The 66,533-nt window shown below is 41.7% G+C and overlaps 1 protein-coding gene and 1 long non-coding RNA gene across 4 annotated transcripts; one reads left to right on the top strand and one right to left on the bottom strand.

The window, feature by feature from the left end:
- Nucleotides 1-8,583: 8,583 nt before the first annotated feature.
- LOC120514711 (nectin-2-like) lies at nucleotides 8,584-43,968 on the bottom strand. Of its 2 annotated transcripts, none has more exons than XM_039735223.1 (6): nucleotides 43,796-43,968; nucleotides 26,668-27,009; nucleotides 17,383-17,679; nucleotides 17,005-17,274; nucleotides 11,177-11,272; nucleotides 8,584-9,418 (listed from the first exon to the last, which is right to left on the bottom strand). In XM_039735223.1, exons 2-6 carry the CDS (start codon nucleotides 26,957-26,959, stop codon nucleotides 9,228-9,230), a joined length of 1,146 nt encoding a protein of 381 aa, XP_039591157.1. In that variant the 5' UTR covers nucleotides 26,960-27,009; nucleotides 43,796-43,968; the 3' UTR covers nucleotides 8,584-9,227. The 2 variants fall into 2 exon arrangements, with proteins under 2 accessions (XP_039591157.1, XP_039591156.1); XM_039735222.1 differs by lacking the exon at nucleotides 43,796-43,968 and adding an exon at nucleotides 35,268-35,336.
- Nucleotides 35,545-38,708, top strand: LOC120514712. 2 transcript variants are annotated; one of them, XR_005630505.1, is made up of 4 exons: nucleotides 35,545-37,927; nucleotides 38,341-38,392; nucleotides 38,485-38,538; nucleotides 38,683-38,708. It is a non-coding gene; the product is annotated as an uncharacterized LOC120514712 (long non-coding RNA). The 2 variants fall into 2 exon arrangements; XR_005630506.1 differs by having other exon boundaries at nucleotides 38,485-38,568.
- Nucleotides 43,969-66,533: the final 22,565 nt, after the last annotated feature.

Raw genomic sequence — 66,533 nt, 5'->3', positions numbered from 1 at the left:
CAGCCAAAGGACGCTGCCTTCCGGGAACCTTGTGCCCTTATAGTTGGCGACCCGGAAGGGGTCGGGCTAGGCGCCCTCACTACCCGTTAGTGATAGCACCCCCTCTTGTCTTGATGGGTTGTTATATACCTCAACGGAGTCCTGGAGAAGGTCCTTGGACACACATGTGTGACAATGGGCTCCTGTGAGCCACTGAGATAGAAAACATATCTGGTGTTTTAACTGCAAGTTCCTGACAGCTTTGAGGCTATCGAAGTGCATGAACATTTGAGGCCAGAGGAAGGTCAAGTGATAATGCCACAGAGCTTCAATTTATCTTCAGGAACCACAGAAGCAATTACTGTGGTATATCTGCCAGAAGCCTTACCACATGCACTTCATAAGAGATTGCATCATCCATGTATTTGCTACACATTGGTGGTGGTTGAAGTGGCACCCGACTCACTATGAAAACCACTTTGAGTAGTGAGAAAAAGGAGTTATATAAATCTTCTTCTTCTTTTGGCTGCTCCCGTTAGGGGTCAAAACAGCGGATCATCTTGTTCCATATCTTTCTGTCCTCTGTATCTTGTTCTGTGACACCCATCACCTGCATGTCCTCTCTCACCACATCCATAAACCTTCTCTTAGGCCTTCCTCTTTTCCTCTTCCCTGGCAGCTCTATCCTTAGCATCCTTCTCCCAATATACCCAGCATTTCTCCTCTGCACATGTCCAAACCAACGCAATCTCACCTCTCTTTGTCTCCAAACCGTCCAACTTGAGCTGATCCTCTAATGTCCTCATTTCTAATCCTGTCCATCCTCATCACACCCAATGCAAATCTTAGCATCTTTAACTCTGCCACCTCCAGCTGTGTCTCCTGTGCCACCGTCTCCAGCCCATATAACATAGCTGGTCTCACTACCGTCCTGTAGACCTTCCCTTTCACTCTTCCTGATACCCTTCTGTCTCAAATCACTCCTGACACTCTTCTCCACTCATTCCACCCTGCCTGCTCTCTCTTCTTCACTTTTCTTCCACAATCCCCATTACTCTGTACTGTTGATCCCAAGTATTTAACCTCCTCCACCTTCACCAACTCTACTCCCCTCATCCTTACCATTCCACTGACCTCCCTCTTATTCACACACATGTATTCTGTCTGTTCCTACTGATCTTCATTCCTCTCCTCTCATATCTCCCTACTATCACTGCAGATCACAATGTCATCAGCAAACATCACAGTCAACGGGGACTCCTGTCTAATCATGTCTGTCAACTGGTCCATCACCATTGCAAATAAGAAAGGGCTCAGAGCCAATCCCTGAAGTAAGCCCACCTCCGTCACTCCTACCGCAAACTTCACCACGGTCACACTTCATTCTTACATATCCTGTACAACTCTTAAGTACTTCTCTGCCACTCCCGACTTCCTCATACATTACCACAACTGTATAAATAATATATAAATTTATAATATATAAATAATAATATATAAATGTGAAGAATTATTATTATCAGTATTATCTGGAAGTAGTTACTGACCAGTGTTTGAAAGTTCTGGATTCTGGAGATGTAACATTGGTAGGAGAAGAGAAGAGAGTTGGTGAGATTAAGTTAACTAGGACTGTCCTTAATGTGGATTAGCCATACCAGTTGGTAGTTGGGAACAGCCATGATTGTAGGCAGGCCGGGTGGAATGTCAAACCTATGTACTCTATGTGATATTACTGTTGTTTTTTTGCAACAAATCTCTTATTCTTCTTCATTAGAAATGTTATCTCCTTACTTATATTTGGCCTCACACCACCCTGAAATGGATTGAAAGGATTTGAAAATATTATGTGCACATCTTGTCATGCATGGGTGTCGGAGGAATCCTCTAAAGGCCGGGGAGAGGTATACAATAACCCGCCGAGTCTTTCTACCGCTGACTTTGTCCTGTTGTTCTTCTTCCCTTACAGCTCTGAGAAGCCGCCTGCTAAGGGCACTTAACCCTGACCCTTCTGGAAGTTAGGCTATAAATGAAGCGCCGACTAAGAAAAAGGCATCTTTTGCTTGAAGACCAGAACGAGAGCACGTGATTCTTGAAAGTCCCATAGAAGGAGGAAATCCCTGATCAGGAATAGCGCATTGATGCTGTTTTTCATTATTTCTTTATTTTTGTTTGTTTTATCTCGTAACGATTAAAAGTGACAGCCCGTTTGGCATCCCAACATTTCGACTGTTTCCAGTCTGCAGTTCCACTGTCCGACCACAATCCTTAGATGTGTCTTTGGAAAGAATTGGACAGCTCTTAATTAATTTTATGGGGCATGGTATTTGGCAATCCGATCAGTTTTGATGCTGAAGAAAAAAGAACCGGACATCAGGGCAGAAAAAGCCTGTAAAATAAATCCAAATATACTTCTTGAGATTTTAAAGACTGACGAACATCATTTGAGACTTAAAGTACAGAATCTAATGGAGGGAAAGGAACCGTAAAGTAGCCAACTGCCTAAAGCTGTAAGAAAATAATGCTAGTCAGTTAAATATGACAATTCACCAAAGGAAGAGATGCCCAAAAGGAAACCCACCGATAGGCATACAATTGACAGGTGACTCACCTAACTTTTTCCTCTTGTTCAAAGACCATTGGTATAGGACCTGCGTTTCATTTCTAAAATCCCCATTTTTGTTGGATTTGGTTGGATTCTATTTATTTTCAGATCAAATCAAATCAAATTTCATTTTCCAACCCGCTGAATCCGAACACAGGGTCATGAGGGTCTGCTGGAGCCAATCCCAGTCAACACAGGGCACAAGGCAGGAAACAATCCTGGGCAGGGTGCCAACCCACCACAGACATAGTAAAATATGTGATGAAATGTTTTGATATTTACAACTAGTATTTACCATGTGCTATGCGTGGAATTTTTTTTTTTTTGTATTTTAACTTTCATAAACATGTTCTCAAACTAAGTACCAATCCTCTTATTAGGTTATAAATAGGAGGCAAGGAGATCACTTATTAGAAAATAATGCAATTAATCATATATTTCTTTAGATTGAATTTCAAAAGTTACAAAACTTTAGGATAATCAACATTCTGAGCTCTTGGATATGAGTTTTCCTTGAATCGCAGTTTTCTTAATTTGAACTTAGACATTTTCACGTGAAGCTGGTCTTGAAAAAGCAACACAGAGTTGCCCAGGTGAGAAGACAGGATAAGGTAAGTAAATTCCAATCCTTTTGAAGTGTTTGTCCTTGTGACCTGTTAATTATCTTAACAAATGCTACTCTTGTACCAAATTGTCATCATTTTAAGTTGAAAAGAAATATCTGGACTGTATCCAGCAGGGGGTGCTCTTTCTCCCCTAGGATGTGTTTCTTGATGCAGAACAGACTAGAGCCAATGCCATCTGTTTTGTGCCCATGGCAGAAAATAATTACAAGAGAGAAATATGATACAAAAAGAGATATATGTATTTAAATTGCTTTAAAGGACAACATTCATTCCCATTAATATACCTGCCTTCCAGCAGTCATTTGTCCATCTCTCTGGCAGTCTCTCTCTCTCAGCTGTACTGCATAGCTTTAAATTAAATTTCACAGATTATATTATTGTAGTCCTGCGGTGGGTTGGCACCCTGCCCAGGATTGGTTCCTGCCTTGTGCCCTGTGTTGGCTGGGATTGGCTCCAGCAGGCCCCCGTGACCCTGTATTCGGATTCAGCGGGTTAGAAAGTGGATGGATGGATATTATTGTATGTATATACATATGTCTTGGACACTCGGGTGAAGAGAGGGGCGGAGCTGTCAACTGATCACCACCTGGTGGTGAGTTGGCTTTGATGGTGGGGAAGATGCCGGTCAGACCTGGTAGGCCCAAACGTGTTGTGAGGCTCTGCTGGGAATGGCTGGCAGAGTCCCCTTTCAGAAGTAGCTTCAACTCCCACCTCCGGCAGAACTTCAACCACGTCCCGAGGGAGGTGGGGACATTGAGTCGAATGGGCCATGTTCCGTGCCTCTATTGTTGAGGGGCTGACGGAGCTGTGGCCGCAAGGTGGTGGTGCCTGTCGTGGCGGCAATCCCGAACCCGTTGGTGGACACGGCGGTGAGGGATGCCGTCAAGCTGAAGAAGGAGTCCTATAGGACTTTTTTGTCTTGTGGGTCTCTGAAGGCAGCTGATAGGTACCGGCAGGCCAAGCGAAGCGGCCGGTTGTTGCTGAGGCAAAACTCGGGCATGGGAGGAGTTTGGAGAGGCCATGGAGAACGACTTTCGGAGCTTCGAGGAGATTCTGATCCACCGTCTGGCGTCTCAGGAGGGGGAAGCAGTGCAGTGTCAACACCGTATATGGTGGGGATGGTGCGCTGCTGACCTCGACTTCGGACGTTGTGGGTCGGTGGGAGGAGTTGAAGACCTCCTCAATCCCACTAACATGCCTTCCAATGAGGAAGCAGAGCCTGGGGACTCTGAGGTGGGCTCTCCCATCTCTGGGACTGAAGTCACCGAGGTGGTCAAAAAACTCCTTGGTGGCAGGGCCCCGGGGGTGGATGAGATATGCCCGGAGTTCCTTAAGGCTCTGGATGTTGTAGGACTGTCTTGGTTGACACGTCTCTGCAACATCGCATGGACATCGGGACAGTGCCTCTGGATTGGCAGACCGGGGTGGTGGTCCCCCTCTTTAAAAGGGGACGGAGGGTGTGTTCCAACTATAGAGGGATCACACTCCTCAGCCTCCCTGGAAAAGTCTATTGGGGTTCTGGAGAGGAGGGTCCGTCGGATAGTCGAACCTGGATTCAGGAGGAACAGTGTGGTTTTAGTCCTGGTCGCGGAACAGTGGACCAGCTCTTCACCCTTAGCAGGTCCTGGAGGGTGCATGGGAGTTTGCCCAACCAGTCTACATGTGTTTTGTGGACTTGGAAAGGCATTGACCGTGTCCCTCGGGAATCCTGTGGGGGTGCTCGGGAGTATGGGGTACGGACCCCTGATAAGAGCTGTTGGTCTCTGTACAACCGGTGTCAGAGCTTGGTCCGCATTGCGGCAGTAAGTCGAGCCCGTTTCCAGTGAGAGTTGGACTCCGCCAGGGCTGCCCTTTGTCACCGATTCTGTTCATAACTTTTATGGACAGAATTTCTAGGGCAGCCAGGGTGTTGAAGGGGTCGGTTTGGTGGACTCAGGATTGGGTCACTGCTTTTGCAGATGATGTTGTCCTGTTTGCTTCATCAGGCCGTGATCTTCAGCTCTCTCTGGATCGGTTCGCAGCTGAGTGTGAAGCGGCTGGGATGAGAATCAGCACCTCCAAATCCGAGCATGGTCCTCAGCCGGAAAAGGGTGGAGTGCCCTCTCAGGGTTGGGGAGAGATCCTGCCCCAAGTGGAGGAGTTCAAGTATCTGGGGTCTTGTTCACGAGTGAGGGAAGAATGGAGCGTGAGATCGACAGGCGGATCGGTGCGGCATCCGCAGTGATGCGGGCTCTGCATCGGTCTGTCGTGGTGAAAAGGAGCTGAGCCGTAAGGCAAAGCTCTCAATTTACCAGTCGATCTACGTTCCTACCCTCACCTATGGTCATGAGCTATGGGTAGTGACGAAAGAACGAGATCGCGAATACAAGCGGCTGAAATGAGTTTCCTCCGCAGGGTGTCTGGGCTTTCCCTTAAAGATAGGGTGAGAAGCTCAGTCATCCGGGAGGGGCTCAGAGTAGAGCCGCTGCTCCTCCGCATCGAGAGGAGTCAGATGAGGTGGCTCGGGCATCTGATCAGGATGCCTCCTGGGCGCCTCCCTGGTGAGGTGTTCGGGCACGTCCAACGGGAGGAGGCCCGGGGAAGACCCAGGACACGCTGGAGGGACTATGTCTCCCGGCTGGCCTGGGAGCATGGGATTCTCCGGAAGAGCTGGAAGAAGTGGCGGGAGAGGGAAGTCTGGGCCTCTCTGCTTAAGCTGCTGCCCCCGCGACCCAACCTCGGATAAGCGGAAGAGGATGGATGGATGGATGGAGATTATTATTATTATTATTATTATTATTATTATTATTATTATTATTATTATACAAAATAACCTTCTTGCTACATGGACTTTGACCACTCAGGAAAATCCAAGGTATAAAAATTTTTTGTCCTTTAGCAGGTCCATTAAGAACTTCTCCGAATATGACATTAGGCTTTAATTGTGGAAAAATAAGTCTTGTTCCATTAGATAATCCTTTTTCTGATATTAATGTTCCACCAATAGAATAATAATGGCTTCTATTTAATTTATGTTGATTTATGGGCATTCCAGTTGGAGTGAGAGAATTGAGAAATTTGGTGAGAATTTCATTTGATCCTGCTCAGTTTCGTCTTTTATTGAGTTGATTGACAAATACTTTACATATTGTCCTATTTGATTGTGACTAAACTATTACCTTTATTTACCTTAAAATTGCCACGTTTTATACATTTATCAGTTTTTTGAAAGAATTTAAATAATTTAGTGTTTATTAGATTTATATACACTCAACACCAAAAAAATTGGAACACTTCAACTTTTCTCATTTATGAGGTAACTGACAAATTAAAGTTTTACTTTCTGTACAAATGCATTACTATAGGCACTCAGCATCCATACCATTAAGTTTTTCTTTTGACAGTTTGATAAGCTGCAACCCGATCTTTTAGCACTGAGTGTATTTTTAAAAGATTGTTATGTTTTCATTGGTCTGAGGAGAAAAAATTCCTATATTTTTTATTTTTGTATATATTCATATAACAACTCATAAAATAACAGCTGCCCAATCTTTGCATGTACAGAAGTTATGCACAGAAATAGGACAAAAAATGTGTTTTTTCCAAATGGCCGCCATTTTGAAAGTTTGGGGATCAGACCCCTTTATAGTCCATCCATTATCCAACCCGCTATATCCTAACACAGGGTCGCGGGGGTCTGCTGGAGCCAATCCCAGTCAGCACAGGGTGCAAGGCAGGGCACCAGCCCACCACAGGGTATACACGCGCGCACACACACACACACACCAAGCACACACTAGGGACTGTGGGAGGAAACCCACGCAGACACGGGGAAAACATGCAAACTCCTCGCAGGGAGGACCCTGGAAGCAAATCCAGGTCTCCTTACTGCGAGTCAGCAGTGCTAACTCTGCGCCACCATGCTGTCCCCCTTTATAGTTCTGATTGAAAATATTTAAAAAATTTATTTCAAAATTCTGTGCTCACAACTCCAAAATTGAAAGCACCAATTCCGGACAATGAGCCTTCTCCTGCCTTTTAGATAGCAGCATAGTATTAATATTATAAGAATCTCCTCTCAGGACCTCCCAAAAAAGACATAAATCGATTACAACGAGTGCAGAATGCAGCTACTAGAATCCTAACTAGGAAAAGAAAATCCGAGCACATCACACCAGTTTTGATGTCACTACACTAGTTACCTGTGTCATTTAGAATTGACTTTAAAATACTGCTTATGGTTTACATAGCCTTAAATAATCTGCTCCATCTTATATCTCAGAATGTCTGACATCTTACACTCCAAATCATAACCTTAGATCTTCAAATGAGGGTCTACTTAGAATTCCAAGAGCTAAACTTAAAAGAAGTGGTGAGGCGGGCAGGCGGCCTTCTGCTGTTATGCACCTCAAATCTGAAATTGCCTGCCAATAGGAATTCACCAGGCTGATACGGTGGAGCTCTTTAAAAACCTGCTGAAAACACATTACTGTAACATGGCTTTCTCATAGCTTCATCTTAGTTTAATCCTGATGCTCTGTATATTCAACTAATTATCACTATTATTCATGGTATTCATATTCAAAATCCTTACTAATTCCTACTTTCTCTTCTGTTCTTCTTCTGGTTTTCTGGGGCGGTGACCTGCGCCCCCATCACTTGATCAAAGCACCGTGATGTCCCTCCATTGATGGATTAAAGGCCAGAAGTCCACATGACTGTCATCATCAAGTTCTTCCATGAGGACTGATTGAGGTCATTTATGTTAGGCAGAATGCCTAGAGGGTGTCTGGCTGGGTGGTCTTGTGGCCTTGGACCCCCTGCAGATTTTATTTTTTTTCTCCAGCCGTCTGGAGTTTTTTTTTTTCTGCCCTCCCTGGCCATACTTTTACTCAATGTTAATTAGTGTTCATTATTTTCTTATTTATTTTGTCTTTTTTCTTTTTTCATCATGTAAAGCACTTTGAGGTCCATCATTTGTATGAAAATGTGCTCTAGAAATAAATGTTGTTGTTGTTGTTATATATAAACATCTACCCGTGGAAGTGTGTGTGTGTCTGTCCAGTCCGGAAGTGAAAGGTAGAGTCGGGGTAAGGGCTTCACCTCCGAGGAAACAGAAAACTAAACGTCTAAGGGTGGAAGTGTGTGTGTCTGTCTGTCCGACCGGAAGTGTGAGGCTACTACAGCATGAAACTCAGAGAGCCGCCAAGATAACGAGTCGGAAGAAGAAAGCGACCCTGTTGCCAAAGTAAAACTGCCGAGAAAAGAGAGAAACTCTTACGCAAGCGAGACGAGCACATCGGCAAAATGACATCCCTTTAACTTTTCCTCCCGCCACTAATACTCAAGTGATGCGAACACGTCAGTACAAAGAAACCTAGGAGAGAGACGCCCAGAGTAGTTCCTTTTTATTACCTGACATCTCTACATTTCAATTTCTTTTCTGACAATTTCAATAGTTTCTAAGACCCCAGGTTTTTTACATCATAGGATATATTATTATATCTCCTTTGTGATGTAAAGCAATAACTTAATACAGGAGAATTAACAGTAGGGCACCATTTAGCTGAAGGCACTGCCCTCATTCAGGATGCAGATGGTCCATCACCAGAAGCTCCTCCTCAGTCTCTCTGAGCTGGTCTTCAGGCAGTGGTAGTGTTTATCCGACCATAGCCCAGAGAAGAGGCCATTGTTGAGATGGTGGGAATCTTTAATAATTTACTTTGCTCTGGTCGGACACTGCTTGGTGTTAGGACAGTTAGTGCACAGCCAACGACAGCACCACTCTCTGTAGAGCCTTGCAGTCCTGCTGTGTGCGGTTTCTGAACCAGGCGTTATTAACACCTCCTGTCAGGACACTTTTGATGATCGAAGTGTGGAAGTTCTTTAGTAACTGAGACAGCAGCCTAAAATCCCTGAGATAGTAAAGACATTGTCACGTCTTTTTCACCAAGGTGACAGTGTGCTTGGAGCAGGTCAAGTCCTCAGTGATGTGGACATCAAAGAATCTGTAACTGTCCACCTTCTCCACCTGAGCTCTGTTAACGCAGAGGGGGTGGTAGTGTCAGTAATTGTGTGCGCTCCTCTTGACCATTGTCATGAATTGGTCTTGTTGGTTTCTTTGGCTGGTCATGTAGCTCAATATTCTCGCCATTGCAGCCTTTATCAACGGACACATCCTCAAGCCTGGTACCGTTTGTACAGTCACACGAGCTGAAGACGTTCTTAAGACCTGTGTGGGCAAAGGAAAAAGACACCTAAATGTGAGTTGCTGTTGTCTGCTTTATATTTCAATGTAGATGTCAGGTACAACAAAGATCCACAAATATGTCCACATATAAATAATTAGATGGATAGACAGGACTTTATGTATCCAGGTAAGTTTAGTATGCATCCTGTGTTTTCATAAGTGGATAGTTGGAAAAAAAATAATATGAAGAATGTGTAAGGAGTAAGGAGAAAATAGATGTTGCTGTCCAAGCGTGATTCTAATACTAACACTGGACTCGCAAGTTTTGACGTTTCACTTTTTATTTCAGCGTGTTCATGTGAGATTCTGGTTGGACTATTCAGATAAATGGCAGGCCACTGTTATTTTGTTATTTGTTCCTAAAAAAAAAACCAAAACTAAATATATTATATATAATATTAGATGTTAGTCATAATTCAAAACAAAAATTTTGGTCGTAAACCAAGTTGTGCGCATGTCAGGCCGGTTGTGTATCAAGGGTCGACTGTATATATATATAATTTTTTGTGAAAATAAAGAGCAAACTAAATGTTTTCTCGCACATGGGGACAGCTGAAGGGCTTGAATAACTGTGATTACCTGCCAAACCAGGAGATGGAGCCATCCTGTAATTCTTTCCCTCTCTCTCCCTCTATAAATCAGCTGACTGACCATTCCACCACTGACATCACTTCCCGTTGTCAGTTCTCTGGACCCGCCCCTTCCTGTCAACTGGCCATATAAATCCACTGTTTTGTCACCATCTTCAGTTCTGTTATAAGCTCCATTTGTAAAGACTGATTATTTTTTACGTGCTAACGTGCTTTATTCACAGCATATTGAAATGTGTAATATTTCTCTTCAAATGCCATTCAACAACAAAAATGGTATTTCTGGCTAACCAGGTTGCATTTTTTTGTTTTCTAAATTTCACTGAGGTGAAAGGTCAGCTTTACGTCAAAACCTGGGAGAGTTTGGTGTAGTTCTGTTTTCTTGGAATTTTCTTGGACTCGTAGCTCCGAGTGTGTAGACCATTCACTTAGAATTTCCAACTTGTAAACTTACATAGATTTTTGCACTATATAATAGATAGATAGATAGATAGATAGATAGATAGATATGAAAGGCACTATATAACAGACATTAGATAGATAGATAGATAGATAGATAGATAGATAGATAGATAGATAGATAGATAGATGAAAGGACAGATATATAGATAGATATAGATAGATAGATAGATAGATAGATAGATAGATAGATAGATAGATAGATAGATAGATAGATAGATACTTTATTAATCCCAAGGGGAAATTCACATAATCCAGTATGTGATTCTTGTCAGGAACACACTATTTATTTATTTATAGAATTTCTTTATTTTCATGCTTTATGATTTCTAATTTTTTACTATCATTAATGTGGTGACATCATCATATCGCTATTTTGTGTAATTATAATTCACGGGTGTTACAGTTCTACAGTCATGGCCAAAAGTCTGGAGAATGACCCAAGTGTTGGATTTTACAAAGTTGGCTGCCTCAGTGTTTTTAGATCTTTTTGTCAGATGTTTCTCGGGTATTCTGAAGCATTTCATAAGTTGCAAAGGCTTTTATTGACAATGATATGAAGTTTAAGCAAAGAGTCCATATTTGCAGTGTTGGCCCCTCTCAAGCTCACATTAAAAGGAAAAGCTCCTAGGATGTCTAAAATAGAAGTGCTGGAAACATTAAAAAAGAATTATGGCGAAACAGTTCTTACATTCTTTGTAGCGATACAGAGTGATGAGTGCCAGTAGCAGTACAAGTATGGAGCCAATAGCTATTCCGTCAATTACTCCAAAAGACATCATGGCACCTGCAAAAAACAGATCACACTTTCAATCAAACTCACAGTCAATGCAGATCTGGGAATGAGCTTGGAGTGTAAGCAGCATTTCACCAAAATTCAGAACAGAATAAGCAATTGGAGTGAAATTTCCTCTATTCCTCCCTCCAGAGACTCATGTTTCACATAATAGAAATAAGCAGAATAAAAATTAGCTTTTGGTGACATTATCAGACTCCTGTGACCCTGAAGTTAGGATGTAGCAGGTTGGATAATGGATGGATGGCATTATTTATTTATTTGATTTGATTTAACATTTGTTAATTTGACTTTGTTAATCCTGATAGGAAATTGTCTTTTCATGTGACCTTTGGCGGTTAGAGCTCAGGGTCAGCCATTGTACAGAACCCCTGGAGCAATTTTCAGGTTAAGGGTCTTGCTTAAGGGCCCAATGGAGTAGGATCTCTTCTGTCAGGAACAAGATTTGAACTGGCAACATTCTAGATACCAGTGCAGATCCTTAGCCACAGAGCCACCAATACGTAAACTGACATTTCTTCCTGTACTCTTATTAACCGAGATTTGGCATCACCTTAATTTTCCATCAAGTGTTCACAATTCTCGTCTACCAGGTGCTGCAAAACATGGGGTATTTTGTTTCCATTTCAGGCATTTGCAAATGGGGGCGTAGAGTGTACAAATTTACTTTAGTGGGCTACCTAACAAAAATGAAGAACTGCTTCACCTGTACATTAAAATGTGATTAGTTTTGAGTATTGTACCCTTGTGATAGATGTGCCCCCCTGCGTCCAAACTGTTAAAAGATTTTAAAAATAGGACCCACTCCAGTTTTAATGCAAATGTAACTTAACGCACAATTATCCAGCAATATAATCGTAACTGCACGTTTTCCTGTATTCAAAGACACCAGTAAGCGAGGAGCAGAGAGCAGTTTCTGTTGGAGCTCTTAAAGGCACATTATATTCCATAGTGTTTTGCAAAAGTATTCAACTTGGCGTTTGTGCTGTTTTGTCGCATTACCACCTGGAATTCAATTGGATTTTGGGATGACGAGGATTAACACCCTTTCAATTATACAATTACACAACATGCATACTACTTTGGAGGTGCAATTATTTTTGATTGTGGCACAAAGAATAATTAAAACAAAGAAAGGAAAAAAAAACAGAAATCCTAAGTGTGTGTACGTTACCCCCCACCCCAAAGTCAACGCATTGTAGAGCCCCCTCTTGCTGCAATTTCAGCTGCAGGTCTACTGGTGAATATCTCTGTTAGTTCAGCTCATCTCCTCACTGGGATTTTCAGCCATTCCTCAAGGCACAACTGCACCAACTCCTTAAGGTTGGACGGGTTGCGTTGGTGTCCAGCCATCAGGTCTTGTTCAGAAAGCGGACGCCACTTGAGACGGCCTTCTCCTCGCCCAAACACTAACCTTAAGGTCAATAAAATAGGTCCCTGATGTTAAGTCACTATTTTAGGGCTAAAATGATAAGAGAAATGTTAAACCTACTTATATACCTAATCTAAATTATTGTGAAACAACCAAGTGGCATCCGCTTTCTGAACAAGAGCCCAGCCATCTTCAAGTCGTGCCACAGATTCTCCATTGGATTGAGGTCTGGGCTTTGACTCGGCCATTCCAAGACATTCCAGTCTTTCCCTTTAAATCAGGGAGGTCAAACTCCTGTCCTGGAGGACCACAATGGCTGCAGGTTTTCATTCTAACCATCTTCTTCATTAGTGACCAGTTTTTGCTGCTAATTAAATTCTTTTGCCTTAGTTTCAATTAACTTGACTCCAAAGTCGTCTCTTTAATTAGCAGCCAAATAATATGGAGATACAAAACAAGCCACCACGTGACCAGCTCACCTGTGCCCGTCACACAATATCTGAAAATAAAGAAAGGTGAACATCTATAACATATTGATGATGTTCTTAGAAAAAACAGAAAAATCAACAGTTTTAGAAATGTCTGCTTTGTCAGAATGAGAGCAGCAACCGGCCACAGATTTAAATAACGGGTTTAGTTAACAGCAAGAATTGGCTTCTCATTAAGAAGCTGGTTGGAGTGAAGTTGATTGGAGATTGAAGCCCCAGTTTAGCTGGTTATCTCTCGGCTCGTTTCACATCTTATTTCTGTTTGGCTGCCATTTAAGGAAGAAAAGAATCAATTCAAAAAGGACTGAATCCTTAAAACAGGGCTATTAAAATGAAGGGAAAAGAAATTAATTAGCAGTGAAAACTGGCCACTGATTAGGAAAAGGGTTAGAATGAAAACCTGCAGCCACTGCGGCCCACCAGCCGTACTCCTGCTTTAAACCACTCCAGTGTCGCTTTAGCAGTCTGTTTAAGGTCACTCATTGTCCTGCTGGAAGGTGACACCTCATCCCAGGCTCAAATCTCTAGCAGGTTTTCTTCACAAACTGCTCTGCTTTTAGTGCCATCCATGTTTCCTTCACTCCTGACCAGTTTTCCTGTCCCCAGAGCCTGATGCTGCCACCATCATGCTTCACTGTGGGAATGTTGGGTTTGCGCCACACATGGGGTTTGCCACAACAGCCAAAAACTTCAGTTTGAGTCTCATCTGACCAGAAAACCTTCTTCCATGTGTTTGGGGAGCCCGCCACATGCTATTGGGCAAAATGCAAAGGCATCTTTTTATTGTTTATTTTTTAAACAATAGCTTTTTTTCTGGTCACACTTCCATAAAGCCCCTGATCTGTGTAGTGTACGGCATACGGTAAAGTGGTCCTGTGGACCGGTACTCTCATTTCCGCTCTGGATCTTTGCAGCTCCATCAGTATTCTCCTTAGTGTTGTTGTTGTTGCATTTCTTATGAAAGCCCTCCTTGCCAGGTCTGTGAGTTTTGGTGGGTGGCCTTCTCTTCTCAGGTTTGTAGTTTTGCCATATTCTTTCCATTTTGTAATCATGGATGTTACGGTGCTCTGTAGGATATTCAAAGTTGTGGATATATATTTTTTTATAACCCAATAATCTTCTGTCCTTCTCTGCAACTTTCACTCTAACCATTTTGGAGTGCACATTGATTTTCATGTCGCTTGCTTAGTGGTGTTACCGAATCAGGAGGCTTTCACAACAGACATCACATGACAGATCATTTGACACTTTGCTTGCACACAGGTTAACCAAAAATTATTTAGGGGTTTCATAGGAAAGGGACTGATTGGGGCTCTTGAGAAACTGAGCGAGGAGTCTGAGTGTCTGGGCTTGCAAGTGTTGTGTATAAACACCAAGATCTGGGCATTTAATGACCTCTTGGACACGGCCATCAGCAGTGTGTCTGTCTGCGGAGAGAGTGTCGACCTCATCGAGAGGCTTTCTTACCTCGGAAGTGACATTCAGGTCTCTGGTGACTCTTCCTATGAAGTCAGTAGACGGATTGGAAGGGGTCATGAGGTCACTGGAAGGGGTGTGTGGCGCTCCTGATATCTCTGCAAAAGGACGAAGGTCCAGGTCTTTAGACTTCCTGACTGGCTATATGGTGGCAAGCTATCCAGTGATCTGAGATGAAGACTGGCCTCCTTCATGAGTGTCTTTTCAGAGAATCCTTGGGTACAGCTGGTTTGACTTTATGTCGAATGAGTGGTTGCTCATGGAGTCTCGAATGAGGCACATTGCTAGCATTGTCAGGGAGTGTCGTTTATGTGGTGCGATTCTCGAGGATGATCTGGCTCGCAGGATCCTCATTGTTGGGAGCTTGAGTGGCTGGACCTGGCCAAGGGGACACCCATGTAACACCTGGCTGCGGCAGGTAGGTGGTCATTTCTGGAGGGTGGGACTCAACCGGGTGTCTGCATGGAGGGGTTGCCAACCAGGATCCTGGGCTGTTTTGTTGTGTGGTGAGTGCGGCAACGTGCTGTACCAGTGCATGCTCCCCAACCTGACCTGACCTGACCTGATAGCAAAGGGGATGCAAACATACGCACTCCCAACTTTTCAGTTTTGACTCATTTATTTTTTATATGTACAGTGGAACCTCGGTTTGCAAGCATAATTCGTTCTGGAAATGTGCTCACAGTCCAAAGCACTCGTATATCAAAGTGAATTTCCCCATAAGAAATAATGGAAACTCAGATGATTCGTTCCACAACCCAAAATCTATTCATATAAAAATGATTAATACAAAATATAAAGTAAAAATATATAAAACAAATTAACCTGCACTTTACCTTTGAAAAGAATCATGGCTGGTGTGAGTGAGTTTCTAAACTCTTGTGGGATTCCACCCAATGGGATGACACGCGGAGGAGCGTCCCAAAGCAATCGCAGTCTCCCAGAGCTGTAGCAGTTCGCCGCATAAGTGTATCCAAAAAGATCGCGGACATGCTATAAGCGCCTGCCGTCGATGGGTGATACAAGGAACATTATAAATGTGCAGGACACAATACTGCTTGGCAACGACCCTGCCTGACTGCTGTGTCTGTGTATAGGAGAATGGCAGATCCCGCTACAATCAATAACCGCGCTGTTGCTGTTTCAAGCTGAATAAAGCTGGTGTCGTTAAAGTACTGAGACTCAGCTTCGTGTTTTGGGGTGCAAGACGGGGACTCGCACGTCACAACACACATGCGCGCGCGCGCACACACACACACACACAGTCACAATGCTGTATTAAACAGTATATGCTTGTACGGATGTTGACTATATGAGTGAGGCACGCAGACTCAGACGGAGAATAGGAGACGAATGCCCACGAGAGAGAGAGAGAGAGAGAAAGAGACAGAGAGAGACATACACGCACACACAGTCATAACTGTAGTAAACACGCTTGTACAGATTTTGACAGAGAGACTCAGAGAGAGAGACATACACGCACACACACACAGTCATAATGCTGTAGTAAACAGTATACGCTTGTACAGATTTTGACTATATGAGTGAGGCACGCAGACTCAGACGGAGAATAGGAGACGATTACCCACGAGAGAGAGGGAGAGAGAGACGCACGCACACGCATGCGCGCGAGAGAGAGAAGAACCATCAGCTCAGTTGTGATCACATGACACTCAGCAGACAAAGCGTATCCATACTGCTTGTATTGCAAGACATCGCTCATTTATCAAGTCAAGATTTATTAAAATTTTGTCTCGTCTTGCAAAACACTCGTAAACCAAGTTACTAGCAAACTGAGGTTCCACTGTATACATAAGGTATTTTAATTTTCATTCCACTTCAACAATTTGGCTTATATTGTTAAGTCCACTATATAAAATCCAAACGGAAAAGCTATTTTAATTCCAGATAGTAAAGCGACAAAACAGGACAAACACTGTGGGGGATGAATATTTTCACATGGCACTGTATATCTAATGCCCATTATATGACACAAACCATTACACAATGATCTTAACCTCTGCTCATGAGACAATACTGACTTATGGGACTTTTACATTTTTTATGTTATGATCTCCAGATGTGCAGTGCTCTGTATGTGTGCCTTGCATGTGTTTGATTGAGGCAACCGCTCCACAATGCCAATCTGTGCCATTAAATTGTGCTGAAGTTTCAGTTTACTCTCGTCTGTGTTGGCTGTGTACTCGCTGGTATATTTGCTGTAAAATTCTGTGGGCTTTATTTGTATTGTACTCACACAGTGCCCAATTTCCCCAACACACAAAAATCCAATGCCCCCCTGCTAAATATGTTCTGCAGCTCCTGAGACAGCTGTGGTAACCACTGCCCCATATGCCCAACACCATTTATACCCAGTGTCATTTTACCTTGATCTGTAAGTGTAATATTTTTAGTAAACGGCATATCAATCCCTTCAAACTCCATCTCGCAGATGAGCTCCTCTTCCTCTTCACTGGTGTTCTTTCCGATGACCGTTTCAGTTACACATACTGCTACGTCATGGCATTCTGATCCATTTAATGTTGTATTTTTTTTCTTCAGCCGGACGGTGACACCGCTGAAGATGCAGCCATTGACTTCACAGATCACCTGCCATTTTGTGCCATTGATATAGGTTTTGGTTGTCAAATTTGGTTCTGGAAGAAGAGAACAGAAAAGGGAGGTACATGAGGCCTAACAGTGCACATGATGTCATATGCCAGCTCCTGATTATCACCTGAACTGAATTTTTGCCTGCTACTTACTGCATATTTGAAGTGGAATTTCCTTTAGTCCTCCCTCCAGAGACTCGTGTTTCACCAGGCAGGATACGTTAACAGGCAGGTCATTGGTTGGGGGTGAGTATTGGTAGGAGCTTACAGTGCTAAAGGTTTGATCTTCATCTTCTTCCAGCTTTAGAGGTTCTTGATAAGAAGATGGCTGTGAGTCGATCACCCACTCGATGGTGAAGTTCCTGGGGTAGATGCCTTTCACGTGACACTCCACAGTGCCTGGCTGATCCATTATAATCATACTGGGCTTCAGAAACATCTTAGGCTGAGCTGGAAAGGGAAATGTTAGTTAGACCACATGATAACGCTTACCCATAAGCTAAACTTGCAATTTTCAATGTTCCCCAAACAAAGATTTTAGGTTTTGCTCCCCGTTATGAGGTCATCTTTATACCCAATTGTCTTTATTTATTTGCATTATTCATATAAAAGCATGTATGGAAAATAAAGTGTCATTTTATTCTTGTATATCATAAATCTTATAAGCATTAAACTTAGTGTAAGTGTTAACACAAATCAGGTATACCAAGCAAACAGTTAAATAAAGGCACATGCCATATTTCTTTTTAATTAAAGCTTAGCGTGAAACCACCACTATCTTATCAACCTGAAGGACGGAGAAGGGAGAGAATAATAAATAGAGACAGCCTGAGATCGAAGAGGGGGGAACACCTGCAAGTTGAAGGCCGGCTAGAAAATAAGGGGAGCAAAAGGTGAAGATGAATAGCAAAACACGAGAAATATTAGTGGTTTCCATAAGAGCTCGAAAGGGGCCAACTGGAAAAAGGAGTCAAAATAAGCGGCAAATGAGCTGTGCTGAGCGAGGTCAGGATGATAAGAAATGATGGCTTGTTCGGGGCTCAACTCGGTTTGGCTTAATTGGGTTGAGTCCGCATTATTGATTACTGCCATAAAGCTAATTACTCTGTTTGCCTATCCTCTGACTCCTAGAGCCTTCTATCGATGTGAGAACCTCTGGTGTATCTTCTGCCCCGACACATGTAACAAAAGTCTACCGGGTACAAACCTTGGCTCAGTTTGGCAACTGCAAAGGAAAAATGTTCTTTGGTCTCTTTAAGTAAGAGGACAAAGAAAATACTAGTGTGGGCCATGACTCCCCAAGACAGAATCCTGTCAACTGTTGTTCAGACTACACCTCTCGCCTCACCTTTCAGATACTTCCCACATCTACAGTAAGACCACGACATTCCTGATTTATGTGATTATATTTGTTAAGAAACAGTCATTTGATGGAAATGTGGAGTAATTTGAGGGAAGCACACCCTTCAGTGGATGTTCTGTGTGCCTTCTTGCTTTGACTTTGCTATTAGAGCAATCTAAATGAGAACACGTCATTCCACCCAACAGCGCTCAACAGGCCTAATCAATTAACTCTTTTAAAATAACATTAAGTTGACTTTTGAAAGTCCCTAAAGTCCTACAATCCACCACAATACTTTGTCCCTTATTCCATGTGTCTGTGGTTCTTGGGGTGAAGAAAAAAGTTCCTAATATTTGTGTGAAATTTACCCTTAGGTTTCCAACTGTGTCCCCATGTTCTTGATGAGCAAGTCAAGTCGGGGAGCATGCACTGGTACAGTGCATTGCCGCACCCACTACACGGCGAAACAACTCGGGATCACGGTTTGCAATCCCCCAGACAGACATGCGGTCCAGTCCTGCCCTCCGGAAATGACCCTCTATCTGTCGCAGTCAGATGTAACATGGGCGACCCCTTGGCCGGACCCAGTCACTTGGGTCACCAACAATGATGATCTTACGAGCCGGATCACCCTCGGGGTAATGCGCCACATGGCCATAGTGCCGTAACTGATGCTCCCTTACAATGCAGGTAATGTGCCTCATTCGGGACTCCATAAGCAACCGCTCATTCGACACAAAGTCAAACCAGCGATACCCAAGGATTTTCCGGAGAGACACAGCACCAAAGGAGTCCAGTCTTCATCTCAGGTCACTGGATAGTGTCCATGTCTCGCAACCATATAGTAAGACAGGAAGCACCAAGACTCTAAAGACTTGGACCTTAATTCTTTTGCATAGATATTGGGAGCACCACACACCCCTTTCCAGTGACCTCATGACCCTCCATGCTCTCCCAATCTGTCTACTGACTTTACAGGAAGAGTCACCAGAAACATGAATGTCACTGCCAAGGTAAGTAAACCTCTCGTCGAGGTCAACTCTCTCTCCGCAGACAGACATACTGCTGATGGCTGTACCCAAGAGGTCATTAAAGGTCTGGATGTTGGTTTTTATCAGGGCACTCACAAGCCCAGACACTCAGTCTCTCGAGCGTCCTGATCAGAGCCTCCATTGACTCCACGAAGATCCCAGCATCGCCACCAAAGTCAAGATCTGTGAATCTTTCTTCACCAACAGATGCTCCACAGCCGCTGGAACCCACAACCCTGCCCAACACCCCATCCATACAAACATTGAACAGAGTAGGAGCAGAACACACCGCTGACAAACCCCAGAATCAACTGGGATAAACACAGAGGTCCTGCTTCCACTCTGCACAGCACTCACAGTAACAGTGTACAGGCCAGCCATGATATCCAACAACCTCGAGGGGATCCTGCGAACCCTCAGGATGATCCATAGGGCAGCTCGATCAACTGAGTCGAATGCTTTGCGAAAATTGACAAAGGCTGCAAAGAAACTCTGCCGATATTTGTGTTTGTGCTCATGAGAACCCTCAGTGCCAGGATGCAGTCGATGGTAGACATCTTAGTTCTACGTCTAAGAAGTCTTGATTAACTCATTTTAAAGTCACCTTCTCGATCCACTGTACTAATTCCCTTCATAAGTTTAAACACTTCAGTCATGTCACCTCTTAATCTCCTTTTGCTTAAACTATAAAGGCTCAGCTCTTTTCATTTTTCCTCATAACTCATTCCCTGTAGTCCTAGAATAATTATTTGTATAGCGCTTTTCTCGCTACTCAAAGTGCTCAGCAATTCCAGGTTAAGGGCCTTGCTCAAGGGCCCAACAGAGCATTTTGTTTTGGCATTTACAGGATTCGAACCGGCAACCTTCTGATTGCCAGTGCAGATCCCTACCCTCAGAGCCAACACTCCACCTAGTCGCTCTTCTCTGAACTTTTTCTAGCACTGCCGGACCATCTTAACGTATGGGCACAATGGGCACTGGCTGTGGGCCCCAGGATGTTTCTGATGCCTATGTATGTTTCTGTTTTACTATCAGAACAGGGGCCCCAGCGCACTACTTTGCCCGGGGGCCTGTGATGCTGGTAAGTTGGCCCCGGGTGCTGCTATGTCATTTTTGTAGCCTGGAGACCAAAACTGCATACAGAACTCCTGATGAGGCTTCACCAGTATGTTAAAAAGCTTAAGAAGAACCTCCTTGGACTTGTAATCTACACAACCTGACATTCTGTTATCCTTCTTAATGGCTTCCAAGCATTGCCTAGCAGTTGATGGCTTAGAGTCCACTACAACTCCTATATTCTTCTCATAAGGTGTGCCCACCTCAGCAGTGACATTCATGTCTCTAGTGACTCTTCCTATGAAGTCAGTAGACAGACTGGGAGAGCATGGGGGGTCATGAGGTCACTGGAAAGGGGTGTGTGGCACTCCCAATATGTTTGCAAGAGGACGAAGGTCCAAGTCTTTAGCGTCCTGGTGCTTCCTGTCTTGATATATGGTTGTGAGACATGGCCGCTTTCCAGTGACCTGAAATGAAGAATGGACTTTCAGAGAATCCTTGGGTACTGCTGGTTGACTTTGTGTCGAATGTGTGGTTGCTCATGGAGTCCCGAATGAGGCACATTACCAGCATTGTGAGGGAGTGTCAGTTATGGCGCTACAGCCTTGTGGTGCAATTCCCCGAAGGTGATTTGGCTCACAGGACCCCCATTGTTGAGGACCTGAGTGGCTTGACCAGGCTAAGGGGATACCCATGTAACTCCTGGGTGAGGCAGATAGATGGTAATTTCTAGAAGGTGGGACTGGACCGCGTGTCAATCTGGTGGGTTGCCAACTGGGATCTTGAGCCAAAATGGATATGGCAATGCTCTGTACCAGTGCATGCCCTCCAACCTGACCTGACTTGACCTGCATTTGATTTTCAGACCTCCCATTGTGTATTCAAACTTCACATTTTTACTTCCTATGTGTAATACAATTCCTGACATTAAATTTTATCATCCACAAATCTGCAAAAGCCTGTGTGCTGTCCAAAACCCTCTGTGATAATTCAGCGGATTCTCGATTATCTACCAAACCACCTATCTTGGTATCATCTGCAAACTTCACCAGCTTGTAACTTATATTCCTGTCCAATTCATTTATATATAATAAAAATAGCAGCGGTCCCTGCACTGACCCCTGCTGGTCACCACTTTTAACATCAGCCAGTTCTGATGAGGTACCTTACAACATCAGCCTCTGCTTCCCGTGTCTGAGCCACTTCTGCACTGATCTACACACCACACCCTCAACTCCCACTTTTTAGTTTGATGGCCAACCTCTCATGTGGTGCCTTATTAGTATTCCCGTGTCTGATTTTTGATATTTGGGGTTTTTGGCTGTTTAAATATTTATTTTTGCATTTTATGATGTCATCTGTGCCTCCCAGTGATGTTTAATTTCCAGTCTGCTCCATCTTTTCAACTTGAGTATGAATACACTATGTTGTGGTAGTAAGCATACTAAACTTAAAAGAAGTGGTGAAGCGGACGGCCTTCTGCTGTTATGCACCTCAAATCTGGAATTGCCTGCCAATAGGAATTCGCCAGGCTAATATGGTGGAGCACTTTAAAAAAAATGCTAAAAACTAATTATTTTAACATGCATTCTTATAGCTTCATTTTAGTGCAATCCTTATATTCTGTTATATGCATTGAATTATTGTTTTTGTCATGGCTCCACAATCTGTAGTAACCCCTACTTTCTCTGCTGTTCTTTTTATGGTTTTCTGTGGTGTTGATCTGCGCTCCCACGACCTGATCAAAGCACCATGCAGTCCCTCCATTGATGGACTGAAGGCCAGAGGTCCACATGATCATTATTGTCTAATTCTTCCACGTGAAGCCTGAAAACCATGAGGACTGATTGAGATAATTTATGTTAGGTAGAATGCCTGGGGGATTGGGTGATTTTGTGGCCTTAGAACTCCTACAGAATTTCTTTTTCCAGCCCCTGGAGATTTTTTTTTTTGTTTTGTTTTTTATGCCCTCCTGACCGTCGGACCTTACTTTATTCTTTGTTACTAAGTATTGCCTAATTTTATTTTTATATTTTTTCTTTTTTTCTTTCTTCATCTTGTAAGCCACTTTGAACAACTTCATTTGTATTAAAATGTGCTATATAAATAAATGTTGTTGTAATAAGAGAACAGAAGATACCAACAGAATTGACACGGTGAGAATGTGAGAATGTTCTCTGTGAGAATGTATCTGGACCATTTCATGAAAGCAGCAGACTGAACGATGTTAGCTATGTTGACCAATGGCTTACACTATCTGCGTGACACTCTGATCGACCAATCCAAGTACCATCGCAGTTTAAGGTTAATTTTAAATATTGGCTCATATAACTTTGAATTTGGTCAAATAATCAAGCCTAATGTGCGTCACTGCTCACTTTCTTTATAAGATTTATTTAGACATAGTAGCACTTGAAGTTGTGCAGAGGAGAGCAATCAAGTGTATCCCAGGACTTCAGGACATGTGCCAATTGTTACAGACTCAGAGAATTAAACCTGTTTCGTCTCGATCTGTGAGCAACAATATAGTTTCATGCCAGGAAAGAGTACTACAGGTGTGATGTTTGTTTTAAGAGTGGGGATGGGGATGTACAGAGAAGGTCAGAAGGAACTGCATTGCATGTTTGTAGACTTAGAGATAGTGTATGACAGGGTGACAAAAGAGAAGTTATGGTTCTGTATGAGGAAATTGGGAGTAGCAGAAAAGTATGTGAGGGTGGTGCAGGATACGTGTAAGGACAGTGTGATGGCAGTGCATTGTGCTGTAGGAATGACAAACTGGTTCTAGGTGAGAGTGGAATTATATCAGGGATCAGCTCTAAGCCCTTTCCTGTTTGCAATGGCGATGGACAAGCTGACAGAGGAGGTCAGACAGGAGTCTCCATGGGCTGTGATGTTCACGGATGACACTGTGATCTGTAGTGAGAGTAGGGAGCAGGTTGACGCGAACCTGAATTGGTGGAAGTATGCACTGCAGAGAAGGGGAATGAGATTCAGTACGAGGAAGATGGAGTACATGTGCGTGAATGAGAGGGAAGTCAGCAGAAGGCACTACTGCAAGGAGCAGAGGTGGTGAAGGTAGACAAATTGAAATATTTGGGTTCAATGGTCCAAAGCAACAGAGAGTGTGGTAGAGGGTTGAAGAAGAGAGTGCAGGCAGGATGGACTGGTTGGAAAAGAGTAACAGGAGTGATAAATGATTGAAGAGTACCTCCTGGAGTGAAAGGGAAGGTCTACAAAACAGCAGTGAGACCAGCCATGTTGTAAGGTTTGGGGACAATGACACTGACAAAAAGACAGGAGGTTGAACTTGAAATGACAGAGTTGAAGATGCAATAGTTTTTGCTCGGTGTAACAAGGATAGACAGGATTAGGAATGAGTATTTTAGAGGGACAACACAGGCATGACAGTTTGGTGACAAAGTGAGATAGGTGAGATTGAGATGGAATAGGCATGTGCAGAAGAGAGATGAGGAAAAAGGGGAAGAGGAAAAGGAAGAGGAAAAGAGGAAGATCAAAGAGGAGGTTTATGGATTTGGCGAGCGAGGACACTAAGGCAGACAGTGTGGCAGAAAATTATGTAAAAAGACAAAGATAGATTGAGACGGATGATCCGCTGTGGTGACCCCTAAATGGGAGCAGCCGAAAGAGAAAAGTCTTTAGCAGAGGAAACTGCATGTGGACCTAATCCTGGTATTTAAAATACTCAAAAGCGTTGAAAAAGCACGTCCAACAGAATTCTTTCAACTTAAGGGTGAATCACGTACTTGAGGACGTCAGCGGAAATAAAGGGAAGTCAATTTAAAACTGAAGTCAGGAAGCACTTCTTTATATAAAGAATTGTGGGACTCTGAAACAAACTGCCGAAACATGGAGTTGAAGCAGAAATCTTGACCACCTTTAAGAAGAATCTGGAGGAGATCTTGGGATGTCTTAGCTATTAGCTAAACAAATGGGCTTGATGGACAGAATGGTTTACTCTCATTTGTCTCATGTTCTTCTAGAGGCAATGCCTACTTATTCCATGGCCTGGAATTGCACTATTGTGAATATTACGCCATTTTTTTACTTTTATTTTCCATTGTTTTCCTAGGCATAGATATTATTTTATTGTTATTTTAGTGATGTCACCTTGTAGTCATTTAGTAAATTGCTTTAGATTTCTGTTGGTCCAGATGACATACCTATTAAAGCATGGAGATATTTAAGTGAGATGGCTGTGGAGATTTTAAACAGATTTTTTAATGGAATTTGAGAGGATGCTTGATAAGTGAATTAGAAGTGTACTGGTGTCGAATAAGGGGGATGTGCAGAGCTGTAGAAACTACAAGAGGAAGTTAAGGGAAAGAGTAGTGGAAGCTTTGTTATGAAGGGAGGTGATGATTAGTGAGCAGCAGGATGGTTTCATGCTATGAAAGAGCACCACAAATGTAATGTTGGCTCTGAGGGTGTTGATGGAGAAGTATAGAGAAGGCCAGAAGGAGTTGCACTGTGTCTTTGTGGACCTGGAGAAAGCAAATGACAGGGTGACCGAGAGGAGCTGTAGTATTGTATGAGGAAGTCGTGAGTGGCAGAGAAGTATGAAAGAGCTGTGCAGGATATGAACGAGGGAAGCGTGACAGTGGTGAGGTCTGCGGTAGGAGTTACGGATGCATTCAACGTGGAGGTGGGATTACTGTATATCAGGGATCGGCTCTGAGCCCTTTCTTATTTGCAATGGTGATGGACAGGCTGACAGATGTGATTAGACAGGAGCCCCCGTGGACTGTGATGTCTGCTGATGACATTGTGATCTGTGGTGAGAGTAGGGAGCAGGTTGAGGAGACCCTGAAGATGTGGATATATGCTCTGGAAAGGACAGGAATGAAGGTCAGTAGGAACAAGACAGAGTACATGTGTGTGAATGAAAGGACGGTCAGTGGAATGGCGAGGATGCCAGGAGTAGAGTCCACAAAGGTGGATGAGTTTAAATACTTGGGATCAACAGTACAGAGTAACGGGGATTGTGGAAAAGAAGTGAAGAAGAGAGTGCAGGCAGGGTGGAATGGGTTGAAAAGAGTGTCAGGAGTGATTTGTGACAGTCGGGTATCAGCAAGAGTGGGAGGGAAGGTCTACAGGATGGTAGTGAGACCAGCTATGTTATATGGGCTGGAGACGGTGGCACTGACCAGAAAGCAGGAGACAAAGCTGGAGGTGGCAGAGCTAAAGATGCCAATTGGGTGTGACAAGAATGAAATGAGGACATTAGAGGGTCGGCTCAGGTTGGACTGTTTGGAGACAAAGTCAGAGAGGCAAGATTGCATTGGTTTGGACATCTGCAGAGGAGAGATGCTGAGTATTTTGGGAGAAGGGTACTAAGAATAGAGAAACCAGGCTAAAGGAGAAAAGGATGGCCTAAGAGGAGGTTTATGGATGTGGTGAGAGAAGGCATGAAGGTGATGTGTGTGACAGAACAAGATGAAGAGGACAGGAAGATATTTAACAAGATGATCCACTGTGGTGACCTCTAACAGGAGCAGCCGAAAGAGGAAGAAGAAGTTTTAAGTTGCATTTGCTGCCAATTCTAATGGTTTTACTTCAGGGTAGCCGAGTTGCTGTTATCAAGAATACTTGGTTGCTACTTATGGCTGCTACACATTCGATACATCACATCATCATGGCTCCACTATTTAAAATGCTGGCATGCTATCAGCATTGCTCAGTTTTCTGGATACCAAACAAACGGTTGCATTGCATCTCTTTTAAACCCTTTAGGGAGTTACGATCTTGCATATTTTCTTTGACTGGGATATTCAGTTGTCATGTGAAGTTTGATATTTCTGTGTTCCATTGATTTACTGGATTAGACTTCTGCTTATCTTTGATTAATAATTCAACTTCTGTTCCATTTTTTAAATTCTCCATCACGGCTTGCTGATTTTTCTCCACTCACAGTACACGTATTAAGCAAATTCAGTAGAAGACAAATGGAAGGATAAAGAGAAAGTGCAAGAAGTAACTTTTACTCACCGATAACTTTAAGCCAAACGCTGACTGCTTTGGTCTCGAGTATAGTTTCAGACACCTGACATGTATATTCTCCCTCATCTTTAATGGTGACATGCTTGAGTAGGAGGGAGGCGTTATATTCCTGCAGCTCACTTTCGGACATCATTGCCTTGTCGGTGTTTTTCAGTCTCCCAAACTTGAAACCTGGCAGTTTCAATTCCTTATGCGTCCAGGCAAGCAAGATAAACTTAAGGCCCTTGTCAGGGCTGGATGGAGTGAAAGAGCAGGGCAGCAGGGCATCTGAATATAGCATGACAGTCACCTGATGAAGTGGAGCAAATACGTTCAATGCCAGGCATGGACCTAAAAAAAAAAAAAAAAAAAATTAAAAATGACAAGTCAGTTAATTGCACTTGCTGAACTGACAACAAAGATTATGTACTGAACTCATTGTATTATTTTAAATTATACTATAACTTGTACAACTCTATATTCGTCTTGCTGTTGGGACTATATGTGGAAATCTGTTTTGATGTTGGCCAAGTCCTGAATTTATTATACAGCACCAAAATATTTAAGAATGAATGTAGAGTAGGGGAATTATCATAATTGACTAGGGTTGTTACAATATGTCTTTAGGAGAAACAAAATCAGAGTGAAAAACAATGGAGACAAGTAGGCAAATAGCTGAGATGAGTCCAGCTACAGACCTCCGCAGCTCTGCTGGCCAGCCAATTAGATTGCAGGTTTTCGTCACATGGTTTATTTGACTTGAGTCAGATAACTCCTCCTCCCAAACCTGATCTTAACCGTAGTGTAACCAGGAGTATTACTGACATATAAAAATGTAAGGCGACAACCTCCTCAATGGTGTGGAGCTCTGGAGGTCTGCAGCTGGAGTCTTTTGGAAAATGTATGCATGGCCGTGTAACAAGCTACAAGAGACATCGAAAGTTAAACCCATATTAAGTCATCATAATAGGCAACAGTGCCCTGAACCATTAATGTTTCTTTTCTAACTCAATGACACATTCTGATCTGGTTATTATACTTTTACTGTATCAGAGCTTCATCCCTGTTTCCTTTTGTTAAGGTGGTGCATCTTGTTATTCATCGTTCATTATCTTTGGCTATTTCATATTTTAGTGTTTTCATTTCTTGAGATGTGTTATATTCTTTCAATGTACTTTGATTTTCTCAGTATTGTATGGTTATTATAATTACATTAAATTTAGTTTGCTGTTGCCAATGCTGTCTGTATATTGAACCAAAGGGGAAGGGCCCCCTGACATTGCAGCTGTGGCGACAGGTTGTGTGTTTCTGTATTTTAATTGTTGTTTCTGAGTGTTAGAGAGGCAGCAGCAATCGGGATACCCATCTCACATTTCAGGTCACATGTCTTAGCAGCCATAAGAGCACATAGTATTAGGAGATGTTAGCCGAGGGAAAGAGATGCATGTGTACTAATCATTTCTTCAAAGACAAATAATAATTTCTAATAGCTAAGAGTCCTTATTGTACCCAATCAATAAGAAAACTTTTTAATCAATTCTACAAAGCAAAACATACAAAGGAGAGCCAATACAAACAAATTTCATCAATATAAAGAACCTATATTAATAAGATCCAGTGGAAACAAAAGACGTTAAATGATATTTAACCGATTCTAGTTTTACATCTCACTATTATAAAACAAAAATCTTGGGAGGGAGACGAGACGTGATCTTCTCGGAAGACAATTTGACATCCTGCAAGACAAGGCAGTGAGACAACATTTTAAACAAGTTCACAAACATCTAACCTAGCAGTTGCTGGAAAGCTTTTGGCAGACACACTTCATGCACTCCCAGCTCTTAAAACAAAGACAAGCGACAAACAGAACACGCAGCTCACCAGCAGTAGCAAACCAGCAGATGAGATGAACACTTCTCCTTAGCATGCGTTCGTTCATGGGATCACTTGAAATGAAATAGCAGCCCAACCCGTGTGACCATACGATGCGTGTAATTGCGTGGTTTATTCTTATTTATGCTTAATTCTTGAATACAAAGAGTGTCTATAGTATTCTGTTTGTTGCCAACTCAAGTATACATTAAAGGTGGGATAACAGGTTTATATAAATACTTTGATATAAATGTAATTGCTGAGGAAAAACACATAGATGCATTACTTTTCTTGTTGTTTAAAGAAGACAAAGAAAATGACATTTCCCTTATTAACGCTTATGGTGTCACCATGAGAACACAAAGCCATTTTTTATATTATAAAAAACAATTTCTACCAATATTTCAAGATTGCAGTTCTTCACACAGGGCCATCTTAACAGTATTATAGGCCCCCTTGCAAAGCAGTGCACTGGGGACCCTATCTACACAACCTCTCACAGGAATAAAAATATCAATGGTCGATTAAATTAAACATATATTGATTGTATTGAGACTTCCAACAAAATCAGTGTTTAAACATTAGAAATCATGCTGTTACAGCAAATATTAATCAACATAAATGTTTGAACAATATAACATGAGTACCAATGTCAACATATAAATGACACTCAATTGGTAAACCATACAGACAGAGATGGCACTGTATGAAGTTACTGTGAATTATTTATTATTAACCAAGTGTTCAACACAAACATTTGTGAAATTTCTTTGCAGAAAATTGAGTTGAAGTGACGTTAACATATACACTTACGTTATGTAGTGTGTGAGATCCGTACACGTGCATACACGTGAGGTTGCAGAGGTGACAGTGATACTAAATTAGAGGCAAATGCCAATGTCCACTTGTAACACAATTACAAATATTTAAAGTTTAGTATAGTATACTGTAGTATTTAATAACAGAAAGTAACAACATACATAGATTAGCATGGGGTCCCTATGCTTTTGGGGCCCCCCGGCAACTGCCCAGAGTGCTCGTGTGTTAAGATGGTCCTGTCTTCACATAAAGCTCAATGCAGCACCGGGCAGAAGCCAGAAAGAATATACGCAGTGAAACTGGACAATCACAATGGAGTCCATTTAATTACACCAATTAACCAAACCAGTGTTTCCCGATTCTTTTTTGTGTATGTGGATGAATTTGAAGGCAAAATCATAACCTCCAACCTTAACTTCCATCCCATAACTGCAGGTCTAGAACTGCTGATGTAGCCCTGCGGAGCAGGATGTGTTTTCCCCCTCTGCCTCAGAAGCTACCTGTGTAAACTCTGCCGACCGGTCCAGTGAGACCAGCTGGAGACCACATGCCTCGCCAGATACAATACAATTTATTTTTCTATAGCCCAAAATCACACAAGAAGTGCCACAATGGGCACAACAGGCCCTTCCTCTTGACAGCCCCCCAGCCTTGACTCTCTAAGAAGACAAGAAAAAACTCCCAAAAAAAAAAAACCCTTGTAGAGAAAAAATAGAAGAAACCTCAGGAAAGGCAGTTCAAAGAGAGACCCCTTTCCAGGTAGGTTGGGCGTGCAATGGGTAGGGGGTCAATACAATACAATACACAGAACAGAACAAATCCTCAATACAGTATAAAAATAAAAATTTTACAAATACGGAGCAGAATTTGACAGTAGATGATATCCCATAATATGATTTGGATTTGTTTAGAGTCCTGGAGACCTCTGCCATTGAGCTGCCTGCCCCTATTGGCCATTCCACATCTGAAACAGCGCTGGGCCAGACAATGCAATGAAAGGACCCTTCTACCCGACAATTCCTGCGATCCTCCACCAGGGATGACTTTACCTTAGGCAGGCTAAACAACTTGGCAGGTGGACCGAGGCACCAAGTGCCACATTTGAATACCGAGAAGAGAAACAGAATAGGTGAGGGTTAGTATCAAATTATAACTATCATGTTACTTATGTTTTAGTGCCAATGACTGACAACAGAGATGCAGTCTGTACAGTTAATCAGCAGCTCTAGTCAGGGTGTCCTAAACTGAAGTCGTGAGTCTTAAAAGCTGAGACTGAAGGGGCATCTCTTATAGTGGCAGGCAGACCACTCCACAGTTTAGGGGTCCTGTAACTAAAAGCTCGACCTCCCACTGTTATTTTATTAATCCTTAGAATCCTAAGCAGACCGGCATCTTGAGATCTTAATGTGCACTCAGGTTTGTAAGTCATGATAAGTTCAGACAAGTAAGCCGGACCTCCGCCATTTAATGCTTTATATGTTAAAAGGAGGATTTTGAAATCTGCCCTAAACTTAACCGGGAGCAAGTGTAAGGATTTAAGAACTGGAGTTATGTGTTCGTATTTTCTTGTTCTTGTAATAATTCTTGCAGCAGCATTTTGGATTAACTGGAGGCTGCATAAAGAACAATGTGAACATCTAGTGAACACCACATTGCAGGAGTCAATCCTACTAGAAGTAAATGTATGAATTAATTTCTCAGAATCCTGTTTATTTAAAAAGCACCTTAATTTCCCAACATTTTTAAGATGGAATAAAAATGATTTGGACAACTTTGTAATGTGTGCTTTAAATGACCTGCTAGAGTCCAAGATAATGCAGATCGTGGGCTGATTCAGTAAAATTAATGGCGATTCCAACTGAGTTAAATGAAGACAAAATATTGATGTGATCAGCGTCATTCGCTCCAATAATTAACATCTCTGTATATGGACTCTAGCAGCCAGAAGAAGCATCCAAAGTGCTGAAGGTCTGGAACATATATCGGAATTCGCGGAACTGCTTATATGCCAGTGCAAGTAGTTCATGTTAAGAGATTTACTTAAAATGGAAGGAGTAGCGTGAGGAGGTTAAGCGAGATGTGAGGGGTTGAAGTGAAGTGGTCAGTGTAGCACAGTGTTGTATGTTCACTGTAGTCTCACTAAAAGAATTGGAAAACAGTCCACTAACAGGGGTGACCATCTTTGCGTGCTTTTCTACTCAATGAGGACTCCTCTGTTAAACTACCGTGGTCACTTGAGTGCCAAGAAAGAACCGATGCCGGACTCCAGTAAGGTGAAAATAGCCAACTCCACTCACCCGCTCCTACAGCACCGCATCCAGAACATACAGCGTTTACAGTAATTTCTCCAGGAAGTTCTGACCTCCTCTGATGGGTGTCGACCACCCGAGGAGCTTGTCCCTCTCGTTCAGTCCCAGGTGTGCTGCACTTTTATTTTCACGGCACACCTGCCGCTCCACACTTGTTGGAAAACAGTCGTCTTTATAGACGGGGAAAATGAGATAGACATAGATATAGAGGGAGAAAAGCCCCATACACACACACACACACACGCGTGCACACAAACACAAGGAGAACGCACTGACTTCATGCAGACAGTGAATTGACACACCTAAACCTACAGTGCTGTGAGCTGACACAACTAAACCCACAATATTGTGAACTGACACACCTAAACCTACAATATTGTGAACTGACACACTTAATCCCACAGTGCTGTGAACTGACACACCTAATCCTACAATATTGTGAACTGACAAACCTAATCCTACAATATTGTGAACTGACACACCTAAACCTACAATATTGTGAATTGACACACCTAAACCTACAATGCTGTGAACTGACACACCTAATCCTACAGTACCCCGCACAGCCATGGGAGGAACACAACCAGTAAATGTTTAATGACTTTGAATCATTGATGAGTCTATTAATTGCCTTCCAAATGCACTCCCGCTGTTCTATCATTTGTTTTAATCGCTCTTAAGACTCGTTGAACTCCTCTACACTGCTCGTCTTCCACTTCAAATTAAGTGGATAGGACTGGTGAACTTTGCTGAGCTGAATAGACTCTTCTTGTCTAGACTGTTCTGATGGTCATGACTGCAGAACCCGCTGCTCATTCGCTTTACGTGCTGTTCCTGCACCCTTGTCACGGGTGCCACTGCCGCTCAACGTGTTCTGCTGCTCCGTGTCATGCCTACCAAGAGAGACAGCTTTGACTCCAACAGCTTCCACCCTCAATCCTGTCTCTTGCTCACCCCTTCCACCCTTTTTCCCGGGACCCCTGAAGCGCTACTATAGCTGAAATGTTTCATTTTCATAACACACTGCTCCTTCTTAAAAACTGTGTTCAGTAGCTGTCCAGTCACATGGCCATCTGAATCTCCAGCAGGACAATTACAGTATATAAAGTACACATGGTTTCATTTTGGGAACATCTGGACTCAATACAAAATATCTATTCCATAAAGGCAAAGTGGAAATTCATTCCTTTGTAGAGATTATACTACAAAGAGCCCCTAGGACAATATAGTGGTAGTACATACACTCACGGATCACTTTAGGCACACCTTGCTAGTACCGCGTTGGACCCCCTTTTGTCTTTAGAACTGTCGTAATTCTTCATGGCATACATGCAACACGATGCTGGAAACATTCCTCAGGGTTTCTGCTCCATATTGACATGATAGCATCACACAGTTGTTGTCGATTTCCCTCCTGCACATCCATGATGTGAATCTCTTAGTCTACCACATTCCAAAGCCGACTGATTGGATTGAGATCTGGTGACTGTGGAGGTCATATGAGTCCATTGAAGTCATTGTCATGTTCAAGAAACCAATTTGAGATTATTTGAGCTTTGTGACATGGCGCGTTATCCTGCTGGAAGAGCCATCAGATGATGGGGACACTGCAGTCATAAAGGGATGGACACGGTCAGCAACAAGACTCTGGTAGGTTGTGGCATTTAAACAATATTCAGTTGGTACAAGGGGCCCAGATGATGCCAAGAAAATGTCCTCCACACCATTACACCACCACCATGCTGAACCATTGATACAAGGCAGGAGGGATCCATGCTTTCATGTTCTTGACATCAATTCTGACCTGACCACCTGAATGCTGCAGCAGATATCGAGACTCATCAGAGGAGGCAAGATTTTTTCCAATCTTCTATTGTCCAGTTTTGGTGTGAATTGTAGTTTCAGTTGCCCATTCTTAGCTGACAGGAATGTCACCTGGTGTGGTCCCCTGCTGCTATAGCCCACCTGCTTCAAGGTTCAATGTGTTGTGTGTTCAGAGCTGCTCTTCTGCACACCTCACTTGTAACAAGTGATGATTTGAGGTACTGTACCTTTCTGTCAGCTCAGACCAGTCTGGCCAAACAAGGCATTTTCACCCAGAGAAATCCTGCTCACTGGATATTTTCCCCTTTTCTCAGCATTCTCTGTGCACCCTAGAGATGGTTGTGCGTGAAAATCTCAGCATATCATCAGTTTCTGAAATACTCAGAGCATCCCATTTGGCACCAACAGCCATACCACGTTCAAAGCCATTTCAGTCCCCTTTCTTGATGCTCGGTTTGAACTTCAGCAGGTCGTCTTGACAAGGTCTACAGGCCGGAATGCATTCAGTTGCTGCCATGTGATTGGCTGGTTGGATATTTGCGTTAAAAAGTAGTTGAACTGGCGTACCTAATAAAGTCGCCGGTGAGCGTATAGTAATCCTCAAGTTAAACAAATCTGGGTGTGTTGCTTTTGCAACCGGTGATCACGGCACGGGCCGTTGGAAACCTAGGAAGCATCCGCGTTGTGACAAGCAATGTGTCACGGAGGATAAAAGCAATACGGAGCCCGCATGTGTCAGCTAACGTTTATTATTAGCAGGCTGGAATTCTGGAATTAAGACAGTGAACACAACATACGCATGCGCAAATTCTGCCAATTCAATTCCTACAGCCAAAAAAAAAAAAAAACATTCAAAACAAAAACTGCACATTCTTGAAAAAAAAGATCATATCAATTACTGTCGCATACACAAAGTTTAACTCAAACGATTTAAAATAGTATAATTCATTCTGCTCTACAGAGAGTACAGCGCGGTTACATTCTCGCAGTGAACACTGATGACATAACATAACACGGCAAACAGATTAGAAAAATCCGACAGGAACAAAACAGTAAAAGCATGGTATACAGAGAATATTATCTGAATTTGGGGGAGCTCTGAATAACTAAAATTAACATTTTAGACACCTGTTATGCATCCAATCTAAATTATACACCGCTTTGAAAATCAAAGACCATAAAATGTTCTGTTCTGAAATCTACACCATGACTCCAGCGGACATGTGAACTTTTCACGTTTTCCCTGCCGAGTGAAATCCCAATTTTCCTTCCACATATTAAGTACGTTAATTGAAGACTCGGTATTAGCCTTTCCTAAGACTCAAGGGAAAACAGAGACATTTCATCCCAAGGCACAGTCGTATGTCCAAAAATCACGCAGCATAGAGAAGAGCGGAAAAGAGCGTAGGAGGCTGAGATAAACCCGCAGACTGACACTTCAGGTGCAGTCGCCGAGAGTCCCAAGGTTGTTTATTTCGAGATGACAAGTCAGTCTCGCGAACTTTTTAAACAAATGATATAAAAGAATGTTTAAAAAAAACCCACAGTTGTGTAGTAGATGAACTCGCGGAATTGCAGAGCGTGCCTTCTAAAGACCTCTTTTATATGGCAACCGAACTGGACCCCTTACCTCCAAAGCCCTGCGATGTCTGACTGTCACAGGCGCTTGACAGCGGAGCTCATTAGCCCCCCCAGCTATAGCGACAGAGCACATCTGGATACGTGCAAATGTTTGGAATTAACCGTTTGGAGTTTGACAGACCATGTTAAATTATTGAGACTTACCCAAAGACCCTAAAAAAACCAATAGGATCAGAGGTAGCAGCTTCATCGAGAAGCATCCACTTGCAGAGCCACAGCACCATACGTCACCGCAGTTTCAGACCCGCAGTTGTAGACCCGCAGTTTTAGACCCGGAAGTGACGTTTCCATTTCTAGGCAAGGCGAAAACAACGCCTCCATTTATCGAACACAAGTCTTAGTTTTTAGCACGAGCGCAGCATTTTTGAGCACGAACAAAATATGACAGAAAACAGCACGGTATTGTTGTTGTTATTATTTTTATTATTATTACTACTGTTATTCTTAATATAATTATAAACCTGTACATTTTGCAAAACGTTTTTCAGAACAGTTTGAAAAGTTAACTTTACGTTTACATGTATGTAATCTTTGGCTGGCGAGCTAATTGTTAATGACTGCAACACTGGTTACGGTGGTTTGCCTCGTAAAAACTGGAGAAATCGACACTTAATGTTGCATTGTCAGCAAAATACGATAAAAATGCATTTTGCTCAAAGTTCAGTCTATGTTCTTGATGAACGGAAAATTCCCAATACTTTAAGACGATATTTAACCTAAATTAAGATCTTTTAAGTTTCGTTTTGTTGTTTGTAATATATTTTATAAATTGTATTCATCCATCCATTCATTTCCTAACGAATGTTAACGTAGTGTTTATTTAACTTTTAATTATTTTCTTTTTTGGGGGGTGGGCGCGACTTTTTAATGAAAATGAAACAAACATATTCCTATTCGGTTAAGAAGTGAACATTAAGTCTTCAAATGAGAAAGTAATCTAGGTATAAGCTTCAAAATTCTACACCACTTTATAATAAATTATGTTTTCTTATTTAGCCAGTGAAGTAGTGTCAAATGATGTTGCTTTTAAGAAAGCTGAGAAATTAAAATCCTTTGCCCAAATTGAATGTTCAGAATTTGGTGCATTAGTTAACAAGTCTAAATCTTCCTTCATTTTCTTACTACATTTGTGAAAGATCTTTTTCTTTCTCTTTGGTAAGCCACATTTAAGTATTATAAATTAGTTTTTAAATCTTGGATGTGTACCTACATTATTTATATTGGCTAATAACCTCTTCTTAATGTAAAAAAAGAAATCTTTTTAACTGTGATCTATCAAATTATAGACCAATTTTCTAATCTTTCTTGTATTTCTGAAATTTAGAGAAAGGTGTAGGTAAGTGGTTCTCTATATTTTTGCAAATAAAAGTAATCTCTTGTAACATTTTCACCCAGGTACTGCTTTAGTCAAAGTATTCAATGATTTGCACTCCACTGACGAAGGTTGCATTTTTAGGCCCATAGTATTACATCTACAGTAAGTGCCACATTTGATACTATAGACCATGATATTCATCTGATCAACTACATGAACCATCTCAGTGTTCTAAAATAGAGGTTTACCTGTTAGAAAGTAGATTCCTTGAAATTTTCATTTGTTGAATTCTAAAAAAACAGAAGTGCTAGTCATTGGTTCGAAAGCTGCTAAAAATGTCAGTCTGAATGTAACATGTCTGTTGATGGCACCCCTATCACTCACAATGCACTAATTCTAAACTTGGATATATCTACAATGAAAATGATGATCTTTCATTTGATACACATACTAAACATGTATCTAGAGTAGTCTTCATTTTACTTAAGAAATATTGCAAAACTTAGATTATGTTAGCATTCCATGATGCTGAATAACTTATCTGTGCTTTTATTACTTCTACATGGATCACTATAAGGCTTTGTGGCTGATAACAGACTTAATTTAGTTCAAAATACAGCGGCTGAAGAGCTTACAAGAGCCAGGAAATATGAACAGTATATATCACCCCTGTTTTGCTTTCTTTACATTTTCTTTCTGCAAATTTTGTATTTTGTATTGAATTATTAGGTACTGGTGATCACATGTATCACTTTGCATAGTTAAGGATCTCAATATTTGAGTTACCTTTTAATTCCTTACAATCACTCTTACAGGAAGTGGAATATCTTGTTGTCTCTAGAATAAAAAAAAAAGCTGTAGCTGGAAATAAAACAGTAGTTTGTAAAGCACACTGTTTTAGGAACAACCCTGCCAAAGTGGTTTGAGATTCTGACAGTCTGTCAGCCTTCAAATCTAGGATAAAAATATATTTGCTTAGTCAGTCCAATAAGTAAAATTTACAATGAATCTGCATTCCTATTTGTCCTTTGTCTTTTCTTTTTAAACTTGCTATGTTATTTTTAATTTGTGTAAAACAAAACAGACCATTTTTTATTTTGTTCAATTATAATCTGGTACTGACACCAAGATTTTTGTCTCCAGGTTTATGGCCTGGAAATAGTTAAAGCTGCTTTGTGACAATACTAATTGTAAAATGCACAAAATAATTCAAATTTGATTGCTTGATTAAAACAGTTATTTAGTATTGTGAGTGATTACTGTAGATACAGAATTTAAACTTGCTAAAGCTATCCTGCTTTTTTGTCATTTTTATAGAAACACATAACTATTCAATTGGGAGAGTCAGTACCACTGCTGACTCAATGCAACAGATGTTGCACCTTGTTCCATTGTCCTTTTTGTAGTGGTAATGTTTTTAAGCCCTCCAAACTGGAAAAATTAAAAAAGCATTTGAAGAGTCATTTCAAGAAGGCAGTTCTCCATGAAGGTAAATTCATTTGAGAGTTTATTTTTAATGTATGTCCAGTACTGGTACATACTGTATACTTTTAACTCGGTATTCTACATTATAACAATTTATACTGTTACACATTTTAGGTTTTGCCATCCACAGATGTGGTTTAGACTGCAGACCATCACAGCATTATCACTGCCCCTACTGCCAGACTACAATATTTTATTTAATTCAAGTGTATATTATAAATATTTAAGTTATCCATCCATCCATCCATTTTCCAACCCGTATATGCAAAATGCCGTCATATTGATAACACATGCCTACTTTAAGAAGTTGTGCTTATATTCTGCTTACATCAAGATTTTCTTACTCTACCTAAATATCAGCACATATTGGATATTTACATTTGTATGTGTAAGACTTGTTTGTTTGTTTTGTTACAGTAACATGACAAAACGAATATCTTCAGGCACATGGATACTAATTAAAAACAAGGTTAGTTTATAGGAATGTCATTGAGAGGACTACAAGTAATGGACATTCTTTTGTAACTTGCAGTAGGTGATATGAATCCATTTCAATTTCAGAATCTTCCACAGCAGTTGGTTGGGTCAGTGGATTGTGGAGTATTCATGTTGATGGTGAGAAAATCAAAGAAACTTATTTTTTAGGTTGGGAATTCTTTAGAATCACTATAAATAAATTGCAATAAGTAGAGTGTGCACTGTACTGTATGCAAATAGATTAAATATTAATTTAAGATAATTCTTTTGTGTGCTCCACAGTATGCTCTGCACCTTGTCTTGGATGCCATTTGACTTCACAGCTGTAAGCTTTCACTTATGTCTCTGATTATTTGTTAATATCTGTTACTGGTTTTAATGTACTTTGTTTTTTCCATCTGCATGGCAGTGTGATTTACCCTTGATCAGGAGGTGGTGGTGCTTCATTCTGTTGGAGAATTTTGCTGTTGAAAGGTATCTCCCCTCTCTCTCTCTCTCTCTGGCTAACGTGTGAATATTTCTTACAGGACAAAGGCGTTCACTAAAGGGGCACTGGAGAGTGTGAATGAGACCCAGAGCAGTGAGGAGGTATATACTGTATGTAATATCTAATATTATTTAAATAGGCATGTAGAAATACATGTTTTGTTTAATTCTCTTTGTGGTCTTTATCTAAAGGAACCACTAATAAAAAGGGACCTCCACACTGCAGTAAAATGGTTGCACCAACATAGACAGTTGTTCAGAGGTGCCGTGTCTGAGCCCCATTTTCTGGAGATGGAGGAGGAGGACCAAAGCCGAGCTCTCCAGGACATCATCGATACAGTTGAAACTGAAGATTTAATTTTGGCAAAAGAACCCTTTATATTTATTTTTCAGTTTAGGGATGATATGGAACTTTTCACTCAAAAATGTCGGGATAAAATGAAACTTAAAGTAAACTGCATATTTAATGAATCAGTATAATTATTGTCTGTTGCTACATTGATTGTTACTTGTATTTTATTGTGCATTAATACTCTGTTGATTTCAGTTTATAATACTTTGATTTTTCTGTTTTCCTTTGATGGTGGGTAGTTTTTGAAAATAAACAATTTAACTGCAAGTCTTTTTTTGGGTCTATTGCTCATTTAAAGCCCACTTAGTGCTATCTAAAGGCTCCTTTAAAATATTTTTTAAAAATAGTTCATCACAGAACAAACACGAAAATTAGTAAAAATGTCTCCTTTTGGAGATAATGTAGTGTTTTTTTGAGGGTTTCCTTGGAGGACAGAACATTATTTTGGTACAGCAGTGAAAGATTTGAGGTCTTGGACATTATGAAGATGCTGATGTGCAATAATGTAATATTGTGGTTTTCTAAGTCACTAACACATTACTGAAGTACACTCAATGGTAGTTTTAGATAGCCTCACACTTCAGTCCTTCACAAATACAGTAGTTTACAAACCTCATATTTTAATTTCTCTTTGAGAAGCATGAAAGAATTGTGTTGAATCTCAATTTATGATTACATTTTTTCTACGTATGTACTATTGGGACTTTTTTTTAAATCAGAAGGTCACTTTAGTTTAACAAGCAATGTAAATAACCTGTTTACTCTCAGATCACATTCTATGTGTTTATCAAGCAGAATTTAATATTTTCATTTTCTACACAATACTGTAATAACTGTACGCAGTGAGAAACACAAACACACTCACTATGCATACACACTACAGGTACCATCATTGGTTCCTCTGTGGATTGGACTGTTGAATCGACACAATGGCTGTACATGCTGGGGTCTTTGGCACATGTCATCCCAGTAGCATGTGAGGTGTCACCAATGGTTTACTCTGCTCCTCAAGATGGCTCTGTCTTCTCCCTGTTCCAGCCTCGGTTCAAGGTTGCCCAGATGACAAAAGTATTTTTATGAGATGTTCAATACGTTGAAAAATTGTCTGTGGCCAGCATCCAGCGTAATGTTTTGTCTAAATTCTCCACTCCTCTTTTGTAGAATTAGCGTCCATTATCATTTCTGGCCATGGAATCTCCTCTCTCTGTGCAGGTCACATTGTGCACCAAGGATGTGTCATTTGTTTATACAAATGTGAAGGTCTTCACTGGCCTATTCTGTGTGGCCAGCAGTTGAGATGGGAGCTCTGGCTTATTTTTCCTTATTGAGCTAAGCATTGTTACCTTCATCTTGAGGAGCTCCTGTCCCAGTTTGTGTAAAAGTAAAAGTTATTGCATATGGCGTTGTGGCCATGCAGCTTATGTCATGTCCAGGGTAAGCCTCATGCCTTAATTTCTCACAGGAGTTCCTCCATCTGACTTCCCCTTGTTAATGAAATGACATCCTCTGTGCTTCCCCTTGAGCAAGTTATTTGTAGCTTTGGACTGGCTTATCATTTTTATGCAGATGATGTTTAGATCTGTTTCAATGTTAAAAGTGACACTTCATCACAGCCTTCTCAGCTCACAATTTGCTTCAGTGAAATTAAATTAAAATTAAAACCTGAACAGAGCAAAACTTTAAAATTAAATTGCAACATAACTTATCTCCTGCAAAGCGGCACTAAAGTGCAACTTAAGAAAACAAGCTCCTCTTCAGCCATTCTGGGTGATGGTCTCATCAGACCTTCTTTTACTGCAAAGAATCTCGGTGTCACTTTGATTCCTCCTTTTCTTATTTCAGCCATGTAAGCCACATTAAGAAACTACCACCTGTGTCACATTTCTTATGTTTGCTCATTCCCGTCCTTTTCTAATGGTGAAAATCTTGTCCCTGCTGTTATCACATCCAGCATTGATTATTGTAAGTCACTACTGGCAGGTGCCACTTCTAATCTTACTGTATATCACAGCTCCAGCTGATTCAAAACTCAACTGCAAGAGTCCTGACAGGGACTGGCAACGGCGAGCACATCACAGCCATCCTGCAGCTTCACTGCTCCCTGTGTCTTACAGGATTGAATATCAGATTCTGTTCTTGACCTGCCCACTGAGGTCCTCTCATTCTGTGCCCCCCACTAACCTGCACTCTGTGGGTGACAGCAGGGCCTTCAGCTGTATATAGCGCCCTGACTGTAGAATGACCTCCCAAAATTAATGACATCAGCCGACTCCATTCATTTGTTTTTAACTCATTCGTTTAGGAAGACATTAAACATTCTGCCCTTTCAGTTTACCCCCTCTATCTGTCCAAGTACTCGGGGTTTGCCTTATCACAAATTATGTTATTTGTTCAAAAATTTGTTGTAGTATTATATGTTGTATATTAGTCTGGATTATTGTTTTTTATTCTATTTGAATGTTTTGTATATCCTGTATTTATCTTTATTTAGTGGAGATATTTGTAGCCAATGTTATATAGGTCTTGTTGTTCTTTCTGAATTTTGGGCATAGGAAGGGTGCTATATAAATACATTAGGGTTATTAATAATATTTTTTTGGTGGCTTATAATAATAAGTGATAAAAACTAGAGAAGTTCAATGTAAGGCAATTAATATATAGCATAATTCAGTGTATAACGTATTGCCGTTTTTCTTCACATACATGTTTAAAAATATTAGATTGGCTAAAATGTTTATTCTTTAAAAAATGTAATCACTTTTATTATTAACGTTTTACTAAAATCTAACGTGGTGCAAACATTGTAATTATACTGTATATTTCGTTTCATGAATGTAAACGAAAAACTATTTTCAAATAACACAGATCTTAACGATTTTAATTTTGTCGACATGTTAAAGAGACCTGCCGAAACCTTCCAAAAGTTATCTTCCGATTCTCCGTTCTCAAACTGCGGTGACGTCAGTTCTGACTTGGAGAAGACTTACTTGCCGAGACCTGCCGAAACCTTCCGAAAGTAATGTTACGAAGTCAGTCCTGAAACGTCACTTCCGGGTCTACAACTGCGGGTCTACAACTGCGGGTCTGAAACTGCGGTGACGTATGGTGCTGTGGCTCTGCAAGTGGATGATATTGGCTTCATCTGGAGCACTCGGCAGTTCTTTCTAAGTGGTAAAAAATCAGAAAGAAAATCTGCGTAGTTTAATGAAGGCGATTAAGATCAGGAAAGAAAAATAAACCACAGCAGTCTAGGAACACTTGACTCCACAGTGCATGTAAATGACAGCAGTTACGGCTCGCTTGCTCTTTATAAGACAGCGCTGGGCAGGGTCAGGACGGATTTGCGGAGGGCGGGGGCCGAGTGAGGGCAGGCCCGTCGCGACAAGGCAGGCAAACCAAGCAATTGCTTGGGGCCCCGAACTGGCCTGGGGCCCCAAGACAACGACTGGTTAAGAATAAAATGCAGCGACAAACTGTGTGCGCGCCCCATTGATAATGAATGCAGTAAAGTGCAATGACACTGTTGTCTGGATCCCCCTCAAGGGGGCCCCCCTCGCTGACAGCAGCCAGCCAACCACGCGATCTCTGCTGCCGGCAAAATACAAAACTTCCTCGGCAGTCATGAAGCGGAATTATGCTTCAGGAAGCCAAAAAAGAAAGAAGAGAAAGGAAGAGGAGGATAAGAAAAAACAAGACAGTGGTAAGTGATAAATTACACATAAAATAGCTCGACTTGTCTTGTACAAATGGTGCAATTTTGCAGCAGGTAGGCTAGCAGAAATATGTTTATGTATCATACATAAATGACATGACATTGCTATAGCTTTGTAATAGGTTTAAGTGGCATAGCATGCTATACTAACTATTCCACTGTGATAATCTATTTAGGAAAACCACACAATAAATTCTGTGCATCAAACATATACGCAGACCATCCGGGATATGTGGCACCCATGGAAAGATCGGTAACAGGAAAAATTGTTTTGCTAAAACCAGGTTGACAAGTTCGGACGAAGTGTCAGCACTCATACACGAACTGCCGGGCTCATAAGGCAAGAATAATGACTTCAGGCTTTATCTGGCTGATATCGAGCGGATGGAAAAGTCTTCATTTACCAATCTCGAGTCTTTGGCTCCATCCATCGGCTCCATGACTAGAGGATGGCAGTCTCAGGACACGAGTGCATTCACCCTCGCCAGACATGAAACAGCGACATTGAACTAACACTTTAAAATCTCTGGTAAATGAATCGCAGTGTCAATGTCATTAAAGAACGAAATCGAAACCCCGATGTGGTCAAGGGGGACTGAGCATAGGCTATATTGTGTACAATTTAAGATGCTTCGCGAAGAGGAACAAGACGCCAGCAAAGCAGAGATTTAATTTCCACTTTAAGCGCTTAAGATATGTTTTGAAGTTAAATGAGATTGCAAGAGCTCGCTGAAGGATTGCAAAGTGAATAAGACCCGGACAGCAACTAATCTTCGATGCGCACTTGGTTATTTAAAAAAAAAAAAACAATGTTTCAACGCGAACAGCCCAGTTTTACTACTTACAAGCCTTCCACCGTCATGGTACCGGTTCGATGTTGACAGCGTGCTAAACCGCCATTAATTCCTACAATCCACGACGATTCCCTGCTCTGCTCCGGTGCAGAAATCCTCGTCACTTATTTTGTTGTAGTTTACTTCCCTCTTTCACTTCTTCAGCACAGAGGGAGCTAATTGTATGAGGGGCCAAACAGGCCATAAATCATATATTTCTGTGTGTAATCTATTGGTTTACGTGTGAACACTATTGGTTTATGAATATTTACTATCGGTTTGCATGCATACTTAATTGGTTTGCGTGCGTACAATACTGGTTTCATTCATATGAACTATATTGGTTCGTGTCCGTATATTATCAGTTTGTGTGTGAACTATATCCGTTTGTATATGCATAGCACTGGTTTGCATATGAACTATATTGATTTGCATGTGTATATCACTGGTTCCAGTACGATTTGTTATTGGTTTGTGAGTGAACTGCATTGGTTTACGCTTGCATGTTATCGGTTTGCCTATGAATTATATTGGCTTGCGTTCTGTGTCGGTCTAACAATGGATTTGCGTATGCACTATATTGGTTTCATGCACGTCTTATACTGGTTTCATGTGGGTAACCTGTCGATTTTGCGCTTGAACTGTATTGGTTGTATGCGTGCACTATGTCGGTTTCGCGTATGAAACATATTGGTTATGCGTGCGCACCCTATCGCAACTCTCTGTATGAACTATACCGGTTCTGCGTGTGAACTCTATTGGTTGTTCACGTGATCTTCAGAGGAAATGGGCGGGGCAAGAAACAGGACCTCAGGGGCCGGTAGAGTCATTGAGTCTAAAGAGAAGTGTCTAGGAGACGCTTCTGCATTTAAACGGCACTGCATATTTTTTCCGAACAATACGTCTGCAAAAGGACTTGGTGGTAATTATTACTATTTAACATAATCTACCCTTGAGTTTGTAATGAAAACAAGGCAGAAGTTAGGTACGTATTGGGCCGTCTTCTTATTTGCTTCCTGGATCATGTTTGCTCGCACCCAGCCACAGTACGTTTTCACACAACTTTTGAAACCAGTTATTCATTCTTAAGGCAAAATATTCTACATTTACTAACGCCTTTATCCAACATACAACATTTAGATACTACTGGTTAGATTCGCCCAGTGCTGGACAGACAGGTGAAGTGACTTGTTTATGGTCACATAGTGTCATTATCAGGACTTGAACCCACGAACTCAGTTTAAAAGTGCAGTCTTAAACACTGCGCCACAATGCTTGCACATCTACAACATGTATATTAATTAGGATAATATAAACTTGTCCAGGACAGATTCCATTGTTAAAGTTGAGTTTAACATTTTCAACCTGTTCAAGTTTTGGTTGAAAATCTCAAATATTTATTTTTTCAAATAATGGATCAGTTTGCGGATTAATGTACACACTGTAGAATATTTTGCCTTGCTGTTAATATAGAAGAAGGTTTGTGAATAAGTAGCTGACTGTAAACTTATACTGGATGTAGCTAGAAGTGAATAAAAGGCAGCTGAATGTGAACCTAACTTAAAAATAATTACCACCAAACCCTTTCACAAACATACTGTGACGTGCAAAAGTATTCAATCCCCATGAAAGTTGTCATAATTTTATGCAAGACAAAATATTTGTACACATATTTATTCATTCCATATTTTTTCTTATGCTGTAACAAAACATTTCCAAAGTCAAAATAAACTATTTTATGTAGACATTTAATTGAAGAAGAACATCTCCAAAGTTAGTGTTTACATAGTGTTTAAACCTCTGCAGTTGTGCTTTGGAAGCTCCAGGTTTACACCAATGACAAGTTAATTACAAAGGTGGCAGACATTTGACAGTCATATTAAACATAATGAGGTGCTCCTTTCTCTCTGGATATTAAAAGCCCCCTTCGTAGGGGCCGCAGTCTTTGCTGGACAGTCACTGAAAAAATCAAGAGAGAGGAGCATTCTGCTGATGTGAGAAATAAAGTTATTGAAATGCACAAGGTAGCAGGAAATAATTATAAAAATATCAAGAGTCTGATGTCCCATTGTGCACTGCTGGATCCATCATCAGAAAGTGGAAGGTTCATCACAGCACCCTGACTCTTACTAGAACAGGCCGTCCCTGAAGACTGAACATCAGAGTTAGACATCAACTGGAGAGAGAGGAAACTAGAAATCCAAACGTCACTCTAAGATGTTTGCAATGCTTTTTGGCTGAAACTGGAGTGAAGGTGTAGGGGTCCACAATTTCAAGAGCGCTCCATTAAACAGGCCTCTACAGGAAGGTGGCATGAAGGAACCCATTCCTTATGATGGTCCACATAAAAACACATATGGCGTGTTTCCAGTTAAATGTGGGGAGAAGGGTTTATGGTCAAATGAAACTAAAATAGAACTTTTTTTCTCAGACTTCAAAGAGGTACAGAATGTGTGGCATAAAACAAACACTGCCCATGCCACAAGAAACACCAGACCTACAGTGGAATATGGTGGTGGCAGCATCTTGCTTCGGGGATGTTTTTCATGTCCTGGGACTGAGAATCTTGTCAGAATTGAAGGGACAATTGATGGGCACAAATACCACACAATATTGCAAGTGAACTCGTTCCAGTCTACTATGAATTTAAAGCTTTCAAGATGACAATGACCCTAAGCATTAGACCAAAGTGACACTGGGATGCAGACAGGTGAATGTTTCGGAATGGCCAAGTCAAAGCCCTGATCTTAACCCTGTTGAGAATCTGGGGCACTGTTTGAAAACTACTGTTCAGAGATACCATCCCACCAACATAGAGGGTACCTAGAAATCATGCCAAGAAGAATAGGGAAGAATTCACGCCTGAGCAATGTGCAGAACTGGGGTATATTTATTTACCCCAAAAGAATAAAGGCTGTTACTGCAGCAAAAAGGTTCTTGACAAAGTATGAATATGTTGAGCTTGAATGCTTAAGCAAACAATCACTTTGGAGTTTTTCTTTAGTTAAGTTATTTGGAGTTTGATAACGTTTTGTTACAACACAAGAGTTCACATTAAAAAAACCAAATGGATAAATATGTGGACAAATCTTTTGTCATGCAGAAAATTAGGATGACTTTTAAAGGGATTGAATACTTTTGCACGTCACTGTATGTTTGTGAAAGGGCTTGGTGGTAATTCTTTTACCAGTATTTTCCCTTAATTCTGAAATGATCACAGGGCTGAAGTTAGGTTCGCATTCGGCTGGCATTTTATTCACTCCCAGCTACTCCCAGTATAAGCTTGCAGTCAGCTACTTATTCACACAGCTTTTGCAAAGCAGCTTCTTATTCTATTATAACAGTGATGCAAAATACTCTACAGCGTGTACATTAATCGGCATCATTACAGACTGATCCATTATTTGAAAAAATAAATATTCCACATTTTGGTCCTGCACGGGTCAAAATTGTTAAACTCTAATTTAACAAAGGAATCTATCCTGGACAAGTTTATATATGCCAATGTCACAAAACTATGAAAATTAAGGTGGCCCAACGCCATTTAACACTTTACAGTGCCCATTAAATATCACAGTAAATCCCATTTATCTGATCTTGAAGTGGAAATACATTGTCAGTTTCACCCTGATACTCCCACTGGGCAGAGCAAAACTCCGCTGCATCTTAAAAAACGCATCTGTCTTTTCACAAAACTGTGATAGGTAAGGTGGCCCAATATGATGTAACTGACCCATGCAGGTCTTAAATGTTAAATGTTTAGCTTTTCATAGAATGGACACGTTTAGTCAATTAAAATACACGTTATAGATGTGCAAGCATATCGGTTATGGCTTTGCACTTTCAACCCTTTGATCGTGGGTTCAAGTTCTGAGACTGACACTGTGTGACCCTGAGCAAGTCACTTCACCTGTCTGTGCGGTGCGGGGTCACCGGGCATAATAAATCTAACTAGTAGTAACTAAATGTTATGTTGCATAAAGACGTCAATCGTAAATGTTGAATATTTTGCCTTTAGAATAAGTAACAATTTTGCAAATACTGTGTGAACAAGTACAGCTGCGGGTTGCAAGCAAGCATGTAGATGGGACCGAATAAGAAGACGGTCGAATACGTACCTAACTTCAGCCTTGTGTTCATTACAGACTCAAGGGTAGATTCTGTTAAATAGTAATAATTACCACCAAGTCCTTTCGCAAACGTATGGTGCGGAAAAAATATACAGTGCCGCTTAAACGCAGATGCGTCTCCTAGACATTTCTCTTTAGACTCAATGACTCTACCGGCCCTTGAGTTCCTGTTTCTTGCCCCGCCCATTTCCTCTGAAGATCACGTGAACAACCAATAGAGTTCACACGCAGAACCGATATAGTTCATACACAGAGTTGCGATAGTGTGCGCACGCATAACCAATATGTTTCATACGCAAAACCGATATAGTGCACACATACAACCAATAGAGTTCAAGCACAAAATCGACAGGTTACCCACATGAAACCAGTATAAGACGTGCATGAAACCAATATAGTGCATACGCAAATCCATTGTTAGACCGACACAGAACGCAAGCCAATATAATTCATACGCAAACCGATAACATGCAAGTGTAAACCAATGCAGTTCACTCACAAACCAATAACAAACGTACTGGAACCAGTAATATACACACGCAAATCAATATAGTTCATATGCAAACCAGTGACATACACGTACAAATGGATAATATACGGGCACAAACCAATATAGTTCATATGAATGAAACCAGTATTGTACGCAGGCAAACCAATTAAGTATGCACGCAAACCGATAGTAAATATTCATAAACCAATAGTGTTCACACGTGAACCAATAGATTACACACAGAAATATATGATTTATGATCAGTAAGAGCAACTCGTGATGAGAAAGAGGAAGAGGCAGAACGGATGATTTGTAAAACACTTGATCGCACGTTTAGTTTGCCGTCTGGAACCTGCATAGCGAGGGCCTGCTGATTCCAACTCATGCTTAGCCGTGCATGGCCATATCCAGCAGATCGAACTGGCCAGCGCCGATCCGCTTGTGTTTGCATACATGCTAGCGTATCGGCCATCATGAATTATGATGCCTTGTCCTTTTTTTGGGTGATTTTATGTTTCAGTGCCACTGCACTACTGATTATAACCAGGAACGTATTAACGAATTGGCACAATGAGCATTGGCGGGGGCTCCTGGAGCACAGTGGCCCATGATGTTTCTGATGCCCATGTATGTTTCTGGTTTGCTATCAAAATAGGGGCCGCACACTACTTTACCCCCGGGGGGCTATGATGCTATTAAGACGGCCCATGGTATTATTAAAGAGTTTTCAATATATAAAGAAGACTGCTGTATATCTATCCATCCATTTTCAGAAAGCATGCTTTGCATTGCAAGGCTGACACGACCTGGACACTTTTCAGGTATAAAGCAGGATCTAAACCTAGAAAGGAATGGCACTTTATCTCAGAGTACACTCATGTGCACTGCAGTCACACTTACCTGAAACGAAAAAAAAAGACATCATTTATATAATTATGTTTGTGGAAATGTAAAGATGCCCGAAACAGGCTTGGGCAGGGCAGGTCAGGCCAGCAAGTCACAATGCTCACTCACATACGCACACACACACAAAAGCTGAAAATCAGGCAGGGCAACATAGTATTGCCAGTCAGCCTAGCACATCTTTAGGCATGTGGGAGTGAAAAACAGAGAAGTTGGAGTGAATCAGAAACAGACCTGGGGAGAACCTAAAAACTCCTCAAGAACAGTGAGCTGGTGCTAGATTCAAACATGGAACAACAAGTATATTTATTTATATGGCACATTTTCATAAAAATGATGTAGGTCAATGTGCTTTACAGGATGAAGAAAGAGAAAAGAGACAAAATATAAAAATAAAATTAGGCAATACTAATTAACATAGAATAAAAAGTAAGGTCCTATTGCCAGACAGGACAGAAAAAAAAAAAAACTCCAGACGGCTGGAGAAAAAAAAAATCTGCAGGGGTTCCAGGCCACGAGACCACCCATCCCCCTCTAGGCATTCTACCTAACATCAAAGACCTCAATCAGTCCTCATGGTATTCAGGGTTCACATAGAAGAATTTGATGGCTGGTCATATGGACGTCTGGCCTTTAGTCCATCAATGGAGGGACATCACAGTGCTTTGATCAGGTGGTGGGGGTGCAGATCACCACCACAGAAAACTGGAAAAAGAACAGCAGAGAAAGTAAGGGTTAGAAAGGATTATGGATCCACCATGAATGATAATGAGAATTAAATGTACAAACGGAATACCAGGATTAAACTAAAATGAAGCTCTGAGAAAGCCATGTTAAAGTAATGAGTTTTTTAAAGTGCTCCACTGTATTAGCCTGGTGAATTCCTATTGGCAAGCTATTCCAAATTTTAGGTGCATAACAGCAGAAGGCCAGATCACCACTTCTTTTAAGCAAACATTCATCTGAAGATCTAACGTTACGATTTAGAGTGAAAGGTGAAATATAGGATGGAGCAGATTATCGAAGGCTTTGTAAACCATAAGCAGTATTTTAAAGTCAATTCAAAATGACACAGGTAACCAATGTAGTGACGCTCAGACTGGTGTGATGTGCTTGAATTTTCTTTTCCTAGTTAGGATTCTAGCAGCTCCGTTCTGCACTCGTTGCAATCGATTGTTGTCTTTCTTGGGTGGTCCTGAGAGGAGTGCGTTACAGTAATCCAGCCGACTGAAAACAAAAGTGTGAAATAATTTCTCAGCATCTTGCATAATTATAAGAGATCTAACTTTTGTTATATTGTTTAAGTGAAAAAAGGTTTTTCTGGTAATCTGATTCATATAACCCAGGATGTTGAAACCATAAGGAAGCATTGCACCATCCAACCTCTTAACGCGCACACGTACCGGTCCCGGGACATAACAGCGGTTCAAAAACGTTACAGTAATGTGTGCATGCCCATCTGCCATGCATCTCGACACCCTACCCATCAAATGAAACTTCAAAGTCTCGTCTTTCCGATGATATAAACCATTTTGACACACAACAACCACAGCACTGACACTAAAGCCTTTTTTACAGAGAAGTACATACTTTTAAGAGTTGACTGTGCCTACCTTTGAAGACCCCCTGCAAGTCAAACATCAATATTTCCGAGCAGTATTGATCCCATTGTGTCCGTAAGGCTCCAGCGAATATAATCCAGTAAAACCATTTAGGTCCAAAACACTCGATATATTCTCAAAGGGACAAAAACTCCAGAAAACGTTTCATAACTTGAGACCACCTAAGTAATTTTTTTTCACTTATATTGCTCATAATAGACGTAATTTGTTTCTGTCGGCGATAACCATGCTACCGCATGAAACACGGAAGTGTTAGCTTTCGAAAGACACCTAAGTTGGCCAATTCACGGGTCTGGGGTTGACTGGCACCTCATATAGCCAACCAGTGTCACAGAAAGCTTGCAGGGTGACGTATAGCTCTGAACTCTGGTAGAATCTACCAGTTTGATTGGACACTGTGACTGACACTCAAAACTTACAGCCAATGAGCAGCCGAGCATTTTGATATGTAACTTGCTATACTAACTTGTAAACAAAACGATCTGAGCTGCGTGAAGGTGGCATTTGTGCCAGTCTGCAGAGTTGGTGCGTGGTTGTTTATTGTGATTTCGCCAAGTTTTTTCGCAGTTTAAATATGAATAAAAGTAGAAGTTTAAACGTAAATAAACGCTCGATCAAATAATAGATGCATGTACGCGTTGCAAAAGTATTCAACCGGCACACGGGCCGTATAATGGGAGAGAGCGACGGGCCACGCCCTTGTGCTTTCTGCTTGCTAGTGATTGCTGCCATCAAGTGGCACATGGAAAAACGCTGAGCTGTGTTGTAACAGTTTGTAAAAGAAATATATATAGTTTGTGTGCATTTTATAAAAAAAAAAAGTAAAAAATAAAAAATATAAATATATTTTTGGCCCATAACTTGTATTGACTATTTTTACATAGAAATATGTATTTTTATTGTTTTATTATGGAACATGAATTTCCATAACTAATAGAGTGACACTGTGTGTAGATATAGATTCCTTTAGGTGTAAGCTTTCAGTAGAGCCCTCATTGATATCTGTGGGTTGAAGCATTCAAAAGTTATTACACTTTTAACATACGTTCCAAAATGTGGATAATGGTCCCTCTAAAAAGCCCCTGGGCATGCCCACATAAAAACTGGTGTAAAAAATGTCATTTTTACAGGCATTCTTTTCAAAATAATGAAATTTGAGTAGTCCACAAGTTATTCTGTTAGTACATAGTGTGTTTCTGTCCCCACCTACCTACTGCAGCTTTATTTTCCTTTATTTTCATAAAAAAACTTAGGCGAGAACAAAAAAATTCGTTTTTTTTGTGAGTTCTAATGTGCATAACTTTTGATCAGTCACACCTACAGTGATTCTGACTACTAAGGGTGAAACTAGAGAATGTTACCTTTACAAAGAGACCAAACGTGTGTTTATACTCCAGATAGTTCAATAACAGCAATGATTCTAGTTTGGAGAGGTCGAATTACAAGCGATTTAGCAAAAATGACCCCGAATGATAAGGGGTTCCATTGATTTATATTAAAGGACAGGCTTTCTCTGTAGGGTTGGTACTAAAACAGGCATTGTCCATTCTGCTAGACCTTAGTGGCATACCAGGCCAGTTAAGGCAGCAGATTTAGCAGACATCCAGCTGTGCCTTCCTCCACTTGCATTCTAAATTAAGTGACTGAAGTTCATCTTGTGCCAGGACCAGCCTGGACTTCAACTGATAACAAAGATGCAAACCAAGAGTTGAACAGACATCTCTGCCAAGACCCCTCCGCAGACCTATTGAGCCAGAAGGCACAAAACGGACTCAAGGATAAAGAGCTGCAATTCAAGAGATGACAGCTACGATGGACAAAAGAACTTACCTATTAAAAGACACTTGCTGCAACTTGTTGTAAACAGTACAAACCATTGTGATATGCTGGCCTATCAACCAAAGAAGTTACAGTATATGTAATCTTCTTGGCATAACAGGATGCAATAATTGACATCTGCCTTGTGGACACCAACGTCTAATGACAATTTGTGAATCAAAGCATGGGATGCCTCAACTTTCAAACAGGGAGATGTGTAGGAGAAAGTGGGCACTGTCCATTCTGCTGGGCTTTTGTGGCACACCAGGCCTGTTAAGAAAGCAGATTTAAAAGGGAACCCAAGTTATATTCCAAACTAAGTGACTGAACTCCAGCTTGTAAGAGGGATCTGCCTGGACTTCATCTGATGACAAAGGTGTAAATCAGAGGTAACCTGACATCTCTCCAGAGGCCCCTCTGCAGACCTCTTGAGGCAGGAGGTGGGAAATTGGCTCAAGTAGGGACACAGAGCTGTAATTCAAGGGATGACAACTATGATGGACAGAAGAACTCACCTATTAGAAGACACAGATTTTGCAACATGGAATTGACTTTAATACAATCAGGAGAAGCTTCAACCTTCCTTTAAAACCACATGCTCCCCATCTCTCAAGGTAGTGTAGAAAGAAGCAATGAGTGGAGAGAATGGACACTCACTGAGCTCCTCAGGGATTCTCTCTCATCTCCAAAATTACTTCAAACATCTGAATCCTGATCTCTGAACCTAAAAGCTATGAGCCTCCTCCTTCGAGTGCCGAAGCCAACAAAACTCTTCTCTTTGTGATCCAGAGAGCTGAGATCAGGTTGGCCAAACTATGCACTGAGCCCTGTCTGCTTAGACAGGGAACTTGAGCATCTAAATTCTTGGGCCAGAATGAGTGACACCTTCTCCCTAAGAAGTGACAAAAAGATGGCAGAAGACGAACTGAGGGAGCAACAGCAGCAGTACAGCACTGACAAGGATCAAACAGTAAAGAGAAAGAGTGGCACTCCAGCACATGAAGAATTATCTACTTGAACCCGAAATAACAACAAAACAACAATTCCATATGATATTGAAAATCATCCATAAAGACTTGGTATTATAAAACTATTTATTTGGGCCAAGATAAAGTAGAACTCTAAATACCAGTAAATGGCCAGCCTCTATGTTATATGTTTGTCTGTCTAGTGCAGACCTGTTCAAAAGGCAGCCCACGGGCCACATGCGGCTCAGAAGCAACCTATGAGTGGTCCCACCAGGGCCCCAGACTGAAATTAAAATGATCATAAATGCCAAAAATAGATTTGGCAATTATCATTTCTACTTACTTTGCCATTGGCGGATTAATTTATTGAAACTTTAAACTATTATAGTGTAACAGATGCAAAAGGCCATTTTTGTTATTATTGAGCATATATGCCGTTAACATATGTGTGGGTACAGAGGGTCCCAGTTCATATCCCTGAGCCACATAAAGGCTAGTTTATATCCCACACTGGGCGCGAGGGAGTTACAGAGAAAATGACGTCAGAGTTGGAAACACGAGCGGGAAAATGCAGTGTGGCCTATATTTATGTATATGACATTTCACAGGCTGTAGCAATTAAACTACTGCATGAAAAATATCGAAAACGGCATCATTGTGTATCCTGAGAATTGTAGTAACGATGTGCTGGACCGGGTAACCCCTGCTGTGTTCGAATACTTCTTCAAAATTTTGCTGCCAGGATAATAACCTGCTGTTCTAAATCCACTGAACACATCACACCGATTCTCTCTCAACTTCACTGGCTCCCTGTTAATTACAGAATACAATACAAAATAGCGCTCTGAACATTTAAAGCTCCTCGTTATCTCACTGATCTCCTACAGACTGACACTCCTCTCGCTCACTCAGATCCTGTAGTTTGAGAGGATTCAGTCTGTCAATATGGTGCAGCCTTAGTTTGTGGAGGACAGACACAGCTAAAGACATGAGCATGAAATGATGGTTGTCAATTTCATACTGTCTTTCCTCAATGTGCTCCTTCATCTGAACCAATCTCAACCAAACAAACTGATTAATCAAAGATACACTGACATCTTGTCCTAATGTCGACTGTTGATAACACGCTCAGCTACTCTGACCACCTTGACTGGACCCTCAGAAGGAATCATCAAACCTCCTTTGTTTTTTAATGTGAGTGAGTGGTAGCTTTGATCATATGACGCCGGTACAGCGTCTGTTACCAAACTAGCACGGCACACGTCACAGGACAGTTTTCTCCAAATCCCGTCTAAGGGCCACCTGACCTCCCACTGCTTCCTGAGGTGGGGAAACCTTCAAAGTTTGAGAAATGTTAACGACTAACAACAATCTACATAGTCAGAGACTAAATACGTTTAGCCAAAACGTTGTTTGGAGGCTCACTTGAGCACATAAATGCGTAGCTTTGCTAGCTTAGCCTGGCGTAGCTAAAGTTAAGATTATAAAACAGGATTTTCTGATGGCCAAATATAACCAAAACAATTGTTCAGCCTTACCTATGAAATGTAATCCCTCAGGATCTGGTTTGGAGCGTAAAGCGGTTTGTACAATCCCAAGCAGCACACGTGTGAAGCATCTTTATCCATTGCTTCACTTTACAGCAGTGCCACTCGCAACATGGCGGCGAGCTACTTTGAGCTACTTTTTGTATGAAAATGTACTATATAAATAAATGCTGTTGTTGTTGTTGACGTTGACGTACAATGCTGCTGGTCATGCGGCGTCTAGTAATTCTATGTCTATGCTCTTCACTGTCCTGTTTCGCGTCTACATGGGCGAAGCCGCTGGGGACGTCTAGTCATTAAGAAGAGGATGGCAACCCATCCTTCCTTAGCAAATCTCTGAGTATGCTGTAATCTCCAAACCACCGAAAATAGAAGGGGCAGCCCAGAAAATAAATTTAAATAATCATCTTAAGGACACTGATTGGGAATCAACGGAAACAAAATTGTTTCTTTGCCCATCTGCAACTAGAAAGCATAGAGTGCTAGTTTGTCTAAAATCCTAAATGCTTGTGTAGGTCATACATTGATACTTAAACAGATTAAACGTTAAGGATCCAGAACACTATAAAGCCAACTATATGTTCCAGGGAGCCTCAACTCAAAGCTTCCTGGAAACTGACAAAGTTAATCCATTCACCTGACATCAGCATTTATTGAGGTGGACTGAAACAAAAGGGGTCACACTAAAGACAGTCTTTAGGAATGCCAGGTCCCTGAAAACATTGAGTCTGTTGAGATTTGTGATTAAGGATCAATAAGCCTTATTATTAGTTTTGTGCTCTTAGCTATGAAAGGTCTAGGCCTGAAACAATGTTAAAAGGACACTGTCATATCCATGGTTAATATGCCATATGTCAGGTGGTTTGAGAGGTATTATGGGAAGGGGATGGAACCGGAAGTGGAGAGAAAAGGAGAGATAAAAATAAAAAAGGACACTGTTCTGAGCAAGAGCTTGAGTGAGAGTTTGTGGTTATTAAACGGAATTAAATACCTCTTAATGCGGAATACAGGAGGAATACAACATTGGCGACGAGGAGTACTTTAGTTTTACTAATTGGATTAGTTAGTCAATTAGTATGGAGAAATCCGGAATCCAGAACTTTGCATGCTACACGGATCCAGCCACGCTAGGTTCCAGATGGAAAAGATGGCTAATGTCATTTGAGCTATATGCGGACGGTAAAGGGCTCATAATAAACGAAGATACAACCGGTGTTACGAAGCAAAGGAGACGCGCGCTACTACTGCATCTGGCTGGAGCAGACTGTCTTCTGTCTTCTCAACTTTGCCGGACACGGGTGAGCCAACAGACTATCAAAAGGCAGTCGATGCTTTGAACACATACTTTGTGCCTCAAATTAATTCAGCGTTGGCGAGACACGTATTTCAAAAGCTACACCAGCAGCTGGGTGAGACGGTACAGCAGTTTGCCACACGCCTGCGGCAGGCAGTGAAAGACTGTGGTTACGGTGACGACTCAGACAATCAGATCAGGGATGCAATTTTAAGTAAAGGGACATCTGAATATGTGCGCAGAAAACTTTTGGAAGAGGGGAGTGGCCTAACGCTGGCTTGTGCGCTGTGAGAGCATCGAGGAGCAAATGTCGACCATGTCACACACAGCAAAAGCGACCACAGAGTCGGTCAGCCGAATTTTCCAGAAAGAAAAGGGGGCAAAATACAGAAATGAAAAGGTAAAAAGAAAACAAAATAGAGACAATAAAAATGATGGAAAATGCTACAGATGTGGGAACACTGACCACATAGGGCGAGATCCGAAATGCCCTGCACGTGGACAGATATGTCACAAGTGCCATGGAAAAGACCATTATGCAAAAATGTGCCGCACAAAAGGTTCCAAAACAAAACAAAATGTAAACAGTGTTGATGCACATGAGGATTTTGCATTTGCTATTAATAAAGGTGACATGCCAGAGAGGCTTACCTTCTGTGTTGGAGGAGTGAACATAAGAATGTTGATTGACTCAACAAGCAATGTAATGGGAGAAAACACGTGGGAAAAGCTGAAGTCAGAACATATTAAGTGTCACTCTTATGTCCCTAAGGCAGAAAGGAAACTTTATTCATATTCTTCCAGCTAGCCACTATCTGTAAAAGGTGCATTCACATGTCAGGTTTCAATAGGAGATAAAACTGAACAGACTGAGTTCATCGTAATCAGAGGTAATGGCGAACCACTGCTGGGGAAAGAAACAGCGACGCGCTTGGGGGTTTTGAGAATAGGCGCCAACATTTCTGCAGTAACTGACATTAAGCAAGCACTCCAACAGCAGTACCCCAACGTGTTCGTAGGAGTAGGAAAACTGAAAACGAGACAGGTTCGGCTACACATTAACCCAGAGGTGAGACCTGTAGCTCAGCCACTTAGACGCATACCCTTCAACCTCAGAAGGGCAGTGGAATCCAGGATAAAGGAGTTAATAGACTTGGACATCATCGAACCTGTGAACGGACCCACCCCGTGGGTGAATCCAGTGGTGATCGTCCCAAAGCCAGGGAATGATGTTCGTCTTTGCTTAGATATGAGACGGGCCAACGAGGCCATAGTGAGGGAATGCTTTCCAATCCCTACTGTGGATGAGCTGCTCCAGGGCATGAATGGCTCGACCATATTTAGCAAGCTAGACCTGAAATGGGGTTACCACCAACTTGAGCTGACCCCTGCGTCACGTGAAATGACCACGTTTGCAGTTCACAATGGGGTGTACAGGTACAAAAGACTGTTGTTTGGGGTATCATCTGCTAGCGAACAGTATCAGCATGAAATAGCTAGTGCCCTAGCCGGGATTGAAGGTGTAGAGAATGTATCAGATGATGTAATCATACATGCACAAGACCAAAAGACACATGACAGACGACTTCACACAGTCATGGTAAGGCTCAGAGAGACAGGATTAACGCTGAACCCAGAAAAATGTCAGTTCAACATGGTCAAACTGGTTTTTATGGGAATCCTGTTGTCAGAAAAGGGAATTGGGCCGACAGAGGAGAGAGTGCGAGCTGTGACTGAAGCACGGGAGCCAGAGAATGTGACGGAGGTGCGCAGCTTCCTTGGGCTCGTGGGTTACAGCAGCAGATTTATTCCACAGTTTGCAACCCTGTCAGAACCACTGAGACGCCTGACAAGGAAAGACACACCGTTCAGATTTGGGCCCGAACAGAAACAAGCTTTCAGTGCTCTTAAGGCAGAGCTAGCTAAAACTACAACTCTAGCTTACTTCAACAAAGATGCCCCAACACAGGTGATAGTGGATGCAAGTCCTGTGGGATTAGGTGCAGTACTGGTACAAAACCAAAAGGGGATTAATGTTCCGGTGTGCTATGTGAGCCGCAGTTTAACTGACTGCGAACGCAAATACTCTCAGACAGAGAGAGGCTAGGCCTAGTATGGGCCTGCGAAAGATTACATCCATATATCTATGGGAGAAAATTTGACCTAGTCACAGATCATAAGCCGTTAGAGGTGATATATGGTCCCCGATCCAAACCATGTGCACGGATTGACCGGTGGGTTCTTAGATTACAGCCATATGAATTCAAGTGGTCCACATTGCAGGGAAGAATAATATTGCTGATCCACTGTCACGACTGCTGACAAATACAGTGAAACGTGTCGAACACAAACATGGGGCTGAAGAATATGTACGATTTGTAGCAGTGAATGCAACTCCAAAAGCACTGACCACCAGAGAAGTGGAGGAAGCATCAGCCACCGATCCAGAATTATGTGAGGTGCGCAGGGCTATAGTGACTGGACATTTTGAGAAGTGTAAACAGTATGCGATTATTGCAAATGAGCTATGCACAAGGATATCTTGTTCTGAGAGTTACACGTATAGTATTGCCCCAGGTCCTATGAGCACGAGCGCTTGTACTAGCCCATGAAGGACACTTGGGTATCATGGGAACAAAGCAACATCTCAGAGCAAAAGTGTGGTGGCCTGGCATGGATAAAGACATTGCAGGGCCTGCCACGGTTGTCAGATAGTGGCTAACCCTGACCCACCTGAATTACTGAGACCGACACCGCTACCCGAAGGACCCTGGCGGGACATCGCAGTTGATATTCTTGGACCTCTCCCGTCAAACCACTCCATTCTGGTAGTAGTAGACTACTTCAGTCGATACTACGAGTATCTTGACTACCACCAAAGCAGAAAAGGTCATAAACAGCATGGAGACAATCTTTAGCAGACATGGACTGCTGGTTACATGCAAATCAGATCACAGACCTCAATTTAGATCAGAACAATTCAGACGCTTCTGCGATGAAAATGGAATCACGCATGTGAAAACCACACCAAAATATGCTCAGGCCAATGGAGAAGTTGAGCGTCAAAACGCATCACTTATGAAGAGAATTAGGATTGCTCAAGCAGAGGGATTGGACTGGAAAAGAGAATTACGGAAATATGTGATGGTGTACAGAAGCATCGTCCATGCAACGACTGGTAAAAGTCCTGCCGAATTGCTCTTCAATCAGAAGATAAGAGGAAAACTGCCAGAACTCTTGAGACGCACACTGATCAGGAACTATGTGATCATGACACAGAACAAAAAGCAAAGAGCAAAATGTATGCGGATGTGCGCAGAGGGGCACGGCAGTCAGAAGTCAGTGTCGGTGACACTGTACTCTTGAGACAAGACAACACTGACAAGTTCTCAACAACATTCAGCACGACACCACACAAAATCATCAGCAAAACAGGAAACAAGGTCGTAGTGGAGTCCCCAACTGGAGCGCAATATGCGAGAAACACCACCTTTGTCAAGAAATATGAATTACAAGGACAAATACCAGAAACACTCCATGAAAAGGAGGCAACACAGGGATCTACAGACACAGAAGCCAATGAAGCGAGAGAGAAACAGATGACTCCGCAAACAGAAAAGGACTCTGACAAACAGAGACATGCAGAAATACCGATTAGGCCGCAAAGAGTTAAGCGAACACCCAGTAGACTTTCTGACTATGTTTGTGACTGATAGGCATGTGGTGCATGAGATTGACAAGGTCAACACTTTAATGCTGTTCATGATTTTGAAAAGAAAGATATGCTCTTTTCAATATTGGTTGAGTTTAATTCCTAGAGTATAAAAAAAAAAAACATTGGATTCATGGATAAAAATCTGCAGAAAAGTAAAATATTTGTCTGTTTAATAAGGAATTCATGTTTATCGATATGGTAATGTTTTACAATGCTGATGGTTTAGAGAAACTTAGAATCTATACTGTTGAGGATAGTTAAGCTGTGATGCTGATTAGTTTAATGGATGTTCATGCAGTCCAGTTTCATTTTATTTCGTTGTTGTTCTAACCAGGAGTCTTATGCCAAGTAAAGGGGGGATGTCATATCCATGGTTAATATGCCATATGTCAGGTGGTTTGAAAGGTATTATGGGAAGGAGAGGGAACCGGAAGTGGAGAAGAAAGGAGAGATAAAAATAAAAAGGACACTGTTCTGAGCAAGAGCTTGAGTGAGAGTTTGTGGTTATTAAACGGAATTAAATACCTCTTAATGCGGAATACAGGAGGAATACAACAGACACCATCTATAGTGCATCCAGAAAGTATTCACAGTGCTTCATCACTTTTTCCACATTTTGTGATGTTACAGCCTTATTCCAAAATGGATTAAATTCATTTTTTTCCTCAGAATTCTACACACAACACCCCATAATGACAATGTGAAAAATGTTTACTTAAGGTTTTTGCAAATTTATTAAAATGAAAAAACTGAGAAATCACATGTACATAAGTATTCACAGCCTTTGCTCAATACTTTACCGATGCACCTTTGGCAGCAATTCCAGCCTCAAGTCTTTTTGAATGTGATGCAACAAGCTTGGCACACCTATCCTTGGCCAGTTTCGTCCATTGCTCTTTGCAGCACCTCTCAAGCTCCATCAGGTTGGATGGGAAGCGTCGGTGCACAGCCATTTTAAGATCTCTCCAGAGATGTTCAATCGGATTCAAGTCTGGCCACTCGAGGACATTCACAGAGTTGTCCTGAAGCCACACTTTTGATATCTTGGCTGTGTGCTTAGGGTCGTTGTCCTGCTGAAAGATGAACCGTCGCCCCAGTCTGAGGTCAAGGCTCTGGAGCAGGTTTTCATCCAGGATGTCTCTGTGCATTGCTGCAGTCATCTTTCCCTTTATCCTGACTAGTCTCCCAGTTCCTGATGCTGCCACCACCATGCTTCACTGTAGGGATGGTATTGGCCTGGTGATGAGCGGTGCCTGGTTTCCTCCAAACGTGACGTCTGGCATTCACACTAAAGAGTTCAATCTTTGTCTCATCAGACCAGAGAATTTTGTTTCTCATGGTCTGAAAGTCCTTCAGGTGCCTTTTGGCAAACTCCAGGCGGGCTGCCATGTGCCTTTTACTAAGGAGTGGCTTCAGTCTGGCCACTCTGCCATACAGGCCTGATTGGTGGATTGCTGCAGAGATGGTTGTCCTTCTGGAAGGTTCTCCTCTCTCCACAGAGGACCTCTGGAGCTCTGACAGAGTGACCATCTGGCTCTTGGTCACCTCCCTGACTAAGGCCCTTCTCCCCCGATCACTCAGTCTAGATGGCCGGCCAGCTCTAGGAAGAGTCCTGATGGTTTCGAACTTCTTCCACTTACAGATGATGGAGGCCACTGTGCTCATTGGGACCTTCAAAGCAGTAGATATGTTTCTGTAACCTTCCCCAGATTTGTGCCTCGAGACAATCCTGTCTCGGAGGTCTACAGACAATTCCTTTGACTTCATGCTTGGTTTGTGCTCTGACATGAACTGTCAACTGTGGGACCTTCTATAGACAGGTGTGTGCCTTTCAAATCATGTCCAGTCAACTGAATTGACCACAGGTGGACTTCAATTAAACACCTCAAGGATGATCAGGGGAAACAGGACACACCTGAGCTCAATTTGGAGCTTCATGGCAAAGGCTGTGAATACTTATGTACATGTACTGTCTCAATTTTTTTTATTTTTAATGAATTTGCAAAAATCTCAAGTAAACTTTTTTCACGTTGTCATTATGGGGTGTTGTGTGTAGAATTCTGAGGAAAAAAATGAATTGAATCCATTTTGGAATCAGGCTTTAACATAACACAATGTGGAGAAAGTGATGCGCTGGGAATACTTTCCGGGTGCACTGTATTTTGTTAGAGAATCCTCTTGCCTGCCTGTCCTTCTTGGTTTGAGTTTCTGCAAGTGGAACTATGAGAAGAGGTTATCATGTGCTCTCTGAGGAAGCAAGCAGCAAACTTTATTTTGAGAAATGCAGGATCCGAGCTTTTTTAAGACTAAACGAACTGCATGTAAGGCTTTTGCCTGTGTAAGTAAAGAGTAAGTTCTTAAGCTAACATATAAAACATATAAGCAATTAAATGGCATTTAGAAGCATTAGAGCTCATTAATACCTTAGGCAATAAAATTAAACACAATGTATTAGGAAATTAGTTAGTTTTGAACACTAAGAGTTGATTATTGAAAGCTAGGGGACTTTTTCCTGATCATGTGACGTGACGTAAGACAGTGGTTCTCAACCTGTGGGGCGGGCCCCCCTAGTGGGGCGCGAAGTAACAAAAAGGGGGGCGCGAAGATGTGATAAAAAGAAAACAAGAATCGAAAATATGAAAAATACATCTATTGAAACCAAAACAAATTGACTTAAACTACATTCTGATACTAGAGAAATAAATATAGAGTTAGATAAATATTGATAAAAGTTAAGTAGTTATAATAAAATATGCATCTATGATATATCATTAATTAAAAAAGAACAAATTGGTATTAGTGGGCTCCTTTCAAAAAAACTTAAGGGGGGGGCGCGATTAAAACTGTTATGAAAACTCGGGTCGCAAATACTTAAAGGTTGAGAAATGCTGGTTTATGCAGAGAGTCAATATTTGCAGTGTTGGCTCTTCTTTCTTTTCAAGATCTCTGCAGTTCATCCTGGCAGTCTGGCAATCAACTTCTGGGCCAAATCCTGACTGATGGCAGCTTATTCTTCATAATCAATGCTTGGCATTTGTCAGAATTTGGGGGTTTGTGTTTGTCCACCTGCCTCTTAAAGATTGACCACAAGTTCTCAATGGGATTGAAGGTCTGGAGAGTTTGCTGGCCATGGACCCCAAATGTTGATGTTTTGTTCCCAGAGCTACTAAGTTCTCACTTTTGCCTTATGGCCCGGTGCTCCATCATGCTGGAAAAGGCATTGTGGGTGACCAAACTGGTACTGGATGGTTGGGAGAAGTTGCTCTCTGAGGATGTTTTGGTCCCATTCTTTATTCATGGCTGTGTTCTTAGGCCAAATTGTGAGTGAACCCATTGCCTAGGCTGACATGAATGGTCTCAGGATGCTTTACTCTTGGCATGACAGAGGACTGATGGTAGTGCTCACCTTTTCTTTTTTCCGGATGCCCCAAACAATTGGTTCAGGGATTCATCCGAGAAAATGACTTTACCTCAGCAATCCAATCCCTGTCCCTTTTGCAGAATATTAGTCTGTCCCTGATGTTTTTCTTGGATTCTTTGCTGCCCTTCTTGACACCCACCAGGCCATCCTCCAAAAGTCTTTGCCTCACTCACACTTGCCTGCTGCCACTCATTCCCGAGCATGCTCTGCCCACGTGCCCACAGTTTAATCAATTTTGGACGCTCCTGGCGCTTGCTGGACTTTCTTGGGTGCCCTGAAGCCTTCTTCACAACAATTGAACCTCTCTCCTGATCTGATACTGTAAATGGTTGATTTAGGTGCAATCTTATTAGCAGCAATATCCTTTCCTGTGAAGCCCTTTTTTGTGCAATGCAATGATGACTGCACGTGTATTCTTGAGGGCTATAGTGACTGGACATTTTGAGAAGTGTAAACAGTATGCGATTATTGCAAATGAGCTATGCACAAGGATATCTTGTTCTGAGAGTTACACGTATAGTATTGCCCCAGGTCCTATGAGCACGAGCGCTTGTACTAGCCCATGAAGGACACTTGGGTATCATGGGAACAAAGCAACATCTCAGAGCAAAAGTGTGGTGGCCTGGCATGGATAAAGACATTGCAGGGCCTGCCACGGTTGTCAGATAGTGGCTAACCCTGACCCACCTGAATTACTGAGACCGACACGCTACCCGAAGGACCCTGGCGGGACATCGCAGTTGATATTCTTGGACCTCTCCCGTCAAACCACTCCATTCTGGTAGTAGTAGACTACTTCAGTCGATACTACGAGTATCTTGACTACCACCAAAGCAGAAAAGGTCATAAACAGCATGGAGACAATCTTTAGCAGACATGGACTGCTGGTTACATGCAAATCAGATCACAGACCTCAATTTAGATCAGAACAATTCAGGACGCTTCTGCGATGAAAATGGAATCACGCATGTGAAAACCACACCAAAATATGCTCAGGCCAATGGAGAAGTTGAGCGTCAAAACGCATCACTTATGAAGAGAATTAGGATTGCTCAAGCAGAGGGATTGGACTGGAAAAGAGAATTACGGAAATATGTGATGGTGTACAGAAGCATCGTCCATGCAACGACTGGTAAAAGTCCTGCCGAATTGCTCTTCAATCAGAAGATAAGAGGAAAACTGCCAGAACTCTTGGAGACGCACACTGATCAGGAACTATGTGATCATGACACAGAACAAAAAGCAAAGAGCAAAATGTATGCGGATGTGTGCAGAGGGGCACGGCAGTCAGAAGTCAGTGTCGGTGACACTGTACTCTTGAGACAAGACAACACTGACAAGTTCTCAACAACATTCAGCACGACACCACACAAAATCATCAGCAAAACAGGAAACAAGGTCGTAGTGGAGTCCCCAACCGGAGCACAATATGCGAGAAACACCACCTTTGTCAAGAAATATGAATTACAAGGACAAATACCAGAAACACTCCATGAAAAGGAGGCAACACAGGGATCTACAGACACAGAAGCCAATGAAGCGAGAGAGAAACAGATGACTCCGCAAACAGAAAAGGACTCTGACAAACAGAGACATGCAGAAATACCGATTAGGCCGCAAAGAGTTAAGCGAACACCCAGTAGACTTTCTGACTATGTTTGTGACTGATAGGCATGTGGTGCATGAGATTGACAAGGTCAACACTTTAATGCTGTTCATGATTTTGAAAAGAAAGATATGCTCTTTTCAATATTGGTTGAGTTTAATTCCTAGAGTATAAAAAAAAAAACATTGGATTCATGGATAAAAATCTGCAGAAAAGTAAAATATTTGTCTGTTTAATAAGGAATTCATGTTTATCGATATGGTAATGTTTTACAATGCTGATGGTTTAGAGAAACTTAGAATCTATACTGTTGAGGATAGTTAAGCTGTGATGCTGATTAGTTTAATGGATGTTCATGCAGTCCAGTTTCATTTTATTTCGTTGTTGTTCTAACCAGGAGTCTTATGCCAAGTAAAGGGGGGATGTCATATCCATGGTTAATATGCCATATGTCAGGTGGTTTGAAAGGTATTATGGGAAGGAGAGGGAACCGGAAGTGGAGAAGAAAGGAGAGATAAAAATAAAAAGGACACTGTTCTGAGCAAGAGCTTGAGTGAGAGTTTGTGGTTATTAAACGGAATTAAATACCTCTTAATGCGGAATACAGGAGGAATACAACAGACACCATCTATAGTGCATCCAGAAAGTATTCACAGTGCTTCATCACTTTTTCCACATTTTGTGATGTTACAGCCTTATTCCAAAATGGATTAAATTCATTTTTTTCCTCAGAATTCTACACACAACACCCCATAATGACAATGTGAAAAATGTTTACTTAAGGTTTTTGCAAATTTATTAAAAATGAAAAAACTGAGAAATCACATGTACATAAGTATTCACAGCCTTTGCTCAATACTTTACCGATGCACCTTTGGCAGCAATTCCAGCCTCAAGTCTTTTTGAATGTGATGCAACAAGCTTGGCACACCTATCCTTGGCCAGTCTCGTCCATTGCTCTTTGCAGCACCTCTCAAGCTCCATCAGGTTGGATGGGAAGCGTCGGTGCACAGCCATTTTAAGATCTCTCCAGAGATGTTCAATCGGATTCAAGTCTGGCCACTCGAGGACATTCACAGAGTTGTCCTGAAGCCACACTTTTGATATCTTGGCTGTGTGCTTAGGGTCGTTGTCCTGCTGAAAGATGAACCGTCGCCCCAGTCTGAGGTCAAGAGCGCTCTGGAGCAGGTTTTCATCCAGGATGTCTCTGTGCATTGCTGCAGTCATCTTTCCCTT

The sequence above is a fragment of the Polypterus senegalus genome, chromosome 14 (genome assembly GCF_016835505.1).
Source record: "Polypterus senegalus isolate Bchr_013 chromosome 14, ASM1683550v1, whole genome shotgun sequence".
Taxonomy (NCBI): Eukaryota; Metazoa; Chordata; class Cladistia; order Polypteriformes; family Polypteridae; genus Polypterus; species Polypterus senegalus.
This window is presented reverse-complemented; position numbering and strand designations above follow the sequence as displayed.

Excerpts from the sequence above, each read along its gene's own strand:
- LOC120514711 (XM_039735222.1), bottom strand. The coding sequence starts at position 35,313 with ATGAAGCTGCTACCTCTGATCCTATTGGTTTTTTTAGGGTCTTTGG. Across the intron at positions 17,680-26,667 it reads CGTTTGGCTTAAAGTTATCG|CTCAGCCTAAGATGTTTCTG; the intron begins GTGAGTAAAAGT and ends TTCCCTTTCCAG. Across the intron at positions 17,275-17,382 it reads AATTCCACTTCAAATATGCA|AACCAAATTTGACAACCAAA; the intron begins GTAAGTAGCAGG and ends CTCTTCTTCCAG.